Source organism: Nelumbo lutea, chromosome 3 (genome assembly GCF_056320005.1).
Source record: "Nelumbo lutea isolate HS-2025 chromosome 3, American lotus-T2T, whole genome shotgun sequence".
In the NCBI taxonomy this organism is placed as follows: domain Eukaryota; kingdom Viridiplantae; phylum Streptophyta; class Magnoliopsida; order Proteales; family Nelumbonaceae; genus Nelumbo; species Nelumbo lutea.
This window is the reverse complement of record NC_142686.1, coordinates 114,776,957-114,845,179: the sequence shown is the minus strand read 5'-3', so window position 1 is coordinate 114,845,179 and position 68,223 is coordinate 114,776,957. Positions and strand designations below refer to the sequence as shown.

At 36.2% G+C, this 68,223-nt stretch overlaps 5 protein-coding genes and 2 long non-coding RNA genes across 7 annotated transcripts; 3 read left to right on the top strand and 4 right to left on the bottom strand.

The window, feature by feature from the left end:
* Positions 1–10,786: 10,786 nt before the first annotated feature.
* Positions 10,787–12,897, top strand: LOC148867804 (uncharacterized). Its single transcript, XR_016109426.1, has 2 exons — positions 10,787–11,892; positions 12,055–12,897. It is a non-coding gene; the product is annotated as an uncharacterized LOC148867804 (long non-coding RNA).
* Positions 12,898–13,836: 939 nt separating this feature from the next.
* Positions 13,837–16,670, bottom strand: LOC148867803 (glutathione S-transferase L3-like). Its single transcript, XM_088979395.1, has 10 exons — positions 15,940–16,670; positions 15,758–15,829; positions 15,607–15,667; positions 15,408–15,494; positions 15,181–15,279; positions 14,989–15,091; positions 14,830–14,906; positions 14,632–14,739; positions 14,191–14,271; positions 13,837–14,090 (listed from the first exon to the last, which is right to left on the bottom strand). The coding sequence occupies exons 1-10, from the start codon at positions 15,948–15,950 to the stop codon at positions 14,079–14,081; spliced, it is 711 nt and encodes a 236-aa protein (XP_088835521.1). The 5' UTR covers positions 15,951–16,670; the 3' UTR covers positions 13,837–14,078.
* A 2,922-nt stretch (positions 16,671–19,592) lies between these two features.
* LOC148867802 (uncharacterized) lies at positions 19,593–20,216 on the bottom strand. Its single transcript, XR_016110699.1, has 2 exons — positions 20,094–20,216; positions 19,593–20,020 (listed from the first exon to the last, which is right to left on the bottom strand). It is a non-coding gene; the product is annotated as an uncharacterized LOC148867802 (long non-coding RNA).
* Positions 20,217–31,213: 10,997 nt separating this feature from the next.
* Positions 31,214–32,492, top strand: LOC148867801 (extracellular ribonuclease LE-like). The gene is made up of 4 exons (XM_088976889.1): positions 31,214–31,368; positions 31,523–31,675; positions 31,773–31,974; positions 32,080–32,492. The coding sequence occupies exons 1-4, from the start codon at positions 31,267–31,269 to the stop codon at positions 32,373–32,375; spliced, it is 753 nt and encodes a 250-aa protein (XP_088833015.1). The 5' UTR covers positions 31,214–31,266; the 3' UTR covers positions 32,376–32,492.
* Positions 32,493–35,713: 3,221 nt separating this feature from the next.
* On the bottom strand, positions 35,714–41,087 carry SCPL33 (serine carboxypeptidase-like 33). Its single transcript, XM_088976888.1, has 9 exons — positions 40,688–41,087; positions 40,483–40,590; positions 38,973–39,068; positions 38,729–38,821; positions 38,551–38,636; positions 38,019–38,443; positions 37,813–37,908; positions 37,299–37,404; positions 35,714–36,302 (listed from the first exon to the last, which is right to left on the bottom strand). Exons 1-9 carry the CDS (start codon positions 40,962–40,964, stop codon positions 36,153–36,155), a joined length of 1,437 nt encoding a protein of 478 aa, XP_088833014.1. The 5' UTR covers positions 40,965–41,087; the 3' UTR covers positions 35,714–36,152.
* An 11,631-nt stretch (positions 41,088–52,718) lies between these two features.
* LOC148867799 (insulin-induced protein) lies at positions 52,719–55,712 on the top strand. The gene is made up of 6 exons (XM_088978126.1): positions 52,719–53,041; positions 53,137–53,607; positions 53,731–53,855; positions 54,738–54,926; positions 55,047–55,098; positions 55,187–55,712. Exons 2-6 carry the CDS (start codon positions 53,338–53,340, stop codon positions 55,298–55,300), a joined length of 750 nt encoding a protein of 249 aa, XP_088834252.1. The 5' UTR covers positions 52,719–53,041; positions 53,137–53,337; the 3' UTR covers positions 55,301–55,712.
* Positions 55,713–56,299: 587 nt separating this feature from the next.
* NFU1 (NFU domain protein 1) lies at positions 56,300–66,008 on the bottom strand. The gene is made up of 3 exons (XM_088978127.1): positions 65,515–66,008; positions 56,849–56,985; positions 56,300–56,742 (listed from the first exon to the last, which is right to left on the bottom strand). Exons 1-3 carry the CDS (start codon positions 65,849–65,851, stop codon positions 56,554–56,556), a joined length of 663 nt encoding a protein of 220 aa, XP_088834253.1. The 5' UTR covers positions 65,852–66,008; the 3' UTR covers positions 56,300–56,553.
* Positions 66,009–68,223: the final 2,215 nt, after the last annotated feature.

Below are 68,223 nucleotides of genomic sequence, written 5' to 3'. Positions count from 1 at the left end.
CACTGCCACAGGTCCAATGGCTATCTCTCTTAAACTCCCCATAAAAGCTTAAATAAGAGGTGGGAGAACACTTGTATCTGAAAAGAAGAGACCCAAATCACACAATCTGCAGATTTGCAGACAGCCCCTCATGCTTAAACTAAATTATCTCTGTTAAGATGCTTTTTTTTTGTAAATTAAACTGAAACAAAGAAATTAAAACATCATTAGATTAGAGCAAGCTACTTACAGAGCCCATACTGAGGATCAAGCTTTGGTAAATTAGCATATCCAATACTCTGCAAGAAATTGGGAAGTCTTAGTATTGATGAAACAGCAACAGAAAATAGAACAGTAGTAGCAAAATAGCATATAGAATTCTGTTATCATTATGTTATTGAATCATCTCAGCAAAACTTGCTCTCCCTACTCCTCTAACTAAGCTGCTGAGAAGTACAATTTATTAAAGAGTTCAATCCAAGGATCATGATTTGAAACCATACCAAGTAGGAAATTCATCAAACTGGAAACAAATCTCACAAAACTGGAATTTCATCAAACTGGAAGCTCTTCTAATTATTTTTTGTCCCTCTTCTTGGTTTAGTTATGTTATTCATCCATTTCTTGTGCTGTCTCCATGTGTGTGAATTGTGAAATGGAATTTTATATGTGCTAATTTGTACTCTAAATGCTTGTTGCCATGGTTACCCTATACTGGTTTAATGTTATCTTTCTCTAAGAGTACATAGTTCTATGGCTTCATCAAGTTAGAACGTACAGTTCTTACAACTGTTGTTATACATGCTTGTGGAATTGGGAAGTTGACACAGAATAGTACAGGGGAATAAAGGATTTTGGTTGAGTTCCTTTTGGAGGTTGTTCTATTTTGTCATCCATGCCGCCTTGTTGGTTTGTAGTTTGGCTGATGCATGAGGTTTAGCTGGAACTTTTGTTTGGTTGAATAGGCCTTTTCTTCATTAAAATTAAGAGGTATATTTTGTAATTATTATAATACCTTCTTAGTTTTGTATATTTGGTCAAGGATATGTACATGCACCATTGCTGCCAAATGAAGACTATGTTGTGAGTATTTGTACAATTAATTACTATAACTTATTCACCACATGGTTGGATGATTTAGTGTGCTTTCCTAGGTTTGGTCCATCTTCTTTGGTAAAATCATTGACATAGTTTTAATGCATGCTGGATATTTTTCTGATTACAGTAAAATAACAGAGGACTTTTGAATTTTAGACATCATAATAGGGAAGCTAAGCACCTAGATCATACATTGGAAGTAGAACCCTCTTGGAATGCATGCTAACTTCTGTATTGGTGATTCCTTAGCCTATGAGGGAGTTAATATACCATTCTTTAATCCAGTTGATTAAAGAACTATGATTTGGTGTATTTGGGTATTATTCTTGGAAAAGTAAAGGATCGGCAATGGACTGGCTCCAATAGAAATGCTTTACTGTAGTATACCATTCAATGCAAACAACGCCCGCTTCATTCACTCAACCACCGCCCTGTAGAATATTAATTCGTGGTTTGATCCATTGGTGGCGGTTATGCTAAAATTGCCACCATTGATTCTTCTATGACAGTGATTTTTTATGATTGCTGGCTTAACACCGCTGGCTTAGCCGGTTTTTCTTGTAGTGGTTATATTGTGAACTACAGTCTGAAGATTATTTTTAGGTGAATAAATGAAATTCATTAGTTCAGTCTTCAGAAACTTGTAATTCATATAGGTTGAAAAAGGAGAAAAGGGAAACTTCACAGAACTAAAGAAAATTTTATCTAAATTTAAAGAACTATAATGAGTTCTTGTATGTGCAGCCAAATGAGTAAGATGATATTTCGGTAAAATCTGACCACCAGCCTGTTAACTTCTCCCATTTGTCTCATTGATTGATTTGGCAAGCCACTTGGATTAGAATTATGATATGATAACTTAAGAAATGGTTAATCATCATTAAATACTGAACTTTAGATCAGAAAATTATAAAAGTAAAAACCTGGTATGATCCTTCAATGCTCTATTCACTTGTTGCTGAGCACTATGTTTGACTCCATCAATAGTCATCTTCACAGAAGAGGAACAACAATCAATATACCACTTTTAGAATAGCATAGCAACATTCAGAAGTCACAAGGAACAAAAAGATCCAAAGAAGACCTGAACCACAGCTGCAGTTTCCAAAGCTATGGTCTGGCTGATAGCTGTACCGTTTCCAAAGAAATTGACAATTTGGTCAATGGACTCCTTCCAATACTGTCCAAAAATGTCAGTAAGTGACCACAAACCTACTCAAAGTATCTATGAGAAGTAACTGGAAAATAGCATACAGTCATGTGGCATGGTGAAGCTCTTGCAACCAGACTCCAGTCTACTTTAACGTCAAAAGGTTTATATGAAAAGATACTAACCAAGGAATTATCAGTTGCTTCACTCTGCATGGATACCACAAACATTCAGATCCTTAACATAAATATCAGAGTACAGATTACAACCAGGTTTTTGAGAATAAATAACAACAATAAATACAAGGGCAACATAAGTCAGTGCAGAAGATTCAAACCTCTGCCAAAAGCCCATTAGGTGATGACAAACGATATGATGCCAATTTCAGGTCAAAACCTTAGTCTTAGAATAGAGCCTGACAGAGCAATCCAGCCCTTCACAAGATAATTCAGCAAGACAATGTTGAGCCTCAGCAATAAGCTTCGAAGCATTATGTTTCATGTGAACCTCCAAGGAGGTATGGAGTATGTTTCCACTCTCTTGAGTTGACAGAAATTGCACATCATCACCTCCCTTGTAACCTATGGTTTTGTTTAATTGTTCCCAATATTCCTCACTGAAATTCCAAGGTTAATCTCATCCTTGAAAGATTTCCCAGTCCTGATAATAAAATATTCTATCATTAAAATCACAGCACATGTACTACAAAATATAATATGATGAGAACTATAAAGAACTAGTATCAGGTTATCAACCATCCTAATGACCACCAAGGTTTCTTTGTTTTTTGCTTTCTCAAGTAAGGCTCTGATTCTATGGACTGTTCCACAAATTTGTGTGCCATCATCCTGCATAAATACCACAAAAATGAGCATAGAAAAGAAGGTAAGCAATTTCAGTAACCCAACATTTTGACACCTGAAATTAAAGCCATTCATTACTGTCATAGTCAATATTATATATGCATCTTCATCATGCTAGCACCTGCATTTTCCTGGATCGAGATCGTAACAATATATAATAATAAGAGAGAGAGAGAGAGAGAGAGAGAGAGAGAGAGAGAGGTTGATTTCATGAAAGAAGACAATTCCACACCCTTACCAATGGCATCTTGCAGGTTAGTACTCTGAACCTGGCTATGGTACCTTTTTCTTTCCTTTCCTTTTTATGTAGCTTACCGAACTACTTTAATAATTGTCCTCCTTTAGGGGAAAAAGGGGCATAAGGCAAGTAGTCAATGCAAATAGCACAACATGCAATTTAGAAAGCAAAGGCACTAAGTTCTCACAATGCAATTAGAAGCACTAAGAATTTTTCCAAGGACACCTGCAATCATGAATAACTCCAATGCCCATCAGAATCATGACTTGACTCCTTCCAAATTAACTTATATTCCCAGACTGACAGTGACACTAATATTAGAATTAGTTCATACCTCCACTTAAGAATGACTTCAATATCAAGTCCACGATCTAGTTCTTCAATTTCTTTATTATCATCAACCACCATCTGGTTGGCTTCAGATTTAAGCAAGGAGACATAGAGGGATATATATCTATTGCGTATCCTTGCATATCTCAGCACCTGTTCCCATGACAACTGCCCACCGCACACAGATGAAGAAAATTAAAGTAATGTGTTCTATAAGACGATTCCATAATTCACTTCATTACTATATGAATGAAACCAGAATAGATGTTTATTTTAGCATTGACTTGGCTATCTGAACCCAGAGTCAAAATAGGCAACAAATACGAGTAACATCAAAATTAAGCAGCAGTTCATGTAGAATCTTTATGGAGCAACTTTAAATGCCTTATGTAAATATTAGGGGCGTAAATAGAACATAAGTGTTATGGGCCCATGGAATAGGATCTCCTCACGGGTCAGTCCACGGCGAAAACCTCCTTCCTTGTTCCTCCCTTTTCTTGAGGAACCTATTTTGGCTCCTTAATGGTGATTTGTTCAAGAGATCACCAAGCTCTCCTCTGCTCTCTTTCTTGACTGAAATTTTCAATGATCTTATTCAATATTCTCAGCTCCTTAAATAAGAGATTACAAGAGATAAGAGTCCTACTTTTAGGAAGACTCCTTGCTAATTAGGAAGACTCCCTACTAATCTATCCTACTGAACTGATAAGATAAGATAAGATAAGATAAGACTCCCTTAATCTATCCTACGGAACTGATAAGATAAGATAAGACTCCGTACTAATCCATACTACTGAACTGATAAGATAAGAACACTGAATAGATAAGACCCCTACTAATCCCTACTACTGAAAGCAGATAAGGCAAGAATACTGAATAGATAAGATAGGATGAGAACACTAAATTGCTGCTGCTGAGAACACTAAATTACTGCTGCTGCTGCCGACGTCCACATCAATAAGTACATATGCAATTCCAATCATTCTCGGGTGGCATAAGGATGATCCAGACAGGTGAATTGTTTTTTTTTTTTGAAGAATAAAAAGGAAATTCATTAAATTGAAAAAGATGCAGTACATCTCAAAATATTGGTTGTCTATATGACAAACCATCTTCTTAACAGAATTACACTGAAAATGAATCAAAATTACATGGATTCAATTCCAAAATATTCCAGAAGTTCTCTCACAGATCTTCCTTGTGTACTTGGTTGAACTCTGGAAGTCTTAGGGCCCTGGCAGAAATCATATTGTCCACTCCTGCTATCAGATATTCTATGTTTTTGGACTTGTCTTCAAATACTCTTCTGTTCCTTTCTTTCCAAATGGCCCAACACACTGCAAATGGAATACAGCTCCACAAGATTTTGGCTTTCTTGCTTCCTCTGATTTTAGGCTCTTGACAGCATGGCCGGTCAGAAATAAGAGGAAGAGAAGAGAAGAGAAGAGGAGAAGAAGAGAAGAGAAGAGAGGAGGGAAGAAAGAAGGGTTTTGCAATGTAACAGTGCTGGCGGTGCCAGCCTTTATTTTAATATATATATAGGGCGGCAGAAATAACAAGGGAAAAGACCCTTGTGCCCTTAAGTACAATAACAAACATAACAGAAAGAAAAAATGAAATAAAAGCACTTTAATTAGCCAAACAGGTCCTAACATCAGCAACTAAATTATTTTAACACTCCCCCTCAAGTTGTCCACTTTCAAGTTTCTCTCTAATAAAATGCTTGTCCACTTCAATGTGTTTCGTCCTGTCATGCAGAACTGGATTAGCAGCAATATTGATGGCAACTTTATTGTCACAGTAGAGTGACATAGGATTGCTTACTACGAAACCCAGTTCACCTAACAAATTTCTTATCCACATGATTTCTGCAACCCCATGAGCCATCGCTCTATACTCTGCTTCAGCATTGGATCTAGCCACCACACTTTGTTTTTTGTTTCTCCATGTGACAAGGTTTCCTCCTACAAAGGCACAATACCCACTGGTAGACTTTCGGTCATTGATTGCTCTTGCCCAATCTGCATCAGTATATACTTCCACTTTTAAGTGACTGTGTTTCTGGAACAACAAACCAGCTCCAGGAAACTTCTTGAGATATCTCAAGATCCTCTCTGCAACCTCAAAGTGAGTTGTCCTAGGGCTATGCATGAATTGACTAAGGACACCCACTGCATAGTCAATATCAGGCCTGGTCATAGACAAATACAAAAGTCTCCCCATGAGTCTCTGGAACATCTTTACATCTTTCAAAAACTCTCCCTGACTGTCTCCCAAATGGTGATTAGGCTCAATAGGTGAATCAAACGGCTTTACCCCCAACTTGCCTGTATCCTCTAGTAGATCTAGCACATACTTCTGTTGGGAAATAAAGATACCCTTGTGAGAGCGGGCAACTTCAATTCCAAGAAAGTATCGTAAGGGGCCTAGATCCTTCACCTCAAATTTAGTGGCTAAGAATTTTTTCAATCTTCGGATTTCAGCCTCCCAATCTCCTGTGATCACTATGTCATCCACATACACAATAAGAGCTGCAATTTTACCTTCACCTCTTTTCACAAACAGAATATGATCCGACTAGCATTGTTTGAACCCCGCCTGTTGAACTGCTAAATGGAACTTACTAAACCAAGCCCGAGGTGATTGTTTCAACCCATATAGAGATTTTTTTAACCTGCACACCTTTTGTTCACTGCCTTTGGCACAGAACCCTGGGGGTTGGGTCATGTACACTTCCTCTTCCAAGTCACCATTCAAGAAAGCATTTTTGATGTCCAATTGGTGAAGATCCTAGTCAAGATTTGCTGCCAAGGAAAGAAGAATCCTGATAGAGTTCATCTTGGCTACCGGAGCAAAAGTCTCTGCATAGTCCACTCCATATACCTGTGTGAAGCCTCTTGCTACCAGTCTAGCCTTGTACCTTTCAACAGTTTCATCAGCCTTGTATTTCACTGTGAACACCCACTTGTACCCCACTAGTTCCTTCCCTTCAGGAAGTTCTACCAACTCCCAAGTGCCATTTTTGTGTAAAGCATCAATTTCTTCCTGCATTGCATCTGTCCATTCAGGTTTTGACAAAGCTTCTGCCACAGTCTTAGGAACGGAGACACTATCCACGGAAGAGACGGATCTGCCTCAGGTGAATCCGATGATGTTGTTTGCATAGTGTCAGGCTCCACGGCTCTTGAACTCTACTGGCTCTTATGGCGACGATGAAAAACCCGGAATGGAGGAGGATCGGGTAAAGAAGGTAGTTGAATTTGAGTCATCGCCTGTTTCTCCTCAACCCTACTCTCCCCCTGAGCAAAAACCGAGAAAAAAGGTTGATTCTCAAAGAATGAGACATCAATGGAAACATAGTACTTGCGAGCAATGGGATCATAGAAACGATACCCCTTTTGAGATAAAGGATAACCAAGAAAAACACAAGGATTAGCCCGAGGATCAAGCTTACCACGAGTAGAGGACAGGTTATGGACAAAACAACGACACCCAAAAACATGCATCGGAATGGTGGACAGCGGGGCTGTAGGGAACAAGAGCTGATGTGGGGCCTTATACTCTAGTAGCCGAGAGGGCATGCGATTGATGATATATGTCGCACACAAGACTGCATCCATCCAAAACTGTTTTGGCACATTCATATGAATCAACAAACCACGAGCGACTTTGAGAAGGTGATGGTTCTTCCGTTTAGCCACACCATTTTGTTGGGGTGTCCTAGCACAAGAGCTTCGCTAAAGTGACCCACTTGAAGCAAAAAACTTCGTGAGATCACTATGGCAATATTCCTTCGCATTGTCCGATTGGAAGATATGGATTTCCATTTGGAACTGAGTGAACACCATGCGTTGAAAATCTTTCACAATTTGTGGCACTTCATATCGAGATCGCATAGGGTAAACCCAAGTGTATCTAGAATAATCATCAATCAAGGTAATGAAGTACTTATAGCCAGCCGCAGTAGGTAGAGTAACAGGGCCCCAAACATCAGAATAAACAATATGAAATGGAAATTCAGATCTTTTATTTTGTAAAGGTAAAGAACTTCTACAATGCTTACTCAACTGACAAGTTTGACACTGTAACTTACTCACTGACAATGACTCAAACAACTTTGGAAACATAACTTTTAACGACTCAAAAGAAAGATGACCTAAACGACTATGCCATAAATAGGCTTGACTCTCACTTGACGAACTCGTGGACTTTGTCGCCACTAGATCAACATTATTCTCCAACACGTAGAGACCATCCACCATGCTTCCTCTACCAATCATCTTCCCCGAGGTCAAATCCTGAAACACACATGAAGACAGAAAAAAAAGTGACTGAGCAGTTCAAGGAGTGAGTCAGACTACTAATAGACAACAAATTAATAGGTAATTTCAGAACATGCAGTACATTAGGAAGAGTAAGGCCAAGTGGGAGAGGTATGGTGCCTCGGCCAGCTATGGTAGAAAAATAACCATCAACCAGTCTTACCTTATCTCTCCCAGAGAGAAGGTTATATGTCTGAAACAAATTTGACTTACCGGTCATGTGATTTGAGGCTCTAGAGTCAATATTCCAAGGAGAATCAGTAGTATGAGATGACACATGGAAGGCTGTGGCATTACCTGATGTAGACACAAGCGAGGTAGAGGGAGTAGGCCCAAAATCCATCTGGCAAAGAGTCCTACTATACAATTCCAAATGTTCACGGAAGGAGATGATAATATCTTCCTTAGGGTCAGAACTGGGATGCCTCTCTTGAGTTACCAAAGGATTAGTCTTTGTCGATGCCATATTATCTGAGTTATACCTTTTTTTATTCTGCTGGCCTGGTTTCTTGCCCTGATCAGGTGCTGAATTCTTACCCAAATCCTGTGCCCATTTAGGTTTTCCATGAAGATCCCAATATGTATCTTTCATGTGTCGTGTCTTATGGCAGTGAGTGCACCAAAGCTTGCTCTTATCATTTGATTTTTTCTGAGTGTCACCCTTTTTAAAACCACCTTCGGCATTTGTATCTGAATTTCCCCGAACAGCTAGGGCAACTGACTCCCCTTCTACACCATTCATCACACTTCTTCTACTTTCTTCTGACTGCACCAAGGCATACACCTCCTGAACTGATGGCAAGTCTTTACTACCCAAGATCTGCACCCTGATGGACTTATACGACGGATTCAGCCCTAGGAGGAAGGCAAACACTCATTGCTGAGATACAAGTGACTTATAGGCCTTTGCATCTTCATCACACTTCCAATTCACATTCTGATAGTGATCAAGTTCTTTCTATATTGATGTCAAATCAGAATAGTACATTGAGAGACTCCTCTCCCCCTGATTGCAAGTAGAGGATTCAACTTGTAGTTGATATATTTTGGCATAGTGTCTCTGCTCTAAATAAGTGGATTTCACTTGTTCCCATATCTCACAAGCAGTTTCAGCCCACATAACAGTCTTCCTTACTTGTGGCAGCATTGAAACCAAGAGCCAAGGCATCACCATATTGTTCTCTTGGTTCCACCTATCATGCTCAGCACTTCGGTTCCTTCACTCTCCCATTGATGTATCCTATTTTCCCCCTAGCAGCGATGTAGAGTTTTGTTCCCCTAGACCACTCAAAGTAATTCAGACCATCAAAGGGAATAACCGCCATGGGAAAGCTCATATCCATTCCCCCACTCACTCCATTGTGGCTCCCTGAAATCTCTGAAGTAGCAGAATTCTCAGTCGACATGGTCACACAGTAAATCAGTCCCAAACACCGGACTTAGGACCCCTCCTTACTCCACAAAACAATGCTCCACTCAGTTCACACCCACACACTTGGGTTTAACAACCAGGTTGAGCACAAACAGTACCGAATTCCGGACAAAACAGAGGTAATATTCGGCAGATTTTAGACCTGTATAGTTTTAACAGTCCCAACCTACCAGAAATCCAGAATGTCCAACAGCCACTAATCAGCAGGAGAGATCCTTCTTACTTATAGTCAACTCAAACCATTGAGAAGACAGGTCATCCTTGACTTACAGTTGTCTTAACACATATACAGGATCACACGATCCAAAAAAAAAGGGGGGGTACACAGATTCGACAGCATTCAGCCGCCCAGACTCATAGGGTTTTCACTTGGCACATGACCAAGGAGGGTAAAGAAGAGAGAAACAGGGAGAACTGTACCAGTTGTAGCTGTTCTTTTTCAGTCCCGAATCAGATTTCTGTTCTACCCAGGTTCTGCTAGTCTGTTCGACCTGTTCTCTTTAATCAGTATTTCCGCTCTGATACCATCTTAACAGTATGGCCGGCCAGAAATAAGAGGAAGAGAAGAGAAGAGAAGAGGAGAAGAAGAGAAGAGGAGAGGAGGGAAGAAAGAAGGGTTTTGCAATGTAACAGTGCTGGCGGCGCCAGCCTTTATTTTAATATATATAGGGCGGCAAAAATAACAAGGGAAAAGACTCTTGTGCCCCCGAGTACAATAACAGACATAATAGAAAGAAAAAACGAAATAAAAAACACTTTAATTATCCAAACAGGCCCTAACATCAGCAACTAAATTATTTTAACATTATTTTAACATAGGCCACAAGGAAAATAATTCTGCTGATGTCACTGGATGGAAATCAGTCACTCCAAAAAGATGAGAGAAGAACTTCCACATAAAGGTTGCCACATTGCATGAGAAAAATAAGTGGAGAACTGTTTCCTCTGCCTGACTGCACATATAAAAACAATTTGCAAGCTGCAGCCTCAGAATTTCAGATGATCACTAGTTAAGATGTTAAGATACTATCATGTGCCACCAGCCACGCAAAAGCCTCTACCCTTGGGGGCACAGGATTGCCCTACACACCCTTTATCTGATTTGAATCCCTACCATCTCTCAGCAGAACCTTGTAAAAGGATTTAACTGAGAATCGTCCTTCTTTGCAATCTTTCCACCATAAACCATCTCTTGTATCTCTGGAAATGTTAGCCTCTTCCAATTTCTCCAATAGCTGAATGCATTCTTTCACTTCTTGGTCCAGTAAAGGTTTTCTAAACTTTGGATTCCAGACCACTTGCTCCTCCCTCCATTTGTAACACTGCTCAATAGGCACTTGCTGTTCTGTCAATTTATAAAGTCTAGAACATACCTCACATAATCTACCCACCTCCAACCATTCATCTTCCCAAAACCTTACCCTACAGCCTTCCCCCACTTTAAACTTAATTAAAGTTCTGAAATTTTGATTGAAGCTCATAATTCCTTTCCATACACTCACCCCATAGGAACTTCTTACCTCCCTAGATTCCCACCCGAACCTCATCACTCCATATTTCTCTACCACCACCCTTCTCCATAATGCCTCCCTTTCTCCCTCTTGCCTGAACCTGCACAGCCATTTCCCTAACAGATCTTTATTAAATAGCTTTACCCTTCTTATCCCTAAGCCTCCCCCCTCCTGTGCTCCACACACCTTCTCCCACTTAACCAGGTGGAATGTTTTTGTCCCCCCCACCCCTTCCGTACAAAGTCCCGTTGGATTATTTCCACCTTTGCAGCTACTTCTTTAGGGGCTTTCAAGAGGGAAAGGTAATATGTTGGCAGGCTTGAGAGAACACTCTTAATGAGTGTGATTCTCCCACCCAAAGAGAGGTACTTGGCTTTCCATCTGTCTAACCTCCTCTCCACCCTTTCTAATAAAGGTTTCCATATACTACTTGATGATGCCCTTGCTCCCCTACCTTACATTGCAGCACCTCTGCAAACTGTCTCGCTTCCTCAGTTCTTAAGTCCCCAACTCCTATCAAAAAGCTCTTCTCTAAGTTTACCTCTAGGCCAGTCAGCATCTCAAAGTTGGCTCAAATAGATCTTAGGTTTAGGACTTGGAATGCTGAAGCGTCTAGAAATATTAGGGTATCATCAGCATATTGTAGACGAGTGATACTCATGCCTTCATTTCCAACTTTAAATCCTTCTATCCATCCCCTCTGCGTTCCTTTCTTCATGATCAAGTTAAGTGCCTCCATCACTATGACAAATAGGAAGGGGGAAAGTGGATCCCCTTGCCTCAGCCCTCTAGAGGCATGAAAAAATTCTGATGACACACCATTCATTAACAATGAGAAGGAGGCTGAAGAAATGCATCCATATATCCAACCCCTACACACCTCCCCAAACCCCATCAACCTTTGCATTTCCTCCAAGAATCCCCATTCAACATGGTCATAAGCCTTTTCTATGTCTAGATTACAGACAGGTGAATCTTATTTAGATTTATATGTTTAAAAATGAATTTAGATTTTCCAGGGTAATATAATCATTGTGTGCTTTTGGGGAGAAGATCTATTGATAGTCCACATTCTGATACATGATAATCAAATCTATAGTAATGACTTTGATTCTCTCTGGCTATTCGCAGTGGTTCTCTCTCTATCAAAAAATCGGTTCTTGATGTTCTCTTCTACCTGTGATGTCTGATCTATGTTTTATCTTCAGCATGGAGATTTGCCCAAGGATCTCAATCGAAAACTTCATAAATTCTCCTTCAGGATTCATGCATAGTGAAATAGCAAAACAGGATTCATGTAGCTGAGCTCAGATGATGATGATAATGAGGACTACCGTACAAGACTTGGGTGAGAGATGGAAGACGAGAGATTTGTGGAGGCAGCAAAGTGGAAGCGAGCGTTGAAGGTGGAAGGAAAAGAGTTCCTGTTTGAAGAAATCCGAATCAGAAGGCTGAAGAGTTTGAAGATAAGAGAAGCAAAGAAGGCTGTAGTATTGATCGAAGGACTTGAAGCTGTTGAATGGGTTGGGGACTTTGTGTTTGAAGCAGACACAAAAGGCAAGCTTTTCCAATAATTTGCAGAATGGGAACAAGTTCCAGAAAATTTTATCAAAGATGAGCTTTTCCAATATTTCTACTATACTAAGTGACCAACATGCAATCTTCTTTTCTGATGGAGGTGTTGTCTCTGACAGTCTGACTCTCTGGGCTCTTTTGGGTTTATCTGTTTTTCTAGTGAAGGTGCTTTCATTGTTACTGCAGATGGACCATGTCTGATTGGTAGAGTTGTGGATATGAAGTTTTTTTGCCATATATAAATTAAATCTATTTTGTTTTCTATGGATCACAGGGTTTTTCTAGGGTCTTTGATAAAATCTGATTCTTAGATAGCTGTATCAGTACTCCAATGGTCTTCTAATTTCTCCTAGAAAATTCGGATCTTATGAATAATATTTTATCCTGCCTCTGTTTTTCGAACTTCAATTCTATATCTTTTTGGTATGTAAATAGTAAAGACAATATGGTGGCTCATGCTAGAGATGCCAAAACTTTTGGGGAGGATAAGTACCTCAGCTCAGCTGCTTAGCTCATAAAGGAGCCTCTATCCTTAAAGAATTAACCCGAAAAAAATTTTAAAATATCCTTTGCTTATTTTTTAAGCAAATTTTGCTGGAGCCTCTATCCCTAAATAACTGAACTTTAGGCTGCGAACCAAGTAATATGGAGAAAAATGATTTCCTTCGAAATTATATTTAGTAAGAACTAAGGATTTGGAAAACAAATTATTCCCTAATTTTCGTTGTTTTACTCGACTCGGCTGATGTATCAGCATCCCCCCTAAATATAATTTGGATTAGCTGAACATGTTAGCTGTTCTGGAGGCTGTGGAAGCAATGGTAATGCCCCACGGCTGCAGCATGGAGAGTTTTTACCAGTAGCTGCTAGACGGTTTGGATTGTCCACACCCAGAGAGTGTCCAAATTGTGCCATCTCCTTTGTTTTCACCAATTCTTTTGGATGATGTTGCTTAGACAATTATTACAATTCACTGATCATCAATAGGGGTCTGGAATCGGAATCTGAATGGTCCAACTGTTTGGTTGGAAGAATAAGAATCTCATTCTCATTCCTGGTAGAATAACATTCCCCCATTTAAGGGAATGGCCATTCCCTCACCCTCCTTTGGCCATTTAAGGAATGGCCATTCCCTCCTTTGGAATCAAACAGGTAGGAGTAATAGGCCATTCCCAGTTGATTCTGGTGCATTTTGATTCCAATTTCAATTCCAACTCTGACTGCGAACCAAACTGACTCTAAATAAGTAGTGGATGAAATCAATTGCTTATGATTTGAATTAGTGGATGAAATCAAGCGGAGGTTTAGTGGTGCATAGCACCTAATACCAAAAAAAAGTTTCTTAATTCTAAACTTTAAGCATAATTAATTTATTCAAATAATGCAGGTCTCATTGTCCACATGAGACAACAAATCCTAATGACTTGGGACATGCAACTTTGTATTGCATTTCCCATGCACTAATTGACAAGAAAGGAAAAAATAAAAAATGAAATACATGTTTTTGAATCAAGACGTCGCTGACAAACTATTCTGAAACCCATTTTCCAGATCATGGTTGAGAGAAGTCACTAGCACGCTCAGACTTGGACCTGAGAAAACAATTGCCACAAAGATGTTAGCTTTCTTTTCTGCTCCTTTTCTTTTTCACTTTTAGTTTCTTGAGTTATTGACAATTGGGTTCATAGTTACCATGAAACGCTTTTTGTATATTTCAACAAGCTCCTCAGGATCACGTTGGGTTTGTTTGTAGGCCTCAATCTTGTTCATCTCCTGCAACATCACCTACTTCTTTTATTAATGCAATGGCTACAGATTAGAATTGATAAAATTACATTTCTTTACAATAGATTATATCTGAAGAACTTGATAAAAAATAATAAATACGTAAAATGAAGGTCATTGACAGCAAATGGAAGGACCGAAGGAGCTAATTGGTTTAAAGCAGAGTGCCTTTATCAGAAGAAAGGCTGTCTGAGAAGGGAATGGTTTAGGCTACATGCTCTATACATTAACAAGAAATGTAGCTCTGAATAAAATAGAATGGTTAGTGTGCACCTCTAATCAGGAACTGTTTGGGCTTTCAAAAAAAAAAAGAAAACAGAAAGCTGTTGGGACAATTAATTCCTTTACCTCAATCCAAGCTGCCAGTTTAGGCCTTCCTGTGGTGATATCATATTTCTTTACTTGCAGTATGAATGGTCGAAATCTTTCAATAAATGGAGCATAGGCAATATCCACCTGCATATATTTTCACTTGTGAATTGAACCAGAATGCCACAAGAAATCAAGGATAGAAACATGGCTCCATATATTCAACTGTATACTTACCAGACTGAATTGGCCAAGGAAGAATGGGCCATCATCAAATTTGGAAAGTGTGTCTTCTAAGTGATCAAGAGCAGCCCCTGAAGCAGATTCATGAATGCATTCAGAGTCAGCCTATAGTTAATGCATATAGGATGATTTAGTGGCATATTAAAATCTTACCAACTGCTTTTTCAGCTTCTTCCTTGAATGATGTAAACACGGTTTTGTTGAATGTGTCGGTGTAGGAAAGCAACTCTTCAGCAAACTCTCTTTTGGCTGGATCCTAGAATGTTGTTTTTGAATTAAATTTTGAGATTAAATGGAAGAAGACTCCATTTACAGTACAAATTAAGTAATGTTTCTGCATCTTACATTGGAGAAAAGGGAGGGTCCTTCAAAGTGGGTGTCAAGATATTTCATCAACTCAATGCTCTCGCCTCTGACTTGGTTATTGTGTTCCAATGATGGCACCTAGAAAATGCAAATCTCAGTTAGCATTTTCTCTTCATTTGAGCTAATAATGCAGTTCATTATGTATCAGCAAGATTTATTGGGAGGAGCCAATTATATTAGCATTCTGGTTTGAAAGAGTATTACACCTTGTTTTCAGGGTAGACTTTCTCTTTGTACCAGGTAGGCCTATTCTGTAAATCAATAGGAACCAACTGTATTTTTCTCTGCAAACACTGCTTCTCAAAGAATTCAAAATAAAATATTAGCCCAACAAGACCAAAACAAAAAATCAGAGAATTCTTGTTCAGAAATGAATATCAACAGAGAGAGAGAGATGAGTACAACCTTACAGTTTCTAGTAATCCAGACACGTTGTGAATAGGGGCATGTGTAAGATACATACAATCTTCAAGAAAGAAAACCAGCATCAATGATTTTTTCAACAAATTCCAGGATAAATTAACAGCTTGTATGCGAGCTAGACACAGACACAGACCTCGTTGTTCCGTCGAACAAAGGTGGGAGGGAAGAAGAATCGAGAACAGTGGGAAGAACCTCCTGAACGCTTCTGAAACCAAGAAAAGGGAACATAGGCACCTTCATTAATTTAGCCGCCCAACTGGCATCAATAAGAACCGAAACAGATGGAGAATAAAAAACAAAGTTTCTTAGTCTAACCCAATCGCCATTGTTGGTGTTTGTTGAGCTCTGGTTTTCTTCGATAAAGAAGAGAGAGGATGTGGAGTAAGAATATGATCGCTGCAAATTGCCAAGAGAAGACTCTCGGATTGATGAGGAGAGAGGAGAGCGGGATTCTTATATATAGCAGTCGTCGCTGATGGAGACGTCACGAATGACGAATTATATAATGGTTCTTCATTTACAGTTAAGACAGGTCATGGCATATTTTGTTCGTTCAATGTTCAAATCCGATATTGAACTCTGAAAATTCCAAGTTTCATACTCAGAGGAGAATGACGAGACGACCTTGGCGATGGATGACGGGGCTAACTTGAAATCCGATGTTGAAGTCTGAACCGTCATTCTCCCAAAAAACAAAATGTAAAACCGGCGGGCGTCATAATCACATGTAGCCAGATTCATGCGTTGCAGGGGGTACCTCAAGGTTCATTGTCTACCTTGATTAAAATATAGACCGTTGAATGGGTATTAGTGATGTAAATCAACGAATTCAAATGAGGGAAGGACGGACGGAGACCGGTCCATCGTTTGATTCAACAGACGAGGGCTTTCTTCCACTTCCAGCCAACCTTTTCATGCTTCCTACTTCCTAGATCAATGGGGAAGAAGAAGATGGAAAAGTAATTCTAACCGTTGGATCCGAATCCTCTCAAGTGGGCGGCATGTGGTTTTGCGTGGGTTCTAGTCTTAAAGATTCATTTCACACCACGATAACAAGGTCGCATGCTTTGAAATCAAACATATCGCTGATGCCGGGCCACAGAATTGGACGGTCCCTGTTGGCGTATCCACATGCCACGTGTTGATAGCCCTGTCAAATTTCATTCAACTTTGCTCCGAGATAGAGGGGTTGTCCTTTAGGCTGTGTTTGGTTGCAGTGCAATTTTATTTGCATGAGATTGCAAATAATGTAAATTTTTGTTTAATTTTGTTTTATATTTTATTTTATTTTGTTTCATATCCTAATTTATTTCATTTGTATTGCAATTAAACAAAATAAATTAAAATTTGAAACAAAAATAGGTCAAAATCTACAGTCAAATCATTTGCACTGTCATTGTTTTGCATTAGTGCAAATTTATTTGCATTGTAACCAAACGCAATCTTAAGCTTAGTTTGGAAGGAGTCAAATACAATATGTAGAGTGCAAAACCTTGTATTTTGTATTATTTTGTATGTTTTTATACTATACATATTTCTATTTGTATTCCTTCCAAATTGAGTCTTACAAAAATAAGTGATAGAAAATCAGGTAATGTAATCCAAGTAGAAGTGGATATTATTATTATTATTATTATTATTATTATTATTATTATTATTATTATTATATAAAATACATTTACACTTTCTCAAACATAATCACTTATTGCTATTATATGATTTGGTTTATGGTTTAACTAGCATGGACCCGTGCAATGCATAGTTTTTGTTAAGCAAAAGCGAAAGTTAAACAATAGAAATACATAGGAGTATATAATTGTTTTATATTTTAATTTTTAATAACCATTCGATCGAATTCGACCCGAGTGGTCGGTTTACTAGTATTTCTGATTGGTTTTGGTTTAACAATTTTCTAATTCGACCAAGTTAGGTCAGTTTCGATTTGGCCATTAGTAAACCGACCAAAACTGAACTTAACCGAACATAGATATACATTAATATTTTATATTTTAAATATAATTTTCTTAATATAGAAAAGTGGGAAATTCCCATACTTCTCAGTCTAAAATATTTTATATCAAAAATTTAATTTTCTTAGTTAACCACTATAATTTATTAAACTTAAATTTAATTTTTAAGTTTAAACCTTTTGAACAAGCAAATCAAACCAAGAATAGACCCAAACTAATACAACCCGAGTTGGTAGGTTTTCACTAATGGTCAATCGTTTCGGGTGACAAACTCCGAACCTAATCAAGTCAATTTGGTTGGCAAAAACACTTGCAACCGAATTGAACCAATCCTTGAATACTCCTAATTTCAGCTAAATTAATAGTCTAATCTCTAATAAATAACAACAGTTTAATCTCCTATAATTATTGAAAATTTATAGCAAAAATATACAATTATTAAAATAAATTTACAATGAAAATACAAAAGATATCCAATAAAAATACAATAAATACTAAAAATGCATTAAATTAGTCAAAAAATAGTACAATCTCAAATAATAGTTTAATCTCTAATAAATATTAATCAATAAATTATAAAAAATCAATAATTAATAAAAATAAATTTATAAGAAAAATACAATAAATGTGATAAATTAAATTTCAAAAGTTAAATAATAGTTGTTTAATATCCAATAATTATTGACAATTTACTATTAAATAACAAAACAAAAATTTTATTTATAAATAATTATTGAAAACATATTTATCAAGAATACAATAAATCATTACTGAAAATCAAAACAAAAATTTATTAAATAACAAAACAAACATGTTTATCAATATATATATAACAAATGTACACTACTATTGTAAAATTATTATTAATATTCTATAATTATTAATTGATATAAGTGAAATTATATATTTAAATAATATTGTTATTTAAAATTTTAAAATATTAATTATTTATTGAATTTAATAAACCGTAAAATTATATTTAGTAGTACTACTACATAATTTGTTATTAGTTTTGTATAATATTAAATTATTATTAATATGGTTATTATGAAACCTTTTATAATTATATTTCTACTTTTAAGAAAAATTTTAAATTTATTACATAATTTTGTTATTTTAACTATTTAAAATTTAGTCATGTTAAACATTTTGTTATTTAAATATTTAAATAATATGTAAAACATTTAAATATTTAAAATTTTTACTTTATTTATTTTAATGTTATTATGTAATATTAAATATTTTATTATATAATTATTAAGCTATTTTTAATGTTTTATTATTTAAGATATTCAGTTATTGAAATATTTAAATAATATTTTATTTTGAATGTTATATTTTTATTATTTGAATAGCATTTAAATTGAATAATTCATAAAATTATAATTTATATTGTTACTACATAATTCCATGATGAATTTTGTAAAAATATACAACTATTAATAATATGATAATTATAAAATCTATTATAATTAACTTTTATTTTTTGAATAAATATTTAAATTTTAGTATATAATTTCGTTATAATATTTAAATAATTCTAAAAATTTTTAATTGAAACTTTCTTTACATTGATGTAGATAAAAAGAGGGAGAGGGGATAAATAGTAATTAGAGATAGTTTAGGAGAGAATCTCTCTACTAAAGGGTAATTATCCAAAACCCACCATCACTTTTTCTAAATTCTCTCAAACCAATTTTTCAAAACGTCCAAAACTCACAATGTCATTGAGATAACAGTAACTTGACTAACAGACATCATTAATTTACCATTTTACCCCTTCATTACATTCGGTCCATTTTGCAATATACGAAAATTACCAATCATTCTTCAACCCAAAACCCAAGCATTAGTCGTTACTTTCTTCCTCCATCGGCCGTTGCTTCCCCTTTCTCACCGGTCGTTACTTCTCTCATACCTTCGTCTTAAAATTACCTTTCCGTTACATCTTTTAACGTTCCAGATACCTTGGTTGAGGGTGATTAGATTGCTACTTGCGTGGGTTCAACCCGAACTTTTATATTTTTATTTATCTAGATTTATTGAAGTTTCTGTTTATCAAAAACAAATCCAAATTTAATTACAATTTGTCAATTACAATCTGCAATGGAATTAACTCGAATGGAATTCGATTCGAATCAGAAATTCGGAATGCATAAACAAATCAAATAAATAGTCCCACCAAAAGTCTTCGAAGATAAGTGAAATTGTTCCCCACTTAATTAGTCATTCGCTGCTCTGTTTCGATTTCACTTCCCAGCAAAAAGGCAACGGCATCATGGCAACTAGGACGATAGCTCCTCTGACGCTGCTGATCTTTATCTGCACTGAAATTATAACATTTTCCGTCGTATCTTTGGTCTACGCCTATCCACCGACTTACGGTGACGATTCCGGTTTGTGCTCACCAAGAGACGATCTAGTTCCTGTGAGGAGGGAGGTGTACGATGACGGAAGGATCTTCGATATAAGTCACAAGTACAGAGAGGAAATGCCTACTTGGGATTCATCGGATGGGTTAGGCCAATTTCTGACATGAAGTTGCCTACCCACATGGGCACCCACGTCGATGCACCTGGTCATGTCTACGATCACTACTTTGATGCTGGTTTTGACGTCGACACCCTCGACCATTCAGGTGCAGTTTAGTCATGAAATATACATTTAGGTTGATGTAGACGATTTGAGTCATTCAACTTTAACGGTGTTGCAATGGATGGTGAGTTTTAGAAAATAAAATCTTACTGACATGGTTTGGACATTTTGAAAAGTTGTGGTGAGTTTAAAAGAATTTAGAAAAAGTGATGGTGGGTTTTGGACAATTACCCTCTACTAAATTAGAGACAATTTAAGAGATAAATAGGGATTAGAGATAATTTAGGAGATGAATAAGAATTAAATACAGTTTAGGATAAAGTGGGGGAAAGTGGTGCCACCTAGCTAAACACTAGAACATCAAATCCCTCTTTCTTTAAGGTTGTTACTTGTTAGAAATAATTAAGCCCATATTATTTCTTTATTGGTTTAATGGGTAATTATGTGGAATTAAAAAATAAAAAATTCAAAAAAGTAGGAAATTAGGAAGGGGGTTTGGAGAAAGGAGAGAGATGGTGGCGTGGACCGTTTTGCTATATAGATAGATAGATTTGGTTTATATAGTTCAGAAAATCAAACCAAACCAGAAAATTTTCAGGCCAAACCAAACTAAACTGTCAGTTTCAATTTGATTTAGTGTTATTTGAGGTCTGAAACACATAATGAACACCATTATCGGTATGCCAAGCTAAACAAGTGCACCTCATAACTGCATAAGGAGTACAAAGACATCCAAGGTTCAAAGTATCAATATGCCCCTATGTATCGGCAGGGGCATATTGGTACACAAAAACAACTGCTTAATTTTTTTTAGTTTTTTTTTTCAAAACTTGATTTTTGAAAATGTTTTTTTAAGTCTTTTTTTATTGAAATTAATGGGGTTCCAAAACACCTGTAAATAGGTGTATCGAGACCAAAAAATACAATATGATATGCCCGACATACTTTGAACCTTGAAGACATATTCAAAATAAAAAATACAAATACACATACAAATCCACAAAAAAAAAATACAATGATGAAGCATGCATGGTATTTGTATATACATCATCCAGAACCACGCATCCAAAGCACAATAGTGTATTATATATATATATATATATAAAGTTACTCTTTCTATCTCTCCATATTCTAGTTATAGTAATGGCATAGTAGGGGTGATCATTTCAGCCCAGCCTGGCCTGGCCCGAAAATTCCAGGATTGGGCTTGTGTTTTGTGTTCAAGCCTCGCTCGGGCCCAGGGCCACATCAGGCCTGTAAATTTTAGGGCCAGACTTGGGCTTAATATTTCAAGCCCGGCCCGGCCCATATATATTTAAACTTATACATTTTGTGTATAATGTATACATATGTATACGTGTTATTTTATATTATATTATATATTTTATATATAAATATTATAACATGACATGTATAATTTATAATATATGTAATATTTTATATTATATAATGTATAAAATAAATTTATATGCATGTTATGTCATTTAATATAAAGTATTATAGATATATAATGTTTTATATATGAAAGACATTGGCCCAAAATCAAGTCGGGGCTGGGCCTGTATAGACTTGGGCTAGGGCTTATGTTTCAGGCCCATAACCCTGAGCCGGGCTGGGCCAGGCCTAATCTATAGCCCTTATCATAAGTGCAAAGCTCGGCCCGAACCCAACTCATGATCACCCCTAGGGCATAGGATTTGATTATATCATATGTAATATCAGATGCGGGCCTGGATTTCCTCCCCACAAAACTTTGCACTCACCCATACATTAGGAACATTTCCCCATGAATTTAACACACATGTACAATGTGTGGTTAGATGCCAATGCTTTCATGATGTGTATAGAATCTTTGTGGGAAAGAGATCCTATATCATTATATGCTATGCATCAAAACCAAGAAAAGTATCCACTTTATACAATTTTGATATAAAGCACTTACTATGCAAGGGCCAAGCTATTATTTTTTGTTGATTGCTTTGGGGATTTTCAAGGCATATATAGGGGGGAGGGGGGCATGGCTCTCCTCTATACTTGGCAATTAGGTTGGGTGGGTTGGGTTTGGGTTGGGTCAAGACATTTTGGGTTGATTTTGGGTCGGGTTATCAAATACTAGACCCTAACCCTAAATGTTTGGGTTAGGATTGACCCATGGGTCAATTTGGGTCATCCCAAAAAATAATTGAAATTTAAAAGATAAAGAAAAACTACATGAAAATGCCAAAATTAAAAAAATAATATTAAAATTCTAAATATAAATAAAAAAGCTTGAACATTTAACAATTTAAAGAGTAAACAGTAAAGAGTAAAGCCTAAATAGAAAAATAATTAACGAATGAAAACTTATTAAAATGCATAAATAGTCCCAATTAGACTTGACAACTGAGTCAGCAGGTTGACCCATGACCCAACCTAACCCAACCCAATTTTTCCTGAATATAAGATCCTAACTCTGTTTTTTCAGATTGCGTTGGACTGGATTCATGGGTTGAGTGAACTTTTTGCCAGGTCTACTCTCCTCTGACCTAGGTTTGCCCTAGTGCCATGCACTTTGCAATAGTATAACCATGTATGATATAAGGAGTATGGTATTTGAATTCAACTAAGAATAATTGGCATGTAGTTTCAAAATCTAACATATACCTTGTTTCACCTTTCAATTAAATATAAATGACATGGCTTAGTTTCTAGAGAGCAACTTAGCCATCTCAAGCAAATTAATCTTAGTCATATATCAACAGTTAGAAGCTACAAGTGTCTCGCAAGAAAAAAATGAGGTAGAACCAAAGAGAAACAAATGATGAGTACTAAGACCTGCATTTCAAATCTCTATCTCTCTCTAATATTTTCCTCTCTTAATTTATAAAAATTAATCAAAACTGATTGTTCCCTGTTTTTTTCTCATCTTGTGACTCTACATAAGGGAATCACGGTGCATGAGAAGACACGATATTTTATGAGAAGGGTTCCATGTGAACCTGTATTAAAAACTAGTGTTAATGGTGAGCGTAAGGAGGGGATATGCCATTTCCACATGGTTGGAGGAGGCGAGAGTGTAGCATTGAGCGATAATCATAACTGGTTTCTTGGAGACATTAATGGTGAGAAGGGAAAGATGAAGGGAAGAGAGAGATATGAAATTACAAAAACAAAGATAATAAAGATTTGTAAGATGAGGGTGACCTAGTCAACGGGTTTTGGCCAAGATATCGAATAAGGGTGAAACAGAACCGATTGTTTGAACAGTTTTCGAGCCGAATGATCTGATCATCCGGATCAATAATGGTTCAAAAACCATGAATTATGATATTATCACGTGAAGGGATTGTTTGCCAGCAGCTGGATTGGCTGAACTTGTGGCTGAAGAGTGCTTATATATAGACTTATCTTTTGGTGAATTGCCTGATTTGAAGATTTTCTACTCGGGTGCTGGCCATTTTCAAAATTTAACAAATGCTCAACAGTAGCTAGCCCACCCAAACTTCTAAATATCCCCATGGCCGCCATCCTCAAGAAGTCCATGCATCACGCTTGGTTCTCCCTCTGTTTTCTTGTTTTGTTTTGTATTAATGTTTGGTTGGGCAAAAGGTAAAAGGAAATGTAAACCCTTCCCAGTTCAGTTGATACTTCTCATATTCCAATCTTGAATCATTTATATTTCTTTCTTTCTTTCTTTTCAAGAATTTTCAGTAATCACAAACCAAAGGTACCAGCTGGCTCAGGTGGTAAAATAATCAACAGATGTATTTGATAAAATTTATTTTACGAAGAATCATGATTATTTAAGGAATGAATTCATGCATCGTATTTGAAGAATGAATTCATGATTATTTGAAGAATGAATTATTTGAAGAATCATGGTTCTCTTTGAAATTCAAAAATTTTTAAGCTCTAAGGAATGCATTATGAAAAAAGGTATCTGAGTCCAGAAAAAAAAAATGTTTCTATCATTGAGACATGCATCGTATTTGTATATATCATCAAAAACCATGCATGCAAATTACAATACAGAATATGTATTTTAAATTTTGTTGGTTTGGTTCATATTAAATTTAAAAATAGCTTTATATTACCCTCATTGCTCAAAATCAAAATAAGCCCACTCAACGGTTTCCAGTTGCTCTTCCTCTCTCTAGATTCTACTTAAACATTACCCCTTCACTGACGGGTAAAGAGAACTTGGCAAGAAGATGGGTTTTAATTCTATTATATGTAAGATTAGTTGCGGACCTGGATTCCCTCCCCCATGAAACCTTACCCTAAAACATTCGGAACATTTTTCATGAATTTAACATGTATGTATGTACTCGAGATATTCCCAATGTGTGGGCAGATGCTAATGCTTTAGTGGTGCATGTAGAGTTTTTGTCGAGGAAGATATCCTATATTATCATATGTTATGCACATGTACAAGTAAGCATTAACCATATAAGATATATATATATATATATATATATATATTTCATTGGTGTAAGGGCATGCCATGCAACATGTGCAAGTTAAGGGTAAATATGTAAGTTAACATTATGATGTGCATCAAAATCAAGACAAGCATCCCCTTTATACAATATTGATGTAAGAAAACTATTATATAGGGCCGAAGTTAGAACTTTTTATTGAGGGGAGCCAAAAACTAGTAAACATGAATAAGGGAGACCAAAATATCAATTGAGTGCTGTGGGGATTTTCAGGGCATTGGGGGATGCCTCCCCTATGCCACCCCTGACTCCACCCCTAGTGCTATGCACACTTTGCAAGTGGTATAAGCATGTATGATATAAGGACTATGGTATTTGAATTTAACTAAGGATAGTTGCCCTGTGGTCAAAAGCTACTTACATTTACATATACCTTGTTCACCTATAAATGTTAAATCTAATAGGTAAAACATAAAGGACAAAAGTGTCCTTGATTATTCAATATTAAATTTTCAAAACACAATAAGGCTTAGTTTCTAGAGAGTGGCTTAGCTATCTTAAACAAATCTCATTCATATATCAACAACTAGAAGCTACAAGTGTCTCACAAGATCAAATGATGTAGAACCAAGGCGAAACAATTGAGGACCAAGATCTGCAGTTCAGATCTCTCTCTCTCTCTATTACTTTCAATCTCTTTCTCTATTGCTCTAAACCAAATAAAAGCCCACCCTCTCTACTTTATCTCAACAAAAACCTCTTAACCAATTCTCTCTAGTATTTTACTTAACTTAGGTGTGCCCTTGTAAATTGATTGCTCCGCCCCCTATTTTTTTCATCTTGACTCTACATAGCGGAGCCACGTACGGTGCATGAGAAGATATGGCATTTAATGAGAAGGGTTCCATGTGAACTTGCATTAAAAACTAGTCTTAATAGTTAGGAGAAGGAGAAATGCCATATGGATATGGTTAGAGGAGGCCAGGGTGTAGCATTAAGCAATAATCATAACATGCTAGCTTCTTGGGGACATTAATGGTGAGAGAGAAAGAGAGATGGAATTAAAAATAATAATAATAATAATTGATGGAGCGCGATCCGGCCGGTCTTAGCTGTCCGTTGTCTTGCTTTCGAACGAGGAAGCAGGGATCCTGAAACGGGAGAGATGGGAAAGCTCCGGGGGGAACCCGGTGTAGAGGCTCCGAAGCTCAAGTTAGAATCTTTCAAAAGCAAGGTAATACCAGATAGCGCAAAGTTTTTGCATACCTCCGTTGTCGGGGGGGCAGGGGGCTCTTATAGTCGCTTTGCGTACTCGTCCCGAGGCCCTTGTCAGATCGGGTATGATTACTCTTGCGCTTGTCAACTCGGCTGTCGTCCCTTCTGCTGAGACAGAACCGTCACTGCCTAACCGTCTAACTGGAGAGGGCGGCGTCAGTGGCGGTGGCAGGTGGCCATTTAGAGTGCTGCTGCCAAAACGTCAGATCCCAAGTCAGTCAGGCGTGGCACCCTCGGGCACGGAATTCCCTGGTGCCAGGCATGGTACGACTTGTTTGGCTTTGGTGCCTAGAAGATGCGAAGTGCTGAGCGAGGCGGTCTTGAGCTCGAAGGTATCCCGAACTGCAACAAGGTGGGTCAGTTCGGCGAAGTCTACCCCGAGCTGTTACAAGGTGGTAGTTCGGCGAAGTCTGCCCCGAGCTGTTACAAGGTGGCAGTTCGGCGAAGTCTACCCCGAGCTGTTACAAGGTAGTTCGGCGAAGTCTATCCCGAGCTGTTACAAGGCGGTTTAGTTCGGCGAAGTGTGCCCTTGTTCCCGCCTAGGCTTGACCCCTTTTGCCAAGCTATCGTTTTTGCCACGTGTCTCATAATAAAGAGGTCGGTCCAAATTTTCCTTCATCAATAATAACAATAATAATAACATATAAACAGCCCTAAACATTTTCTTAATTGACGACTTATTGGTGCTATGTGGGACCATTTTACAAAGCATATGTTAGTAGCTTTTGAAATTATATGGCACATATAAGGAGTTGATAGGGGTTTTATCGATTTCTACCTGAAATTGGGAACAATGATAAATGAGAAAATCTATCGTAATTTAAGAAAAATAATATAACATAGGTGAAGATTTAGGACAAGATGTTCAAAAAACCAATATAACTTTTTGAGGGGAATTGAATAAACCATAAATTTGCAAGAAAATCTTTACTAAAACCAACCTTGTCAAATTTTAAGTTATAATACAAACATAATAAAACTTACAAAACTCCCACTTATAACACATTATTGACAGCACTTCCCCTTGTCATCACTCTCCATGAAAGATGATAAAGATTTGTAAGATAAGAGTGGCCTACAAGCTACAACTACAGGTAAAAAAAGCTAACCAAAATCAAATATCCACTCCATGTAGTAATTAAAAGATATATAGCGATGACTCGCCATCATAGCACAATCCGTGTCAGTGTCAGTGAGAATGGTAAAAAAAACACGTGCTTTAATATGGAACCATAAATAAGGTTCAGCCAATAAAATAAACTGCACATGTAAACCGGAAACAAATGATACTATTCCTCAATAATTCAGGTGTAGGTGTAGCCATTTGAGTGGACCGTTGGTAGCGTCGGATCCCACCTCCGACTCCCAATTTTCCGGCGATTGACACGCAATTTTTCATCGGTAGGACGCACGCCGGGCCCACTTCCTCATCCCCAACCCCAATGATACAGTCCTATCTCTCTCCTTTACCTTAGGAAAGAAATAAAGAAAAAATGTCCCGAAACAACAGATTCGGACCATTAATATGGTATAGGACCAAACTTCAACATGCCTTTTATTTGGTTCAATATTCTTTATTTGAACTCTATTTTCTTGTTTAAGTTTGATTCGATTAAATATTCAACAAATTTAAATTCGTACCCCTGATCAAAAGCTAAACCAGTGGTAAAACTTCTATGCCCTACCCCTAAGAAATGGACAACCACAGTCCTTTATCACAAAAGATAAATTAACCAGTAGGTATGAGAAAGAAAGAAACCCATATCTCTCCACGCTAACTTCATTGTAGACCACAATTCTTACCTATTTCTTTGTGTACAAAGGTGCATGAATCAGGAGTCATTTTCTGTATGAAAATGATCTATCGATCACCTCTTGGCTTCTCCGCAATTCCACCACTTCTGTTCTGTGTAAAGGTGGTAGATTCTTTCTTTTCATGAAAAATATAACCATATAATGTTTAAATTTAAATTTACCCCTCAAAAGAATCCAATGACAATCAGGAAAAGAACTACATCTACAGTTAACGTTGTTATTGTTTTACATCTACCACAGATGTATGCTTCAGTATCACCAGTAAGAGCATGGTACAAACTATGGATATGATACGCCTGTTTTGATACGTATCTTTTGAAAATTATACGGTCTGAAATGCCTGTTTTCAGGTGTTTCGGACCCCCAATTTTTTTCAAAAATAAAAAACAGGTTCTAAACTTTGAAAAAAAAAAAAGAAATTTGGCTGTTTTTAAATGCCAATACGATACGGCCGAAATTCGCATCAATACTTTGAACCTTAACTAAGACTAACTAAATATATTAGATGGACTACAACACCCCATTGCCCACATGCCACCTTCCCCAAGTCCCTAAGTAATGATGGCATATGTATATATATACACTTATTAGAGTTTTTATATAAGGTTTTATTTATTAATAAAATTGAGTTGAGGCTGAGGTGAGCTGAGTGGGGTACAAATATAAGGGCTCCACAACAACTTATGGCCACTAGGGTTGTCGATTGGACTGGATTTGATCCAATCCAATTCAGCCTAGTGTGAGTCCATAGGTCCAATCTTGGACTATTTTGGACCGGTTTAATTCAATGTTTAGACTGTTCAATTTGTTTAAATTCATTTTAATTTAGATTCATTATAATCCAAGCCTGATCCATTGATACCTATATTCTTATCTTATATCAATGGACTGGATATTGACTTAATCCAATCAAATCCAATATAAATTTATTACAGATGGACCAGGTCCAATCTAATCTAATAAAGATTTTGGACCGAATTGGTCCAATCCATTATGTCTTTTTGATCCATTCAATCCATCTAAATTGATTTTGGACTGGACGGGGTCCAATCTAAAACCGGTCCATTAACACCCTTAATGGCCAGACGTTGTCAAGTTTTGAGCCAAAATTCCAAATCATAGAAGGTTTGCTGCCTCAAAGTATATCTTAGATGTTTAAAAAAAATAATGTCTTATGCCGTTATGTTTTATTTATGTTTTTGAGATGTGCATATTAAATTTAAGGAAAAATTTATGATGCCCACAAGACATGATACTTGGAATAGTTTGATGAATAAAAAATCCCCATGTGAATTTTGATAAAATTCATTTGATTGGTTACCGCTTTTATGATATGGGTTGATTGGCTTTATGTTTTAATTTCTAGTATCATGTATGTCCTTTCCGTCATTAAATCAAAAGTAAATTTAATTGGGTAGTACTGTTATATATAATAATCTTGTCTTCTCATACATTATTATTTGCTTTAATTGCCACCTACAATTGTTACAAAACACAGCCACGCATGATTGCACGACAAAAGGAAAAAAGCTGTGTGTGGATAAGTGCCTGTTTGGGAGGGTTTTTATACAGTCACTTACAATTACAAGGTAGGTCTCACACGAAAAGTCAAGAAGCTATGTTTGGTGAAAACTTGAAAAAGCCAAAATACACTCTTATTGGATTGAGAAAATGGCTTTCCTGTTGTGAAGCTAGTTTGGTAGTTTCTCAGTAACAGTTTGGTCGATTTAGCTCAATCAATCCAAAAACATTCCAAACAGGGTCTAAATTGCACTAACAAGGGATTAGGTGTATATAAATTAACAAAAAGCCAAAAAGGCGCAGCACCCTAATCTTCAATGAAGATTCTTCATTTAATAATAATAATAGTAGTATTACTACTAATAGTAATAACATTATTATTATTATTATTATTATTATTATTATTATAAATCTTACATATAAATATCCTTCATAATTCAAATCATCGTGCACCGAAGTGCACTGTGATTGGAACTTGGAAGAGACATAAATACAATAACCCCAGTGTAATATTACAAATTTAGATTTACTCCTCAGAGTGCTCCTCATAGCAAATCTCACCATGCATTTGGAATATCTCCCCAATGAATAATAGCATACAAGTATAAGAGATGTTCTTGATGTATGGCTGGGATGTGCTTGAAGTTGGTGCGAGGAGCAGATCAATCCCTTGGTGGAGTGGTGCGATCAGCTGAGGGTGCCATACCAACCACTGAGATAAAGGTGAAGCGACAACCTCTCTCCAGGCTATAGATGTGCATAGTCTCTCTCTAGTTAATCTCAACCGAGGGTGAGGGGATCTTTTAATGCTACCACCTAAATAATTATGTTCTAGGAAATACTTATCTGGATAAATATACTTACCCATATTTTTTTATTTCACAGGTAAATAAGACAATGATCATTTTATCCATAAAAAGTCATTATTAAAAGGGGCAATTTTGTCACATCCAAGTGTTGGCACCTTTCTTCCCAGATGGAAAAGTTACTTACCCACTTAGAAGATGGGCATCACTTATCCTGGTAAGTGATACCCGGGAAAATTAAATTTTCCATGGATTCTACATAAATCTGAAAAAAAAATTGATGAATGAAAACCAAAATCCAATTGACCAATTTTCTCTCATCTCAAAATCCAAAAAACAAATGGATCATTACATTTAAATGCAATTATTTAGAAGGAATTAAGGTTAAGGCTTAAGACGTGTATATATATATATATATATATATATATATATATATATATATATATATATATATTTATCCCAACACGTACAGAGCTTTGGATACGTCAACTTTTATGGGAAATAATTTCTTTGGCCATCACAATTTCATTTGCAAGGGTGTAAAAGATTGGGAGAGAAAATGATTTGAGTGCAAGTAGTTCTTATTTATTTTTATTTTAACTTTCATCTTATTTTGTTTAACCAACTCTACTTCCATGGAAAATGTTGTCAAGACTTATAAATAGTTACATATTCAAGGGCTTTGTATTGTTTTTCTCTTTTACTCTCTAAATTCTCAAGGAAAATTAAGGTCATGGATAATTAAGTTAAGCTATGTTTGGGTTGATAGAAAATAAGAGAGAAGTAGGAAGTTAATGAGGCAAAGTTGTTAAGGAATTTCACAAAAAAAAAATATATATATATATATATATATATTGATAAGGTATTTTGGCTCAGTTTTGTGTTGCTTTCTTTTTCTTTCTTATTAAACCAAACACAACCTTAGGGTCTGTCCGGTCATCACTAAGACAGTTTGTCAGTTAATTAACCCATTGGACAATGGATAGAACAATATCTTCTACGTCCGTTATCCAGGTGTCCAGTGGAGCTAGGCACTGATCCACTTCTCCATCAAAAAGATGATGAAAGGACTAAGGACTATGGCCCACACAAATACGCACGTGCTGACATGCATCGTAATGTATGGAGTATATTCCACCAAGATATACTATTTTTTGCTATAAATAGGGCTATATATCCACACACTGCACCACGGATCGACAAACTGAGTCTCAGTCTCAGACTGAAAGGAGGCAAAGAACCATGGCGTCCATTTCTTCAATCCTTCTTCAAGTTCTCGTCATACAGTTTCTGGTAGCACTAGGTGTTTCACAACGTCCGAGCTTCTATTATTTCGGGCAAGAGGTCAGTACGTAGTCTTCCCGGCCGGAGAAGACGACCCTCTTATTGCTGCTGTGATCGATCGATCATCTCTTCTCTTCCATAAATATATATATATATATATACTTCTGTCTTGGTCCTTCTAATTAACCCTAGCTAGAGAGGTTCTTTCTTTCAGGTGAGATCGGCGTTATGTGCTTCGACAGAGGGCTGTTGCTTTCCGACGGTGGGAAAGCTTGCAGATAACTTTACCATTCATGGGCTTTTCCCAAGTCTTAGTAACGGGACGTTGTTGTCCTACTGTGAAGGGAACTCCTTCGATCGATTGGAAGTAATAATTAATCTCCATTTCTTCTTCCGTTTATCTCCTCCTCTTCCAGTCGTCGTCACAGATGATTCACTGTATGAAATTTTTATGGTGTGTGTAGTTAAGAGGGCTGATCAGGCGAATGCAACGCAACTGGCCATCGTTTTCCTGCCCAAGCAGCAACAGCGAGTCGTTCTGGGCTTACCAGTGGAAGAAATACGGGACCTGTTCATTGCCCACCTTCGGTACTCAACATGCATACTTCAAAGCAGCTCTCGACTTAAAGGACAGAGTGGATCTCCTCCAGATCCTTGAGGACGAAGGTAATGGCGCCGTAACGCTAGCTGCGTTCACGTACTGTTACGTTGATGATGTTACAGTCGTACTAATTAATTAGTTTCATCAATATTTAACGTCGTTGCTGCAAGAATCAAACCCACCGGACAATATTACAGTCGGGAGAAAATCATCCAAGCCGTCCGAACGGCAACATGATATATTCCCTCGGTGGTCTGCTCAGACGACAAGTTTGGGCGCAATCAGCTCTGCGAAATTCACCTGTGCGTGGATAAATCTGGGTCTCACTTCATCGAGTGCCCGGTCTACTTCACGCCCACCTGTAATTCCATCGTCAGATTTGCTCCTTTCGATGATGATGCAGCTGTTGGAGGGATCTACCTTCCTTCCTGAGCTGTTGTTGGACTCTACTAATATCTATAAATAACTCACCTTTGCAGCTGGTGAGTGAGACTGAGATCCAAAATAAAGTGGAGGCTGATGGACAACTTAAATGTATCTTATGTGGTAAATTAATCAACAATGGATGCACGTACTTCATTCCCATTGAGGCTTCCTTCGTTTTGTTAGCTTTGAATGAATTATTCCTGTCAATTGCACCAAAATATAATAAGGCTGTCAATTGCACTGGATTTGGTCCAATCCGATCCAGTTCAGTGTGAGTCCATCACAAATGAACCAAGTTCAACCCAATCCAATGAATATTTTGGACCGATCCAATTCAATGTTTGGACTGTCTAATATGCTCAAATTTGGTTTAATTTAGATTGATTTAAACCAAACCTGGTCCATTGATGCCTATATTCTTATCTTCTATCAATAGGTTAGATATTAACTCAATTCAAACCAATTCGATATAAATTCATTATGGATGAACCAAGTCCAATCCAATCCAATAAATATTTTGGATCATTAAGTCTGGACTGGCCTGGTCCAATTCAATATGTCTTTTTGGTCCGTCCAATCCCTCCAAATTGATTTTGGAAACAGGTGCATTGACACCCCTAATTCCATCATTTCACAAGACGATTTAAGTAGTACATCCGATTTCATGACGTACTTAATAAGGCCTTCAATTCAATATGCTTGCCTTTCGTCTACTAAAATAAATAAAAGAAAAAAATCAATATATATATAGCTTAGAGAATGATGAGGAAGGTACATAGGTCAACTAGAAGACATTAAATGACATAATAATTGCATTTAGAAACATATAAAATGATATCTGAGTAGGTATATTGCTTAAATTTGCAACAAGAAGATGATGGAAGAAGACCTACGGTTCTTGCGACTTGCGCTTCACTGACTGTATTGCTAACTTTCTCACTTTTCCCTTGGCTCTATTTGACTGGTGATGGATATTTGGTTCTATCAGTATGGCCTAATTATGATATATGATAATTTGGAGATCGGATTCATACTCACAAAACAAAATGGTGCTCATATCTTCATATTTGTATGTTTTTATTTATGGTGAGATATTTTCAAAGCACACCTACAATTGACTTTGAGTATAGTGTGAGCACTGTTTTGTGATGACTGCATCCGCTCTTGGTTAAGTTGTGAATAGATTCATTCTTCCCAAAGACAATATCTTTATTTTATAATTTACCAAAATAAATATCTTTACTTTACTTTATAGGAAGATAAAGGTATGACTATTGACTTGGCCTAACCCTACTTATACATAGGGGTGCAAGTTGGGTTGGACTTTAGCTCAACCCTAGCCTAACCCTAAGAATTGGGCCTCAAGCCCAAGCCCAGGGTCAGGTTCAAACTATCCAACCCGAACTCTACCTGTACTAAAATTTGATGCATTTAGATTGATGAATCAATCCACAATAAAAGTTGATGTACATGTTTGTGCATATGAATGCAATTATGCATATATGTATATTTTATTAAAATTATACATATATGCTTCAATGCTTGTGTGCACGAAAATATATTTATATATGCCTATGTACATGTATTTGAACTATTTAAGGACTAGGCCCAAACCCAACCCAAAAAATTAAAAGCAAAAAACCCAAACTTTTGGATTCAGCCAGCGTGAAGATTGAAAATCCAAATCCAACTATTGTAAAATTGTGGGCTGGACCATTATAGGCTCAGGTTGGGCCCACCCAAGTTGAACCCCTACTTATACATCTGGATTGTAAGCGGTACAACTATATGGGTCAACCACTCAACGACCAGTGGCAAAGCCGGGAATCTTTTTTGGGGGGCGGCAAGGTAAGCAGGAAAATGAGATAGAGAGTAGAAGTAGGCTTGGGAAGATGTTGGTCTATTACATATTTTTTAAAGAAAAAATAAACAATTTTTCTTTTTTAATTTTAGGAATTGAATGAGCGTCATAAATTCATCTTTTACATTTTGATTCGAGGGGTCTTTTCGCAAAACAAAGTACAGAGTGTTTATCACAGATTCATAGTACATGGGGTGTTTGTAATTTACCCTATTTATTATTATAACTTTTTTTCATTAAAATTGGAAATGCAACGGTAGTACGATACAAGAATCATATTTTTAAAACGCTGTATTTTTTTCTAGACAAATACTATAATGCAACAATAAGGAAAACTGAATTTTGATGCAATTAGGAGGCTGTTTAGTTGCATTACCGTTTATTTACAAAATATTTTATATGATTTTCTCTTTAAAATCAGGGCGCACATGACAATATGGTTATTATTATTTTTATGACAGCTAGATGCCATTAGTTGACATTAGACACCACATAAATTGAATTAAGAGAAAAAAAGTCTAACCATCGGGGGAAGCATCAAAACTACGTTTCCCCCAAAGCATTTTTTTGATAAATTAGAGGTCTCAGTTCAGTATGATGCACGAAAAATTAGAAAATTGATTAATTTTAGGGAGAATGACGGTTCAGCTTAGGGTTAGAATTTGTAGGCTTAAAGTATATTTGGGATAGGTTTAAAGTATATTTTCTCTTTGCAGTGGAAATAAAAAAAAATTCAGTTTTTTTTTTTGTTTTGTTTTGTTTTTTTTTTAAAAGAGGTCGACATACAACAAAAGCTCTAAAAATTGTTGCTCCATGAAGCTACACAACTGAGGGATCAATCGATCATTCCCAGTAACCCTAGTGCAATCGGAATTCAATCTTAAGTCTCCACTACAATTAATGGGAGACCTTATTAACAAGGTTTTCTAAATATCGGCATGGGTTGATATGTTGGTAAGGCGTATTGGCCTGTATCGATGTTTTTTAATGTTTTATTTAGTTTTTTTGTCGAAATTGATTCAGAAGAGCCAGTTTAAGGCCCAGCTACCCTCTGAACCAGTGACTGACCTGATACAACCCCTGTAAGGATGTATAGGAAAGCCACCAGCATAATATGTATCAGCCAATACAGACTAATATGAATCGATACTTTGAACCTTGCTTATCAACCAACTAGTAGATACTTTGGCAGGGGATATTTAAAATTAAATTAATAAAAATATCTATTTATTATTATTTATAAAATGAAAAGAAAAAAAAAAGAAAAAACTTAAATATTTTAAAAATCCTTCGTACAAATATTGATATGAGTGATGGACAAATCAAACCAAACCAAACATTATTTCAAATTTCCATTGAAAAAACGCCTATGACCTATGTGGACTTGAATTGGGTAGCATCGGAAGAAAACAACTTATGGTTCTCTTTTTCATTTTTCAACCGTACCGTATCACAAATTCACAGTCAAAACGGTGCAGCCGGCCGGCATAAAAAAGTAGAATGCTTGCTCATTTCTATTTTCTACTAAATCACCGGTGTGGCAAGTTATTTATTTAAAACCCAACAAATACCCTGAAAAGGTCAATGCTCTTTTCAGTTTTCTCCTGATGTCTAAACTCCTAAAGCATGAGGGGACTCTGTGTAATCACTACACTAGTACAGAGAAGGGATCAAAGCTAGCACTTATCTCTTTTTTTCTTGGGGAGTTGGATTTGGACAGAGAGGCCAGAGAAAGTATAAGAATCTGCTACAATCTGCCTTCACATTTGTCCTTGTCCTGCTAATCCTCTCTATCATTCACTTGTTACATCACCCATCAGAGAGAGAAATAAGAGAGAGAGAGAGATTCACAGTGAACCTTTGAATTGTAAATATTCGCTTCCACCAATAGGAAAAGAAAGAAAATCTCCTGCTGTATTTTGGCCAGGCAGTATGCTCAAAGCTGTTGCAGGAATTTTATTTGTTAGAAGGGAGGTCTTGGCCGGACAAGAAAGAGTTGATGAGGGCAAGAGCCTCGCTAGGCTTGTTGAGAGGTACCAAGTGGCCTGTCCCTCTCACTGTCACAAATGTTAATCCACCTTCATACTTCACTATCCTCCCTCCAACCTGCACCCAAACCAACATCATCGATCACCACCTCCAAAAATGCAATCCAATTTTATGCAATTAATTAAACAAAGCAAAACAGTTCATTCATGAATACATGCATCATTCTCATTGTTATTGAACTAAAATACCATTTCGGGGTAAATTGATTAATTGGATAATTGACCAATTTTTTGTATCACTAGAATGTGTTCCACGCCTAGAGTGCGGGTTAATTGATTATCCACCCATCAAACAATGTTGATTCTCTCCGGGGTCCTGCCTCCATCTTTACTCAGGTAAGAAATTATTTGGGCAATTTTTACCCAGAAATCATCTGCGTAGATAAATGGTAAAAAAAAATCAAAGTATTTGGTTGGTTCAGACGGGATGGGATGGTTGGATCATTGTGATGGAGAACGACTGCCAAAGCATTATTTTGTTGTTAGTTATTATTAAGCGTAAAATACAAAAACCTCCCCTAAAGTTTTTAACAATCATAAAAACCTTCCTTTTAGTTTCATTTTAACAAATAATGCCTTTGAATTTTTGAGAAATTTGACAAAAACCTCCCTTCCATCACTTTCTTAAACGGGTTATTCAGTAATTTTGTATATAAAATAATTTATAAAAAGGTAAAATAGGTATTTGGAAGAAACTGCTACATCAGTCGTCTCAAAAGATAATGAAAGGGAGGTTTTGGTCGAGTTTCTCAATAGTTTAAGGGAGGTATTTGTTAAATAAAACTAGAGGGGAGATTTTTATAGTTGTAAGAGACTTTAGGGAAAGTTTTTGTATTTTACACTATTATTAAAGTATAGACAGCTGTAAAAAATAATATAAAATTCAGAGTCAAATGGTCAGAGCAGAGGGTGGGTGGAAGTGTTTAACCCGTGACCCAATAACCAAAACGGTTTTACTTGCCATCCGAGTCTTACAATTGTATCGGTGGAATCATGCATAGAAATGAAATAGAGCAGTGGTAGAGTAAGAGTACAGAGATACAGATGAACAGACCTGGCTGTGGTGGTACCAAGAGCGCCAGGGCTCTTTGAGAGGCAGACCCAGAGCTTCGATCCAGTATCTTGAGCCTATAACCGGTACTCTGCCGTCAGCGTCCCCGCTGCGTCGATGTCCACAGAGTCCAATTAGAGATTAGCAGCGACAGACTTGGGACTTGGGATTAATAAGTGAAGAAAGTTTTCAAGTTTTCAACCCCAACGGCTTAAAACATGGTCCATAGTCTGATCAGATGTGGACAATGCAGATTAAGAAAATATGGACAAATCACGGAAAAGCATCCGAGACATGTCGGCTGGACTGGTTTTTGTTTCTGTGTCCAGGACTGAAATCTCTGACGAACAAATATCACTTTACCCAAAAACTTGCACACGTGATACTAGCTAGAAGTAGAAATAGATTCTTCTCCTTTTTCATTTTTGTGGGTGGGTTGATTCTCTCATCTGAAACTGAAATGATATGTGTAGAAAAACATATAGAATGAAAAAAGAGGTAAGTAAGAGACAATAACCTGTAGACCCATATCCTGAGACCAGCTTTGATGAGTTTGGTGTAGATTGGCATGGTGGAAAAGACTGTAAAATTGTATGTCTGTAATATGGATTCACTGCATAAAGATAAACATCCATGCAAGATGCAACAACAAATTAAATCATCACCATCAAAAGAAACGAATGAATGAAGTAAATTAATCATTCATGTATCAGAATTACTTACTTGCAGACCTTCCATGTTGGTTTGGCGTTGGCATGGAGTGATGATTGAACATCAACCCTGTTGAGATACTCCTCTGTGTATTTAGAATAACAAGGGTCGTAGCCTTCGGCTCCCAGAGTTAATCTGATCCTCCTCATGCCATAATTCTCTTCCACCTGGTTTACCTTGTTGGAATGATAAGAAGATGTAGTACTAGCATTGGTGAGGAGACACGTCGGGGCATAAATATTGTAGATGTCGATTTCACTGTATTGTCTGAACACTACATTCATGGCGTCGATGCATTCGTCGTTCCAGTTCAAGAGCTTGAAGTCGCATACTTCTTTGGCTCGCTCATACACTTGGTCTGATATCACGGCGTGACTCCAGGCGTACTCCAGCAACCCTTTGGAGTCATAGAAAAAATCCGTTTCTGGGTTCCCCACCTGCACTTCATCTTCATCCCTTAATTAGCAACTGGATATTAATTAATTAACAACATGCATCGGATGACGATCGAGATTTTAATTTACTGGGACAGTTGGGGACTTACAATGAAACCTTTCAGGTTAATGAATGGATACTTTCTGTCTTGGTTTCGATCATGAACAAGCTCAGCCAGCTGAGGAACGTAGTGTCCTACAGAATTAATAACATCATCAGAGATTGTCAAGAATTCTGGTGATTTAATTTTATATTTCATGACAAAGGACTAGCTTCTTCTTCTTCACCTGCGTAACTCTCTCCTGATATAAAGAAATCGTGGGTCTTATATTGCGGAAATCTTTCAAGCCAATTCACCAAGAAACTGTAGGCATCCTCAGCTGAGTGAATGTGAATCAAAGAATTGAACTGTCAGTTAAATTAATTTTAACAGTGTAAACTAGTAATAATGGAGCCGCTCCACATGTGAACAAATTAAATCGCTCATCTGAAGAAGATGATGAAAGCAAGTGGAGCTGGGATAGTTATTACCCACGAATCCATCGTCCAATTTGGTGAGATCAGAGGATGTGTTGGTGTAAGAGAACCCAACTCCCACCGGTGATTCCACAAATAATAAGTTGGCTTCTGTAGGGAGCGGAGCAAAAACAGAAAGAGATTTTACATGTAAGAAGAATTAATAATGGTGATGTCCAAAATAACTGAACCTTACTGGTTGAGTTGGTTTGAGCGTCAAATTGAGTTTTACTAAACACTGGGCAAATTGAACGATCATTTGGGTCGATAATGGTTGAACTGGGTGGAGTCAAAACCAATTTCTTCTTGAGTCGATAATGGTCTCAAGTAGTGGAGTGGAGTGGAGTCCAATTTCTAACACAATGCTCAGGGTACGTGTATTTTGTTGTAAGTTGTTACAATTGTTAATTTCCGATTTTATTCTACGTGGCAATAGTTTCTTGTGATGGATTTCTGTCATAAAAAATGCAGAAACCCATTTGTCAATCTCAAAATTGGTTTCAAATTTTGAAAATGTTTTTGCCAGGATAGACTAATTTCAAATTCTAGGTTCAAAAAATGTTGTTGCAAGGAGATTACTTTCAAATGCTGGATTCAAAATTTGAATCTTGTTCTTTGCAACCAGACTATTTTTAAATGCTAGATTCAAAATTTGAAAGTTATTATTCTTTTTTCAATAGACTAATTACTGAGTGAAGGCAATAGACTAATTTAAAATGCTAGAAAAAGAAGCTTGAAAAATCTGGAAGAGATGACCATGAAATTGAAAGAGAGAACCAAGAAAAACAGGTTTCCACTAAACCGGACTAGACGATGGGCCGGAAAGGACCTAGTAATAGTTTGGCCACGATTCAACCGATTTTATTGCTGATGTCATAAATATGTTCACTAAAATATGAAAATTCCCACACCAATCGTGGTCATCTGGATTTGACCAAAGTCAATGGTTTCTGAACATATTCCTATTGATTCACTTTCTTTTTTCTTTTTTTTGGTGGGGGTGTGTACTGTGAACTGTGAACTGAAAAGGGGTTCATGGGTTCTACTTAAATCCGATTAAACCAACCGACTGATCCGATTTTCAGAACCCTGGATTTGGGACCTCTTTTCTTTAGAAAAAAAAAAAAAATGAAGTCTCACTGCCTCAATTTTTGCTTGGATACGGTGGCGTTTCTGGGTCCCAGTTAAATGACGGTTTTGGCGGGTTGGATGGGCAAACCTCCGGCTTAACCGAAACCCGGAGAGCATTCCGGTTTTTACTCCGGTCCGAGTTCTTAAGAAGGCTCGATTCAATTATCTATGTTGTCACGGTTATTCCAATGATGGTCGTGAATCTCGTGAATTCTTATCTCCGATTAAATCTACTCGTATTGGGCTAAATATGGTCAAGGTTTATAGAACTTGGTTCTCTGTCTCTCTCTCTATCTCTCTCAGACTCAAAAACTCAGAGTTGTGTGTGTGTGGTGTGGCAGAGAAAAAACCTGCAGAGAAGAAAGAAAGAAGGCAAGAGAAAGAAGATGAAAACCTCTGTTCCAAGCAAAATTGTTGAACTCAAGGCCGACTCCATTGCTCTTAACCCTAAGAGGACCGAGCTCAGTAGCTGCACCATATCCCACAGAAGAACACCCTGGACCTACAATCATAAAAACAAACACAAAAAATTCACACTAGAGAAGTATTCAAAAGGAATTAAGAAGCAGTGGCGCATCCAGCATGATATTGTGTATGACCTCCATTAAGCCAAAGAAGGAGAGGCTTGTTGGACGGGTGAGATTGAGCTTCAAAGAACCAGTAGAAGAGGGCCCTCCCACGATCTTTATCAACGGTGATGTAGCCTGAGAAATGTGAGATGGAGGGGGTTGAGGGTTGACCAGGCAGATTAATTACTCTGTCGGGTTGCTGGAGTTGTCGGTGTGCCGCTGCTGCTGCTGCTTTAATGCTTGCAATAAAGAAAAAGATGGAGAGGAGAAGAAAGAAAGCAGGAACTGATGACCCTGCTGACCCCATTTCTTCTTCTGTTTCCTCCTCTCCTCCTATACTCTTTCACTCTTCTACTACTACTACTCTCCCCCTTTACAATCTGCTCTCCCATTTTCATTCTTTCATATAAATATATAGTTAACAATATCAAGATGGAATCTATAGAGGCAAGTTATTTATAGCAGCATCGGTGCAAACAATGTCTCGTCATTTGCGCTTGGGCTTTCAACCGTCGGATATGATTACACTTGGGCTTTGGTGTTTGATGGGTTCCACTTACACCACAAAAATACACGGGTGGTGTTAGATATAGTCCGGGGTTCCTATGTTTTTATCTTGTTGCAGTTGCATTGTATCATTGGCTGTACCAAAAATTTCCCTTTCTTTCCCTCTTGCCGACCGATCAGTAATTCATGGATCGTTGAAAAGAAACAAACGAATAACTCCAAAGTACAAACGTTTCATCATCGTTCAATTACTTCTCTGAGCAGAATCACCGCACCAATTCTTGGCCACATGATGGGAAATCCAACGGCCAGCCCTTACAAATCTACGGAGTACGGACCACAGTAGCATTTGATTTGTCAACAGTAAGAAAAGGGAGAAGCACCCAAATAAAAAGGAACTATTAAGTATACGTTTGGCATGGCTTAAATAAACGTTTCTACTTGATTTCTCTTTAAAATCGAGAAAAAATGGTTGGTAAATGTTTTTCTTATTTATTAATAATTAGATACCACTCGGCACCATATCGGTGGAACAGTGAATAGATGCTTAATCATTGGGAGAAACATTAAATAGATGCTGGCACGCATATACTGATTTAACAATCACATGGCACCATTTATCAAATAAACGGAATTTATATCAAATACCGCCTTAAGTCTATTATTGAATCTACTGCCACGAATCCTGTAATCCAGTGTGAGGGCTTCGATTTGATGACCCATATATGAGTTGCGTCAAATTGTCAATGTCTTACTTAGGGAAGGTCAAGTTGAACCAGACAACGAATCGGTCAGGGATCCAGTTCACGGGTTGAACGGTCCAATCTTTCGAATTGAAGGAACGATTCATTCTAACAAAAAAATAAAAATGGCAAAACCATTGGACGGTTCGAATAGTTCAACTGCCCAGATCAGCGGTTTGCTAACCAAATCAAAGGTACATTTTTGGCGAAATAGCGGTTTTGGGGTAAAACAGAACCAATCACCTAACCATTTTCCAGTTTTTCTGATCTAATCCGGTTTTGAAAACTATGCCCAAAACTTTATAGCCTAATATGAGATGATTATGTAATCAAATCCAAATTTTATAATCTACATCCAATTAATAATGAAAAACAAAAAATATATATAAAAACTAAAAAATACATAAATTTTATAAAAAATTTTAAATATATTATTTCTATCAATTATTATTATTTAGAATATCCGTACAAATCATTATTAGTATAAATTAGATGAGAGGGAACAATCATTTTTACATCTGTAGAGTGATATCTTTAACTCTATTGACTGTTGTGCCGCTTCGTCATAATTTTGGACTGTATTTTAGATGTCTGTTTCACTTTTATGAAACTCAATTCAACGAAGCATTGATTAAGGAAAAAAAAAAATCAACGAAGCATTATCTGAAACGAAGGGCTTCTACTATAAAACGACAAGCTAGGATACAAAATTGGACTTTCGATAAAGTGGGCAAAATATGATGCAATTAAACAATACAATCAAGGAGGTTGTTATCTCTCGAATGGCTGAAATTGAAGGTGGGTTGATAAGTATATTTGACCAACTGAACCAGCTGATAGGTTCACTTTAGGCTGTATTTGATTGCAATGCAAATAAATTTATATTGACTTAAAATTATGATAGTGCAAATGATTTGAATGTAAATTTTAATTTATTTTTGTTTTAAACTTTAATTTATTTTGTTTGATTGTAGTATAAATGAAATAAATTAAGATATGAAGCAGAATAAAATAAAACCTAAAATAAAATTGAATGAGATTTTACATTTTTTTTTTCATTTGCACTCCCGTGCCTTTGTACTATGCAAATAAAATTGCACTGCAACCAGACATTGCCTTAGCAACACCTAATACATCATGCAAAATGAAAGACTTTTCCCTTCTTTTATTTGTTTTTGAAAGACAAAATAATGGTTTTCGGTCCCATAACATGAAATGTTTACGTTTCTGTTCTAATTTCCTTCTATTACAAGTATAATTTTTAATTCATTTTTCATAAATTACAATATATATTGATATCATTTTTTCATATTATTAATAATAAATAATACTTTAAATCATATTAGATTTAGCTTCTTTATACTATTTAATATCTGATTGTAAACCACATTCTATATATATATATATATATATATATATCTATGAGAGAGAGATCCTATTCAATTTCCAATATCAACCAATCAAATTTTGATCTACCCATACAATAAAGTTTTCATCCCTTTACACCCCTACCCCAACTAATATGGTTGTGTTTGGTACCATTGTCACTTCTAATTGCAACATTTTAGGTTAGTCAATACAAATTTTGATATACCTATACAAAAAAGTCTCTATCCCTTTTCATCAATACCTAATACCTCATGCATGCAATAGGATGCAAAATATGGTGTGGCCATATCAAATTAAATCAGCCATGGTGTGCCATATCAAATTAAATCAACCTTAGTGTGGCCAATATCAAATTAAATCAATGGTATGGTGTATCAAATTAAAAGGGTATTTTGTAGTGTGGATGAGAAATTGGTGGGTGTGGACTAGTTTATACTACATTTTAGCAGGGACTAGGGGCGGAGTTAGAATATTTTATTGAGGAGGGCCGAAAGCTAAAAAACATGATTAAAGGGGCTAAAATACAAGTGGAACTTAAATAGATTTAAAGGGAATTTTGAAGGCATAGGAGGGGAGGGGCATGGCTCCCCTCCGCCACTCCTGGCTCCGCCCCTAGTAGGGACCAATCGACACCACACCACAATCCATAGTTGTTTTGAATTGTGAATAGACTGTGTGGACTGATCAATTTCATATACGGTTTATATAAAGTAAGTAGGTGTGGTGTGAAACTTTTTGATTTCATATATCTCATATACAACTTATGAAGCAATCTACATAGTTGATCATAAATCTCTAGTTTTTACAATTTATATGATAAATAAATTGAAAAAAAAAGGCATTGGCAATTAAGTTTTAACTAAAAAAATATTAATTTCAAAAAAATGGTAATAAAATCATTTAAAAAATTAAAATTATTATTTTATTGATAAAATACTAAAAAATAATATTTAAACAAACAAAATATCAAATTATTGCAAGATAAGCATAACATTAAACTGTTTATACAAACTAATAATCCATTGGATCCCGTACTAGTTGGTGAAAAAAACCACCTACATTACAACTAGTATTTAAATAGAAATAACAAAACCAATATTATGAGACAAGCTTAACAACAAAATATTGGTCCATTGGTTCTTTAACTCTTTGATAGAGATCATGAAGTGCACTGACAAAAGAGAAAAGTCGTTCTTACCATAAATTTTGGGTTCCTTTTTTGCTAAAAAATATTGGAATTTCTTTAAATTCAAACTATTGCCAAAGAAGCATTGAATTTTCTTGTTCAAACCAATAATGTGCCACTCAACTATAAGTCTTTAACAGATTAAAGCATTAATAATATGGTATAAATTTTAAGTATGTACCACCAGACAATGAGCCTTTTACCTTTGGGATTACTCGTATTTGTAGCTTATGCATGGATTTCTGGCCTAATGGGTACTTTGTGCAGGCTTAGAATACGATCATTTTTTGTTATTTGTTTAAGCTTCTTACACAGTGCAACATTACCAAAAACAAAGAGAAATAAACAAAACAATCTAAATGCACAAAACTTTTTCCAATATATGGTTCAGAAACACTTCAACTCAATAGGCCTTTAGGCATGATATAATTTGTGCAATTGAGCTATTTACACAAGTGATTTGTTGATTTCCTCTTAGTATCTATAAATGTTGTGGCTTATCTTAACTATACCAGTTAATAATTCTATTATGTTTTCTTACTTTTACCATGATGATTTTATTCTTGTGCTTTAAACATTAATATAAAATGGTTCAGTTGCTCTTGTATCTTCTCAGGTTGGCGGCAAAATGGGGACTTTCTATCTTCTTCTGCACATTTGTACTGTCTGTTGCCTTGCTCAATTTCTTTACACCCATTTTGTGTTGTTATATCTTTTGGTTCTTTATTTGTTCTGATGAGATTAACATTTTCTTAACATGTAGGTTCAAACAATGGGTGTAAATGGTCGAGGAGAAAACACATTCAAATAGTAATCACTGAAAAGTGTTCTGTTCCAGGGTTTTAGCTCTTGCAACAATGGAGGTTTAAGAGAATGGAATTAACGAAACAGAACACATTCAATTGAAAGAAAAAAAAAGCCCACAAATCCGAAAGGAGAACTTCAACAGAGAAGTGATAGTTCAAGCTGCAGCTTGAGAGAACATTCATCGGTGGAGAAGAATGCCCAGATGAATGTTCTATTTATTAACTAAAGTTGAAAGTAAAAAACATGAGAGAGAAGGAGAAAGAGAGAGAAAGAGAGAGAGAAGGGGAAAGAGGGAGATGGCAGACCGGTTGATGGAGCAAATCGGTGGAGGAGAATCGTCTTCATCCTTGCAGAGCATAGGGGCAGGAGAGCTTCGGTGTTCAACGATAAAATGCAAGTGAAATGCTATAGGGTAAAAATGATACATGTGATACATATTATCGATAAAAAATTGTATAATACCCGGGGACCGAAATCAACCACGATAAAAAAGTTTTGACGAGATATTTAACTGTAGACGGGTCCGGTCCACGATATATTGTGGACCAGTCCCATCCACACCAAACCGATTTTTCTATTCATCCCATGGTATGGACTGAAACGGTCCATCCACAAGATAGAATATTCTTCCTAACGCCACCTAAGTAGGTGTTGGGCATCTGTGCTGGGAATAGTGCACCATTTTCTTATAAAAATGGTGTTATGCATGTGGAGTTATAAATATCGTTTTTTTGTTTGGATCGGTGCTGTCACATAGGCGTTTTTTGAGAAAATACACTTGTTTTGTTTGGTACCAATACTGGTAGTAATGTTTTCAACATTGATTTATATTATCCAATACCCAAGATGATGTTACATCGTTGCATCACTGGTAATAATGCACCGTTTTCTTATAAAACATTGAATTTGACAATACTCCATACTACACTTTCTTGATTTCTAAGGTGTGGTTTAAAATAATATTTTTTCTTGAAAAATTGTACTAAACAAGAGGACATTGTTTGAAACACCAAATAAGTGTGGTCTTGAGCATTGTCAAATTCAATGTTTTATAAGAAAACAATGCATTGCTATGAGGGCATTGTTTGAAGTACTACTCTTGTATGCTCATATGGAATTAAATTAGTTATGATGTGCCCATATCAAATTAAATCAACTATCGTGTGGTTATCAAATTTAGTCGCCTATATATGATGTATCCATATCCAATTAAATCAGTTGTATGTACCCATATCAAATTAAATTAGTGTGCCCAAATTAAATCATCTGTGGTGCTCATATCAAATTAAAATTTTCTTGATATGATGTGCCCCAAATCATTTTTGGGTCAAAAGTCAAATCATTTATGATATTTTGCATGGGCTGATAACATGATAACAATAAGTAAAACCAATGGGCAAAAAGAATACCATGGAAGGAACAACCAAGGCAACTTAGATTTTTAATTAACAAAAATTAATTGTAATGGTAATAAAATATAAATTATTAATTTATTAATTACTATTCACCATCATCATCATCATTATTATTATTATTATTATTATTATTATTATTATTATTATTATTATTATTATTATTATTATTATTATTATAAGAAGAAGAATAAATATTATACCATTTTATATCATACCATAAATTAATCATTCAATTTATTATGGACTATCCATTCTGTCTATCTTACCAAACATTAAAAGCCTTTTTTATTAGAATTTATACAAAGAGAATATGTTTGTGTGAGGGATAAAACCATAAATATCTTATTATTAGGGTCACTATGCAAGATTGAATGTGATTTCTGACCGTAGCATTAGACTCTGGAAGATTGTTTTTCATTTCAATCTCAACAAGCCTCTCAAATAATTTCTTATTTAAACTGTATTTATTAGAAACTATTAATATCTAAAAAGGTTTTTTATTTGAGCAATGAGTGGATTTTCTTAGAAATAATTAAAATTGGAGACTTTTTTTATTTTTATTTTGGATTTTATATTTTTATGATCTAATTTAAAGTAACCAACCACATGTGTGAGAACTGAGAGAATGGGTCAATGGGAGGTCTTTTGTAGTGAGGTGACCCCTCACTCCCCTCTTTCCACTTTCTGTTATATATGGATTTAATATGTTTTCCTTGTCTGGATCTGAATTAAGAATCAGACAAGACAAAAAGAAAAGAATAGAATATGAAAAATATCAATGGGGTGACCAAAAGAAGTATAACTTTCCAATCTCCATTACCCTTATTATTTTTATAAGGGGTTTAAAGGGTGGCAGGATGCACAGAGAACCTGCAGTTCCATATTGGAAGTGACCATTTCAACTGTTGGGTCATTTTGCTCAATTTTCCTAGTTGAAGAGCAGGGATTCAATGATGAGTCTAATCAATGGTAGACATAAAAAATGTAGGGATATCTACCAATATCATCACCATTCACCAAACCATCTTTTTCACCATTCATTACTGATGTATTCATTATTATCATATTTCATCATCCATCATTTATTTTAATAACCTGAAGATCCTTCAACAGTCCAATTCTTTTGTTTACACTTGAATTTGAATCCTTTTTTTTTAATTCTGTGATTCTATGTATAGTCTATATTTCTATTTTCATTTCAGTCCCTCGTACTGTCACTCTCTCAAACAGTTCCACGGGAAAGGAGAGAGAGAGAAAATCCATATTGCTAAGAAAATGGGATGGTTGCAAGAATCAACAGATTGATTCTTCTGGTTCTGGTGAATGTCAGCAGGAAATGGATCTCCACGCTTCTACCTGTTATATTCTCTTTGTAGACAATCAAGTAGATCTGAGAGGGGTTTGTTTTTTTTTCTGCGGTTTCAATCATGACTCGAGCTTCGGTTCGATTGGACTCACTTTTCTTCCATCAAAAGGAGTACCCCATCACTGTTGTTAATTTGTCTGCTGCTGTTGCTACACCCAGAGACAGAGTCGTCGTCATCATCTCATCCTTCTTTCTCGGTTATAACAATGTGACCGACCCTTCTTCTCTTTTATTCTTTTTATGGTTTGAATTTAGGGATGCAAAATGGGTATCCGTTTATTGTTTTTATGATTTCGAATTCAGTTAATCAATTTGATTGATATCCGTTTAGCATAATTGGATCGAATTAAATCCGAAAAATATGGTCCTATTATAATCGGATCAAATTATTTGATTTGTTAGCATCCCATCCAATCCAATCTCATTATGTAACTGCAGTATGTTTATTACTTTATATAGACTTAGTGATATGTAAATTAATCAAACCCAAATTAATAATCCATGTTTTACATATCGGATTTTTGCGGATTGGATTCAGATAAACTCATAATTAACTGAATTCATTTGCATCCATTTACAGTACTATTCTAATCAATGTTTTAAAAACTGATTTAAAAGTAAAATCGTTTTAACCATCGGTTTTTGGGTTAATGATTTAATAATCTGATTTAAATGAATGATTTGTTCTGATAAATAATTAAAATAAAAAACGACCAAAACTATTAAACGAATTGATGGTTTAATTACCTGGGTCAATGGGTTATTGACCAATTTAAAGACTTTTGACCGAAAACTGGATTTGAAATAAAATGGAACTGATTATCTAAAAGATTTCTAACCCAAACGGTCTGACCATCCAAATCAATAACGATTTGAAAACATTGATTCTAACTTACACAACGGTAAATGATAAAAAAAAACAAGGATGAGTACGATTTCTATTTATAAAAGATTCATGGCAATAGGCTATTCTGTTTCCGCTATCCAGGGCAGAAAACATACTTTGATTTGGCCGTAAAAAGATTGCTTGGTCAGTCCAGTCATACAAAACTTCCCTTTTTATTTTTTCTTTGATTAGTAATTTACTTGATTGACAGAAACTAACCACAAAAGGTTTAATACAGGAAGAAGGAGTGTTCCATTCTAAGAAATTAACATCCAAATTCTTAAAAAGTTGTGCCAACAAATGGGCAGCCCTATTAAAAGTTACAGGAATAAAACTCAACTTTACAACCGAAAATACTGAAATTAAAGATTTGATCGATCTTGTCCACACCCAGCAAGAGGAGAGCCTGCATACAGAAAATCCACCATGGTCTTCGCATCCGAGAGAATTAAAAAACAGCCTTCCAACCATGTTCCTTAGAAAAAGATAAGGCAGAGTAAATAGCGAAAAGTTCTGCCATTAAACTTGATCCCTTTCAAAGAAAGCTTGGCACCTGCTGCACAGATAAACGATTTGTTAGTATAATATACACAAAAACCACAAGTAACTTCTCCTTGAGAAACTCCTCCATCACACTTGAGAACAACATCAAAAAGGATCAAAAGCAGGATAAGAAGGTTGCTGATTAACTATCTGCCTGTCATCCAGAGAAGAAAGATGATCATTACTGACTATAATACGCAGTTCTGAACACAGCTAGCTTTCTAATTACTTTAGCACCTAAGAAATTGAAGGAGAGCTATGGTTGAAAAATTATGGAATTGCGAACAGACCAAATTTGATAAAAAAGCTACAGCAATCCAACTTAAAACATTTGTCAAATTATCAAAATCTGCAATTACTTGCAACAGATGCTTAAAAGAAAATCTAATAACGAGCTGAAAGAGGTGTCAAATCAAAACTGGTGATTAGGTCATGGGTTGCATGTTAAATGTGTATGCAAATTTTGGAAAGCTATAACGTTTCACTAAACTTGTTTATTTTTCTTATTTTGGGTAAATTTTCAAGATCCATGTGTTTATAGGTGTCTTGTCCCACTTTTTTTACAAAAGAAAAAAAAAAAACTTTTTTACTCAAATTATAATTTTGAATATTTTTTATAAATAAAAAATAAAAACTGAATTTTATGTTTTTTAATTGTTTTAAATATAAAATAAAAAATATATTACATATAAAATATAATTATACATTATTTATTGATAAAATTCATATTTATACATATCTATATATACGTGTTAGTTGACATGGCATGGTCTGACCCAAACAGATAACCCGTGACTTAAAGGCAAAAACAGTTCAGCCTCTGGTTCAATTCTTAAAACATTGGTATTGACATCAATTACCCCAGTCTCCACTATAATTAGCAAGAGAACTTACCAACTGAGCAACAACCAATTGTTAGTCGAGTTCACTCAAGATATGCTGCATGCGCTGTTGTGTATCACTTGCTAGTTGCTACTAACCAGCAATAACAAGTGAATTGTCTTTTAACAGATCATTGAAAATTGAAATTATATTCACAAACTATAAATTTGTGTATATTATTGCATGCATATTTCATGAATTTTGGGTGAAATTCATGTGCGGAATTACTGAAATTTCATCTGAAAATATTGGTGATTTCAATTAGGGGCAAGCATGGGTCGGTTCGGTTCAATGGTAGAACCTGGAACCTACTCTATAGGGGTTGGTTTCAAGTTTTTAGAACCAAAATTTATCCTATGAAGGTTGGTTTTAGAATCGGTTCCAATGTTTACTCGTGGTATCTCTTCTTTCTTCATTATCCCCTTCTAAAGAAACATGTTCTTTAAAAACTTGATATTCAATAAATATAATATATAGTTTAAAACTTATATTATTTTTATTGGTTAAATTGAGTAATTTAATATATAGATTATCATTATATTGTTTAAAACTTATAATTTAAATTTAAATTTTATAAATATTATCTTTTACATTACTTATTGTATACATTCAAATATTAAAATGAAAACAAATTATCAAATCACTTATGATCTATTTGTTTACTAAGAAAGGGATGAGACAAGGGAATATTCCTGAATGATTATTCCTTTCCCATGTTTGTATGTTTGTATGCAGTGTTTTGGGATGAGAAAAGAGAGGGAAGTGGGATCCCAAAATGAAGTGAGCGGGATCACACCAAAACAATGTGGCCCTGGTGGGAAAGGGGAAAAGCTAAGAAAATTTGTTGGGCTTTGTCAAAGCAAGAAATCAACAATCTCCGACCATCTCTCTAAAAGGTAACACAAGATCCATGAATATCTCTCTCTAGTGATCCTGTTCTACACTTTTTTGTTGTTTTTATTTTCGGTCCATGATTCCTTCTTCCCTAACCCCATGTTTTTCCCCTCAGTGGTTAGAAGCTCAGCCATTTTCTTCGTTGTCTCTGGCAAAGGTTTTGCTGAAATGAAACCCCACTCTCCACAAGCATGAATCCATGTCCATATCTGACATTTTAACCACATTTGTGTAGATTACTGAGAGTGTGAGGTTTGAAACTTCAAATCCAATAGGTTTTCTTTCTTTCATTACTCACCCTTTTTCTCTCATTTTTCTAAGAAGTGAAGTGTTGAAGAATGAAATTGGTTTAATTGATTTACTTTTTTTTTTTTTTTGAGTTTCAGCCTTCAGGAGAGATTTACGAGAATCTTGAAAGTTTCTCCCTCTCATCCAGTTTAGGATACAAATAGAGCCATTTTTCCTCCCAGGTGAAGAAGCTTCCACTTCCGCTCTGGCTCTAGACGATGCTATTTCTATCTGAAGTAAAAAAAAAAAAAAAAAAAAAAAAAAAAAAAAAAAAAAACTTTAATGATTAAAGTTTTCTTTTTTTACGGAATGGAGCCACATCTGAGGAAGGCGTGGCTTCAAATGAAGTTAGGGCCTCCATATTGAAGGGATGAATGAAAGACTTAAACTATTAAAACTCACTTTATTAACAAATTAGGTACTAATTATATATGACAAAAACTTGCTTTGGTGGTTGAGCCTTTGCATCCATTTTGTATATTTTTTGGGATGCATTGGTTATTTGATGGTTGTCCTTTTTTGTGATGGTCAATCTACTTGTATTAGGTGGAATGAATTGTTATATTTTACCTCAATGGATTTAGTGGTATATGGATAATTATGACTATATGAAATGAATAGGTTAAACTATCGGCATTGATGAACTAATTACAAATTAAAGGCAAATTCATGTATGACCTTTTGGATGAAATAGGCTATTGAATGCAACTTCTTTGATGTATAAATAGGTCCAAATATTGGAGCAATTTTAGTTCCTAGTAGTTTTTTTTTTATGAATGAATGCACAAGTTGTTTATGGATGAGTAGACCTTTGAACAAATTCTATGATGAATGAGAAAGTCCAAATAATGAAGCATTTCTTGCTCAATAAAATTTTTGAATGAGCAAGTTTAATAATACTACCATGCCACATGGAAAGTTTAAGTGCATGTGTCATACATTTAGGGGATGCAAGTTGTCATATTCATGCCATGTCATCATAAAAGTAAATTACATGCATATTTATAATTGAACATGATTTTTCTTATATATTTTTTTTTTTTTTGTAAAACAAACACTGGAAGGTGGATTTTCTCACAAAAAAATTCTTAGCAAACAAACACATTATAACTAATTGAGAAAATAAATTTTCCTCTTCTCATCCCAACCTTTCTCATTCCATCATTTCTCAGCCCAATTTTTCCAACAATCAAGCTGACCCTCAAGTAATTCAATGGTCAAGTGAGATCATGGCTTTTGTAACCATGAGTGCTTTGCTTCAAATCTTTATATCTCCAAAAGTAATTGGGGTTTATTTCAAGGCAAATTTGATTCCAAGGTAGGTCCCATCAGGACCAACTAAGGTTGGTTCGTTTAGGGTAAATCCAAAGACCCTAGAACCGGTGTGGTGGAGGTCAGTTCCAAGAATGACCCTACTCTTTAAAAAATTAGATAGAATTGGTTGAAGGCCGATTGAGATCGGTTCCATTAGATTCCAGGTAAAACCCATCCATTTGCTCACCCCTATTTTCAATTTCGTTCCACATAAGTTAGTGGCTCTGGAGTGATGCCTGTTGTTTCTTTTATGGCTCAGAAATCAGAGTCTTTTGGATCCACCATTAATTATGTAACCCGAAAACAACCTCCCAGGCAAATGCATTTGAACTTTTCGAGATTGAAATTGCGAGCGGAAAATTATGTAAATCCAGATGAGTTGATTTCCCTCCACTGATTCTAATATAACTCTTTCTATCTCACGTCGAATGTATCTGGTTAAAATTATCAGTTTTCAGATATGCGAATCCACACTTCATTGGCTTCCCCTTATTTCCCTCTTACTCCTCTCCGTCGTTCAAAACCTAGTGGGTTTCTGTCTAAAGCAGTTTGCAGGTTAAGAAAGGAGAGCAAAAGCAGCTCCAGGCGTGGTTTAGCATCCATTTCTCTCTCTCTTTTTGGGTCGGGTTTCGTCCTTGGTCCTCTGCTTGATGGAATTCATTCAAGGGTTGAGCTTCAAATATATCAAAATGGATCAGTTGACATCGGACCACTTCATACAAACATCTGGGTATGTATTGAAAACTGTATTACTATTTTCTTTCCTCTTCTGAATGGCATCTCTTTGTTTCCTTTTTTCTGGTCCTCCTAATGAGCCCTAAATTACAGTAATTATCGTCTTGTGTTGCTGTAGGTTCCTAGCTTTCTTGGGGCGTTCTATTGCACGGTAGGTTTGCTACAACTCTACATAGATGAAAGGATCTCTCACAAATCCAAGGTTCCACCTGGAAGCTTGGACAAAACAGCAGTTTCACTAATGTGAGTCTCTCTCTATTGATAGAAGAACGATTTTATCATCACCCAAGTAAACATTATTACATTATATGATTGATTACAATAAAACACAAATCATCATACACAGGTAATAGGCATGAGATAAATTATAGAAAATGGAATTTTGTAATAAAGAAGATGCATGGTGTTGTCTTGTATTGATTAATATAAAATATGGAGATAAATTATAGAAAATAGAATTTTATAATAAAGAAAATATAAGGGGATGAACTCTTTTTGATTAATTATGCTCGATAACACGAGTAACTTCTGATTAAGAGTCAAATTTGATGAATATTGGCTGGATTCTTGTGCTTCTAAGTGTTAATGTAGGTACTGTTTGGATATATTCCTACTTTAAAAAATAACAAAGTATAAAGTACGTAAAATATTTTTGCTTTGAAAACTGTTTGGGTAAAAAAAATTGAAAAGTAAGCTTTCTAAAACAGAAGTACCATTTTTTGTTTGACAAAATCATGTCCGTTTGTACTTCTAGTGACGGTTTCCGATGATTTCGTGGTTTGAGACTAATGACGGCAGTCCGACTCTAACAATAGTGATCAGAGGTAGGGTCGGGAGTTTTATTGAGGGTAGTGTGACCACCCATTGGCATGAAAACGAAATCACTACTTTGCCAAAAGCATGGAGTATAAAAAGCCAACTACTTGTGTTTGGGATTTTTTATACTTTAAAAAACATGAAAGCAAAAAGTATAAAGAATATAATACTTTAAAAAACATGAAAGCCAATTAGGGAAGCACATATTAACTTTGGAGGTCACCATATAAATCAAGCCACTTATTTAACTTAAAAAATTCACATGTCTGCAGCAGCTCTAACATTTTAATTCTCTTTCTTTCAACCAAGGGCATTGGCGCTATTCATTGAATTGAGTGCCGAAATGTACAAAGCTGGAGTACCAGATAACATCGAAGCTTACACACTATTTGCAGTGGCTGAATTCATATGGTTTTTCCTAGATGGCACATGGTTGGGATTCACCTTGGCGTGCATCATTGGTCTTGGTTGCCCCTTGGCTGAAATTCCCATCATCAAGTAATGAGCCTCCTTTTCTTATTACTACTTACATGGAATCATGGATGAATCATCAATTTATCAGGTAAAAACAGTCCAATTGGATTGGTTTTACTTAATCTCTCTCTCTCTTATATTCAGGCTGTTTCACCTTTGGTATTACCCCCATGCAAACATTGAAGTCTTTGGGCAGGTAATGAGTTTTACTGTTGACTGGCTTGCTGAGAAGCCCAACATGCCAATCTCTTGATGGTTGAAATGAACTCTTTTGCTTCATGCAGGGTTTAGTAAGTTGGACAAGCACCTGCTACTTCGTTTACACACCATTCTTGACAAATTTGTCGCGCTGGCTGAAGTCGACCATTACTGCAGATGATGAAAAAGTGAACATGTAACAACCAATTTGGGAGCTTCGGTTTGAGTGAGCACAACTTAACCAAGTCAACAAACTGAAACGGGGTTTCTCGGGGGCACCCATGTTCCGTCTTAGGTTCTCAAACCAGGAAATAAGTGGATTCCGACCAGTCAAAATCCATTGTTGCAATTAAATCGTAACATGTTAAAACCACTTTTGGTGAGGATTAAAGACGAGCAACTGCACTGCATTAAACACCAGCATACAACAGAGAGAAATTTGCTGCTTTTGGAGATGTTATGAGGAGAGGAGAAATGTGCAGATCTGAAATAAATTATATGTTGTTTCTGAGGGCTGATTAATGTTAATTCTTTTTACAATATCTGAATTACATATTTTGATTGAAACTGATAGAACGAATATACGATTTCTTTTTGGACTTTGATATCCCACTACTTTTTTGAGTTGGAATGTCAATAGCAAGAAGTTGGAAATTGGGATCCAAGAAGAAATTTTAGCTTCCACTGATGATACCGAGACCATGTGGTACTAAAAACAGACAGGGTGATTCATTCCTCCTTTCTGGGCCGTCTTTGGCTGTCTAAAGGTGGGGTATTAGATGGCCAAGATCTTTCTTCCCCTCCATCTTTTATCAACTGCTAAGATCGTTTCAACATTTTCTGGCAGGTTGATACCTGCCTACATGTGCAGCATTAAAACAGCAAGGTGGGGAGGAGAGCTCCTACCCTTCTATCGTGATGAGGGCATTTATTTGTTGAATACATCAGCTTTCATCAGAGGACAAAATCTATGTACACAATTGGTTTTTCTGAAGCAACAAAGGATTGATATTATCAAGATATTTATGTTTAAAACAAGAACAACTTATGTTTCACATATTTTGGGGAAATGTCAGAATTCAGAAAGATACTCAAATTAAATTATAGAAAACTAACATGGTATTGAGCGCAGCAGTACAGTTCTTCCTTTATCACTTGTTAGTCGAAAAGAAGCAGATCAGGGCCCTTGCACCAGAACCTGATGCTTAACAACTTTGTAATTTCATTAATGTGTAATGGGGCTAAAGCTCAATTTTATGTATCAGTAGCATTGAAAGGCCTGCATAAATCATCAAGGAATGTATACATATATGCACTTGCATACTTGATAAATCTGTTTGACACTGTATGCTTAAGCTTAACCTTGTGTAATACAGAGTGCTCTCTCACCTGATGACAACATATCTGTCATTTTGTGAGAGCTCAACTCCCTAACTACTTGGTTGACGGCAATCTAGCTCTTAAACACAACATCTGTGATATCTGGGAACTTCTCTCTAATAGCTGCCTTGATTCCTGATCCAATTGACTCAGGGCCAACATACTTCACGAGGCAATTCCTTCCCTCAACAGATAACACTTCCACACTCCCGCCATAGTTTTTTATGGCTGGTCTTAGTATATCAAGATGACTATTCACCGCCTGCAATTGCAAATCATTCCTTAGTTTTGTTTTTATTAATTAAAATCCAACTTATGTGGTATTGTTTTTGTTTAACTTTATCAGCTAAGATGAGTCAAGAATTGACCTCAGCAGTTGTCTCGCTTGGTTGGTCATCAAAGACTTGGCGAATATCCGTAATTGCATCTCCAAATTTCTCCTTCAATACTCGTTCAATTCCCATTTTCATGGTGGTTGTGGAGCTAGGACAATTTCCACATGCTCCTGTATACCCAAACTATACATTCAGCTAGGTTGAAGTACAGTAGATTTCTGGAAATAAAATAGATATCCATGTGCTGAATTATAAAATCAATTGATCAGGATATATATTTGACCAGCAACACAATTCGGAATTTATTAATGATAAAGTATAAGCAGAATAGGCTTATGAAGTACAAAATAATTTCATTGGTTAAAAGGGACGGCATGATATTACTTTTTTAAGTACTATATCATTTAGATATGTTAGAACTATAAATTATAATACAAGGTATAGTTCATATAGAAGCTCTACTCCTAGCGTTTTCTGAATTTGATGTTATCTAAAACACCTTTTTTAAACAAATCCTCATTTTCCCTAACAATCATTGTTGCACCATGCAAATTTCCCTCCTCGACTGCAAGTCTATAACTCCCTCTCCCACTTAAACGATTATATATTTACATGACCACGAGTCACCCTAATGGCTATTATTATCACCGACATTGATTTATTGTATGAATGATGATATGTACAATCACCATGCTTTTTTTTTTAAAGAAAGAAATATACTTTCCATTAAAAGAGACCATAGCCCCGGAAAGAAGACTACAGGGTTCAAGTACAACCGCCAAGAAAACAAACTACAAGAGCCACAAAAAAAAAAACAAAGACTAGGATTCTAGGAAGGCTAAAACACTGAACCAGGGTAAAAACACCAGCAGCTCTAACTCAAAACAGTGAAACACTCCTTTATCTTCTTGAAAGAAAGGCAAAACCCACTAAGGTTAGGACAAGATCTGACATGAGTTCCTTTGATCTCTGAATCCTGCCTGGGCCAATGTGTGTGTGTTAGGTTAGGACAAGATTTCACATGAGTTCCTTGATCTCTTAATCCTGCCTGGGCCAATGCACCGAGTGTGTGTGTGTGTGTGTGTGTTTTGAGAACACATGAAATCCAGTTAGATGCCTTTAAACTCACTATGAGATTAAGAGATTTTTCTCTTAAGCATCTGCAATTTATGCTCATTAAATGGGGGTTCTGAGACTTTCTTGTCTTTTTCTACATTCAACAATCTCTTAATGAATCTCTAGGTGGAAACAATGACTAGTTTGGTTGGTAGATTTCATCAGCAAATTCCTTATTTTTGTTCAGTCAGACATACAAGCAAGAAAATGCTAAGCTATTTCTTGGGACCATCATTTATAACATTTCAGCCATTCAAATGTGCCTTAAACTGTGCTTTTGGTTTGTCAATTCACATGTTTGGATGGTTTAGATGCTAGAGACAAGCTTTAGCATCAACAAATAACCTCCTTGATCTTGTTATCATATAAAAAGCCAAATTAACATGTATTGTAGTTTAAAAAAAAAGGACTTCACCAACTGAAACTAAGCATAGTGATCTTTCAATCTTATTTGGAACCATTAATATTAAATTTATATAAAACAAAATGCAAGTCATTAAAAAGGAATTAGCAACTGTTATGGTTTGTGCCTTGAATTCTTTGTTGCGACCTGCTTCATGAACCCACTCTGAATTAAGTTGAGAAAAACCCAAAGGCAAAATTTCATAGTGGTTTGTGAGGGAAACGTAGGGCTTGCCACAAATCACCATTGGGGGTGCGAGGGCGGAGCCCCATGGTGGTATGGACCCGATCCATATTCAGATTATGGGTCCGAACCGAATACGAAAGGTTATGTATTTCAGGGGTTTTCTCTCTTGTATACTTTGTCTTGTGAGAAAACAGGGAGACTTTGGGTGCATTTGGGGTTTAGGGTTTTCTGTGAGTGAGGTGTGAGTGCACAGCTCTGTATTCCTCTCCATTACATACTACATAGTGGATTTCTGCTCCTCCTTTGCCCATGGACGTAGGCTATAAAAGCCTAACCACGTAAATTTGTCTTCTTTTACAAATGTAAGTGTGTGTCCTCTTTGTTTGCTTCTCTATCTCTATTTTTTTCTTTCATTTTTGGGTGCCATTCGAATATGTATTTCTGGGTTTTGCACAACGGCAACTATATGATTATAGTCATTTTTTAGAGCAAAAGCCTTACCCTCATCAATCTGAATGGTTCAATCAGTAGAAAGCTTTATGTGCTGATTCGGCCAAGTTTCTTGTGAAAGGAAGATGAGAAAGTTGGGGGTTTCAGCAATAGACAGAGGAAAGGAAAGAAAAGGAGAAGAAGGTCGACTAGGATAGTGGATGCATAACCCTACCCGCCAGCCCCTCATTCTATTTATAATTAACTTATATATGGGATATTATAAAGATGCCCCTAGTAGGGCAGCAACTCAACTAAGTACTTACAATTCTTTTAAAAATAAAAGACTAATGGGCCCAAAGCCCAACAACTTCTTAATTTAAAGGAAAACAAACTAAACATAAATAAGCCCAACATAAATCAACCCACTCAACACTCCCCCTCAAGTTGGGAATAGATGTCACACATTCCCAACTTGCGTAGATCATGTTCCAGGTTATTCTTCGCAACACCTTTTGTGAGAACATCAACAAGCTGCAGATCAAAAGAAATGTATGGAAGACAAACCTCTCCTGAAGTTTCCCTTTCTCTGATAAAATGTCTATCTACTTCAATGTGCTTAGTTCGGTCATCCACAAACAGGAGAAAATAGAGATAGCCGCCTATAGAGGGAACATGATAAGGGCCCCACACATCCGAATGAATAACATTAAAGGGAGAAGAACATCTTTTATTACTAGGTTTAAAAGGGTGTCTACAATGCTTTCCAAGTTCACAACCCTCACACTTCAAACTTGACAGATTCACAGACTCAAACAGTTTTGGGAACAAACAACTCAAAGAAGAAAAGGATAAATGACCCAGACGGTTGTGCCAAAGCATAATCTGACCCACAAATCTTGACTCACTATCTCTACAAACATGATGGCTTTAGTGAAGAGGGAGAGCATCCAGGAGGTAGATTACATTCACTTCACGACCACTCCCAATTGTCCTCTTTGAATCCAGATCTTGCAAAATACAGCATCCAGGAGAAAAAATTACTGAGTAATTCAGATTCTTAGTCAAACTACTAATAGATAACAAATTAGTGCTCAATCTAGGAACATAAAAGACAGAGGGTAAGCAAATAGAATCATTGATCTTGACAGATCCCTTCCCAGCAAAGGAACATGGGATCCATCAGTTGTGGAGACCCTATTGATGTGTGGCTCATTGTGACACTAGCAAGTGCATTAGCCGTTCAAGTAATAAAGTAGTGAGTGAAGTATCGTTCCCACGAGGATTTAGGAAACAATTACCAATACTAAATTGAGCACTTCTTATCTGATCAATAAATAAATCAAAACTCTAATGAAAGCTAAGAAATCCTAAATTAAAATCTATCTAAATCATTGGCCCAATTGCCTTCAATTCAGGTTAGAAGAGTAAGGAGTAAATGTCAATCTCAGAATTCAGCAATCTATCAATTTGGATCATTCGAATGAATCATGATTGAGCCTTGGTTTGGTGAAACCCCAAGGTCATGAACAGCCTCTCTCAAGCGCATGTTCATCCTATGCATGAGTGACGGTTCTTCTATCTCTAGCAAGAATCTAATCCCCATGCATGCATTTCTTCAAACACTTCTAAGGCATCAATTCAAATCTGAATTGATCACCAATTGAATTGTGCAAGTTATCTCTAACCTTGCACTCAATTCAGTTCTTGAATAGTAGATCTGAATTCCTAGAGTCTCTCTCAAGCACTCTAGGAATTCCAAGCTGTAGATTAATTCGCCCAATCTGAAATTTGCAGATCTGAATTCTCTTTCAAGCAATTCAGATCTTGCAATCTCAGATCTGAGAATTCAGATCTGAGTTTTGAAGGTTAGTTGGCCGAATTGATCTGCAATCACACCCTTATTCAAGAAACTTCAAGTACAATGCATGACCATTTGAATGAATCAAAAAGAATTAGATTGCTGAACTGAAATTTTACAAGCTGAAATACATCAAGGAAGAATGGAAACAAGGAGAAAGAAGAAAGAACATATAACTAAGAAACTGAATTCAAATCAAAAGAGAATGAAACTACAAATGATTTATTACAAAAAATCTTTGAATCACAATCCCTCAATTCGAACTCACCTTCTTCTTCTAGCTTGCTTGTCTTGAACTTCCTTCAGCCCTTCTTCTTCTTCTTCCTTGCGCCTAGCCTTCTTCTCTTCTCTTCTCTCAAGGTGGCCGAACCTCTAAGAGTGGGAGAGCCTTCCTCTCAAGCAATTGAACAATTTTCTCCCCTCCTAGAGGCCTCCTTTTATAGTTTTTCAAGGGGGCTCTTGCCCCTTCTTGAAGCCTCTAGAATGGGGTGTATTACACCCCTCATGAACCTTCTAGAGTGCTCCCTCCTTCTCTTCAAGAAACTCCTAGAAGTTGCCGCCCCTAGCTCCCTTTGGGCTGCTATTTGGGCTACAACTTAGCTTGCTTTTGAGCTCATGTGGGCTACACTCTAGGCTGTTATTTGGGCTAAAAATGGGCCTTTCTTGCTGGGCCGAATTCTCCTCATAGCTAGGCTTTATTTTCTTGGGTTTTCTCAAGGAATTCACTTGCTCTTTTGGGGCCGAAGTGCTCTCTCTTGCTTCCACGACCGGGCTGGACTGAAATTGGTCTTTTTGAACCTTCTTTTCTTGCCTTTTTCCTTCCTTTTCTTGGATTGATTATCCCTGAACCTATTCTTAGCATTAAGCTAAATTAAGGCAAAAATTAATAAAACCGGCATAAAAATCCATGCTAAAGTCCTCAAAAATTATAGATAAATTGTAAGTTCATCACCTATCTCTGCCAGAACAGAGCTGATAAGAAGAGAAAATAGTGGAGCAATGAGTCATATGCTCTGAGGCTCCAGAGTCTATAATCCAAGGAGATCTCTCCTTACCTAAAGCAGAAACATAGTTTGCAATGACATGTGAACTACCTACGTGGGCAAAGGAGGTAGACTGGGCTCCACCTGTGCTACTTGTACCTTGTTGTCCGCTTGCGGCTAAACTGGAACTAGTTGTATCCCTCTAATTCAGAAGTAACCCAAACCTCTCAAGCTCGACCCTTACTATAGCAGCTACAACGGACTCTAAAGCAGCTGCAATAGGGGGGGCAAAGTATCACCGGTAACTGCCATGTGCACATTTCCTTTCTTATTCTTCAATCTGGTCGGCACAAGATGTGGGTGAAGCTTCCAACAAGTGTCTCTTGTATGCTTAGGCTTCTTAGTGTAATCACAGACCAAGTCCATTTTTTCTTCCTTTTTGTTTTCATTGTCATTCTGTTTAGATTTTACAGCACTTACCATATAATTTTCCTACACTCATTGGGAGTTGCTAGTTTCGGGTTTCACCTCTTCACCAGTAATATACCCCAATTTTCCACGAGCCCCAATGGCCATCTTTGCAAATTGGGACCATTTCAAGTAGTTTGTACCATCCAACCTAACTGTAGTAATGGTCCCAGCTCCGAAGGGGTCTCCAGCACCTCCTTTCACCGGTCCCATTTCATTCCCGGGCTTATATTCAACTCTGTGTCCCTCCATGTGTCTCAAAAGAGGTACATGAAACAACCAAAAAATGTAGCAAGAACAAACAGAATACCTTCTGGAACCAACGACACTCCTTTGGTGTCCTGGACTTTCTTCCCACAAAAGATTCCTTTTCGGTGGGATGAGAGAAGAGAGAGAAAAAGCAACCGCCCTCTCTAGAAGCCTCCAAACCACATGAAACTTGTATCGCCCCTTACAAAAAAACCCAGAGGAACCCTAAAAAATTAGGGCGCCACTACCTAGGTCAAAATTGAAGAGTCCAACAAAATCTAGACTCTTCCCCTTTCTCTAGTTTTTCCTTATTCTAATGAGAAACCCTAGACCAGTTACAGGGCATACGGATCCATCAAGAAAATCCAAAAACTGGGCTTACCTGAGAGCTTCAATCAACCTCTTAAATCTCCATGCAGTCGGCCGATCTAGGGCTGCAGGAGTGAATCTCTTCAAGAACCTTCAACCTGCTCTGATACCAAGTAGAAAGCTTTATGTGCTGATTCGGTCAAGCTTCTTGTTAAAGGAAGAGGAGAAAGTTGGGGGTTTCGGCAATAGACAGAGGAAAGGGAAGAAAAGGAGAAGAAGGTCGATTAGGATAGTGATGCATAACCCTATCCGCCAGCCCCTCATTCTATTTATAATTAACTTAAATATGGGATATTACAAAGATGCCCCTAGTAGGGCGGCAACTCAACTAAGTACTTACAATTCTTTTAAAAATAAAAGACTAATGGGCCCAAGGCCCAACAACTTCTTAATTTAAAGGAAAACAAACTAAACATAAATCGGCCCAACATAAATCAACCCACTCAACACAATCAACAAATGAAAGGTTGGAAACTTGAACCCCTCCAAACATTCATCTCTATTGTCTAAACTCTAAAGAGGCACACAATCTTCTGATAAGACCATTTTGATGTTTTGAGGAATAAAAGAAAAGATTTTTCTTCCAGTTGGTCAAGAGAATCAGTCTTCACTTCACTTGAGAAGTACAGCCCGAGATTTGTTTTGATTGGTCTCCTATGCATGGTTCTTTTAGGTTAACATTAAGTTTTCTTTCAATTTGTCCATTGTATGGTTTAATATAGTTCCATTTGATCCACATAATGCTCACTTTCAGTCCATTTCTTTGCTTATTAACTCAGCTTTAGCAAGCTTTATCCTTATTAATTCAAATTTACTTATATTTGTGTATGAATAAGTATTATTAATTTCTGTATGGTCTTGATGTTTATGGTGATGTCAAATTTTGTCTTTTTCTGCACCATGTTATAGTAAGAAAAATGTGCAAGCTTCTGTCTCCTCAGCTGCATGTTTACTTTTCTTTTTCTATGATTAGGAATTGTGTTGATATTTAGTTTACTTTGGTTTTATGCAGTTGGCTTGTCATCTTGGTTTTTTTATCTTCTTTTCTGAATTCTGAACAATTGATGGATCTTATAAATGTATTATGGTGCAAGTAATACCAGTTTAGCTAGGTGTGGTTGGATTTCTGACCTCTTCCAACCTTGTATCTTGAACACTGGATACCTAGAATTTGGATATGAACAAGTATAGTCTACTTTGTTCTTTGTCTTAGGATGCATAAAAGGATTTTCAAAATAAAAACAAAAGTTTTCACTAGGTTCGTAGCTTTGTATACCTAGACAACTAGGTGGAAACTCCTTTCATACTGTCAATATGTTATACAAACACTAGGTGGATCATGGATATCCTTTTCTCCCATAATGTTCCATCCACAAACTTACTTATTTCTGCTGATCAACATGCAAATGACATGTATTGTCTGACAGTCTGATTGGTAGCTTTTTTTAACCATGAATCATGTGCAGAACTTTCTTTTGCTTCCTTGCTCAGGAACATCTATTCATTCCTTGCAAATGAAATCTACTAACTTATTCCCTAAAGCTAGTCTAGATTTCTAATGCCTCAGGAAAATGGTAAAGATAGATGGCAGCATCACAGCACATTTTCTCCTTGCCTATCCTATGTATTTCACTACCTACCCAACCCAGAAATAGAACCTAGGCCTCCTATTCATTCATGTCTTCAAGAAGTAGGGTCCATAAATATCTTCTACTTCCTTGCTTTCATTTCAGAGGTCACCTTGTTTAGTGAGACACTTGCTGCTGCATGCTCTCAGATAACCTCCCTTCTGAAATAACATTCGTTGATTGTCTAACTTATTAGGGCATATTACATTACAACTCATAATTCATTTTGTCCACAACTTGTAAGATAATCAGGTTTAGTATCATTAGTTCAGACATTAGCTCATAAATTTGCTAGCTTGCTCAATTATATCATCTGGTTTTCTCATTATGGGGCCTATTGGCATTTGTTTTGCTTCCTAATTAGCGTATTTCCTTCACTTTCTCTGCAGTTCACCTCATGAAAAATTTCAGGGAATATTGTAACCAAAGCAATAACATTTTTTTCCTTTACTTTTGTTTTCATTTTTTTTTCTTTTGGGGGAGTGGGTGGGAAGGAGGGAAAAGATGGCTTCGAATCTAAAGCTATTCAATGGGTGATCAGAAATTATCTGATGCAAATCCCAAAGTTTTCCATTTCCATTAAGACAAATACTTAATCATATCAATAAATAGAGAAAAGCCACAATTTGGGGCCCAATCCTTCTATCTTTAGCATAAGCTTCAATTGCCTCGCAGTGGTCCAAATCAAACAATACAAGCTTCCCATATCTATAGTTTCTTTTTATCAATGTCCTATATCTGTTCTTTCCATCGAAATTTCCAAGACCAAAACAATCTTCAGTCAGAGTTAAACCTTCTTAGCTACTAAATACCTATAAAACCAAAATTCAGGAACCCAAATAAAATTATACGCAAGTAAACCAGAAAAGAGTAATTCTCAAACCAAAACAGCAAAATACTACATGCCGTTAATTCATATTCTCGGTCTGATTCATGAGAAACCTATTTAAATAGTCAGGCTCAACATTTCATCAGCACGTCAGGAGTCCAAAGAAGAGGGAACAGACCTTGAAGCTTTAAAGAGATGACTCCATCTACGACGGAGACGACGTCAACGTTGCCTCCATCGGAAATTAGGTAAGGCCGAACATCCTCGAGAACCAAGTCCACGTTCTGTGCTGTGAGTTCAAATGTCTGGGTGGAATACAAGCCAGGAGAAGAACCAGTTGCTTTTGTTTCGGGAGCCTTAGAGGCCTTGATGGCATAACTGAAGAATACCCGTCTTATGAAAACTACTCTAGGTCCTCGAACATAACCTAATGGCGGATAGAAAGGGGATTTAAGGATCTGCCTACGGAGAAAACAAGGATTTTTTGCCAACCCAGCAGTTAGAGACGCCGCCATTTTCCTTCTTCCCAGACCAGTGGAACCCGTATCCGCTGCAATTGCATACAGACTTGACGGAATTATATAAGATACAGGGGTAAATTTGGCAATTTATAAAATTTCAGCGTTTCGTTCTATATGTGATGGGGAGATGACAGTTTGGCTTTGAGAGCTTGAGACGGAGACTCGGAGAGCAGTCCGGTTTATAGGTGTAAATCGGGTTTCGGCCCACGGGCCGGCACGGCCCGTTGCGGGCCCATAGCGAGCCACGCTTGGCCCGCCCAAGAACTAGCTGTTTCAGCTTTTTTGGATTTTTTTTTTTACAAAAATACCTTCCCAACAGCTATAAACAGCTATATAAGGGGGTATTTATGTATTTTGGTTATGGGGAAGAAAAAATGATACAAATGCACCCCAACATAGTTTAGGGAGACATTTTAGGTAAATTGATAAATAAATTTACAATAACCAAAATACCTCTCTCAATAACTAAAAAATGGCTAGTTTTTTAGGGTATTTTGGGCAATTAAATTATTTTCAATTCCTATAAATAGTCATATCCTTCACCGTTCTCATCACACCAATTTAACAATTCTCTTAATCTCTTCTCTAGTTCTCATACATTCTCAAGTTTCAATCTCACAATCTCTCATACATTCTTTGAACCCTGATTGGTTGATTCTCCAATTCTCAACTGTATTGAAGTTTCAACAAAAAGAAACATTGCTCAACTAGCTCAAGTATCTTAAGTTAGCAATTTGGGAGGCTTGAACTCTTGGAGTTGAAAGGCTTCAACTGTTGAAATCAAGTTGTGATTCCAAACCAACAATCCGAGTAAGTCTAATTAAATTAATTCATATTTTTTTAAAATAAAAAAAATGTTGAATCCTCTTGAAACCAATTCCCCAATATGTTCAATGCCGACAATATTCAGTCGTAGCATGATAGTGTTAGCATCAATATGGATGCTATTGATATTGATGGAACTTCCACCCCTAGTAATGATACTAGGGGAAAGAAAAAGAGGGCCTATAAGTTGATTAATCCAGTTTGAAAAATATTTAAAGTAGAGGAGGTTGAGAGGAAGGAGAAAATAGTTGTTGGACAAAAATGTAGGAAAGACTTTAGCTATTGTAGCAAGGGTAGTACTAGCCATTTGGGCAGACATTTGGTCACCCATGAGAAGAAGAAGAAGAAGAAGAAGAAGAAGAAGAAGAAAAGAGAGAAACAATGCAAACACAAATTGGGCAGAGGGGTTTTGATACATTTAAATATTATCAAGAAAAAATGAGGCAAGAATTAGCAAAATATATTGTACATACTGAACAACCATTTTTGTTAGCTGAAGATACTAAATTTGAAAAATTGTTACCTAATTCTATAAATCCACGATTTAAAAAAAAAATTCTAGGAATACTATTAGATCAGATGCTTTAATTTATATATTATCAAATCTTAATTCTAAAGTTGCAATTACTTCTGATGTTTGGACTTCTAAATTTAACATAATCTATATTTGTTTTACTTATAATTTTATTTATGAAAATTGACTTTTAAATAAAAGAATTTAAGTTTAATTAGGCTTGAATGGCCACATTGGCAAGGTTTTAAATTTCGTAACGTATCCCGATACAAGTTGATACGTATCGTTTCGAAAGAGTTACGATACATGGAATGTGTCTAATTAAGAAGTTTTGAACCCAAGTCATTTGCTTGCAATACTAATTAATTAACCATTATGCCAACCTCAATTATTTATTAGAATAACATGTTTTTTTATACTTAAAGTAATTTTTCTTGCCTTGGTGGATGTTTCCCAACAAATGCTATAAATTTGATTATTAATATTTATATAATAATAAGATGAATACAAGTTAAATTTATTTATTAAAAATTAAGGAATATATTAACTTGTATACATAATAAATATCATCTAAATCTATATATAATACATATTAACTAATAAATGACTTCAAAAAAATATTAACTAATAAATATTAGTATGTATACACATACATTTTAGTTCTTCTATTATTTTTCAATGATTACTAATTATATCCTAATACTTCATATAAATCATTAAAGAATGATTTTTTATGTTTAAATAAATTAGTTATAATCACATAAAACTCATTTTTATTATTGTTCATATTTTTGTAAAGATTTTTTGAAATTTCTAGTGTATCCATGCGTATCTTGATTTTTCGTCCGTATCTATATGTTTCAAAAGCGTATCTTGTTACGTCTCTTAAAATTACCTTTCTAATACATCTTGCGTTTTTGATACTTTGAACCTTGCATACTGGCCTAACTATTATTGCAAGTATTTTAAATACTTTACATGTTTATGGAATTGACAATAAATTATTTTCTATTAGTTTTGATAATTC

Bases quoted from the DNA above. Each gene is read 5' to 3' on its own strand.
- LOC148867803 (XM_088979395.1), bottom strand. The intron at 15,092-15,180 runs GTAAGATGCAGA...ACAACATTCTAG, and splicing joins GACCCTCCCTTTTCTCCAAT to GATCCAGCCAAAAGAGAGTT. The intron at 14,740-14,829 runs GTAAGTATACAG...AAATATATGCAG, and splicing joins TCCTTGGCCAATTCAGTCTG to GTGGATATTGCCTATGCTCC.
- LOC148867801 (XM_088976889.1), top strand. From the start codon at position 31,267: ATGGCGTCCATTTCTTCAATCCTTCTTCAAGTTCTCGTCATACAGTTT. The intron at 31,369-31,522 runs GTCAGTACGTAG...TCTTTCTTTCAG, and splicing joins TCTATTATTTCGGGCAAGAG to GTGAGATCGGCGTTATGTGC. The intron at 31,975-32,079 runs GTAATGGCGCCG...CGTTGCTGCAAG, and splicing joins CCAGATCCTTGAGGACGAAG to AATCAAACCCACCGGACAAT.
- SCPL33 (XM_088976888.1), bottom strand. From the start codon at position 40,964: ATGGGGTCAGCAGGGTCATCAGTTCCTGCTTTCTTTCTTCTCCTCTCC. The intron at 38,444-38,550 runs GTAAGTCCCCAA...GATGAAGTGCAG, and splicing joins TTAACCTGAAAGGTTTCATT to GTGGGGAACCCAGAAACGGA. The intron at 37,405-37,812 runs GTTATTGTCTCT...ACATCGACGCAG, and splicing joins CTCAGGATATGGGTCTACAG to CGGGGACGCTGACGGCAGAG.
- LOC148867799 (XM_088978126.1), top strand. From the start codon at position 53,338: ATGCGAATCCACACTTCATTGGCTTCCCCTTATTTCCCTCTTACTCCT. The intron at 53,856-54,737 runs GTGAGTCTCTCT...CTTTCAACCAAG, and splicing joins AAAACAGCAGTTTCACTAAT to GGCATTGGCGCTATTCATTG. The intron at 55,099-55,186 runs GTAATGAGTTTT...TGCTTCATGCAG, and splicing joins ACATTGAAGTCTTTGGGCAG to GGTTTAGTAAGTTGGACAAG.
- NFU1 (XM_088978127.1), bottom strand. From the start codon at position 65,851: ATGGCGGCGTCTCTAACTGCTGGGTTGGCAAAAAATCCTTGTTTTCTC. The intron at 56,986-65,514 runs GTCTGTTCCCTC...TTGGGTATACAG, and splicing joins CATCTCTTTAAAGCTTCAAG to GAGCATGTGGAAATTGTCCT. The intron at 56,743-56,848 runs GTCAATTCTTGA...TTGCAATTGCAG, and splicing joins CAAGCGAGACAACTGCTGAG to GCGGTGAATAGTCATCTTGA.